At 54.7% G+C, this 69,285-nt stretch overlaps 2 protein-coding genes across 11 annotated transcripts; both read right to left on the bottom strand.

The window, feature by feature from the left end:
- Nucleotides 1-249: 249 nt before the first annotated feature.
- CDC42BPG (CDC42 binding protein kinase gamma) lies at nt 250-20,647 on the bottom strand. 10 transcript variants are annotated; one of them, XM_049892405.1, is made up of 38 exons: nt 20,429-20,647; nt 19,179-19,298; nt 17,849-17,940; nt 17,683-17,766; nt 17,060-17,155; nt 16,670-16,818; nt 16,119-16,212; nt 15,706-15,906; nt 15,327-15,575; nt 14,810-14,889; nt 13,801-13,898; nt 13,612-13,692; nt 13,248-13,360; nt 12,979-13,158; nt 12,611-12,700; nt 12,396-12,517; nt 12,224-12,296; nt 11,862-11,968; nt 11,668-11,782; nt 11,310-11,458; nt 11,146-11,234; nt 10,797-10,849; nt 10,612-10,707; nt 10,454-10,513; nt 10,039-10,144; nt 9,630-9,763; nt 9,410-9,549; nt 9,235-9,316; nt 8,116-8,332; nt 6,087-6,230; nt 5,387-5,986; nt 4,198-4,295; nt 4,029-4,113; nt 3,764-3,884; nt 3,523-3,640; nt 2,888-3,011; nt 2,687-2,775; nt 250-2,567 (listed from the first exon to the last, which is right to left on the bottom strand). In XM_049892405.1, the coding sequence occupies exons 1-38, from the start codon at nt 20,586-20,588 to the stop codon at nt 2,490-2,492; spliced, it is 4,887 nt and encodes a 1,628-aa protein (XP_049748362.1). In that variant the 5' UTR covers nt 20,589-20,647; the 3' UTR covers nt 250-2,489. The 10 variants fall into 10 exon arrangements, with proteins under 10 accessions (XP_049748362.1, XP_049748364.1, XP_049748361.1 ...); XM_049892407.1 differs by having other exon boundaries at nt 251-2,567; nt 6,087-6,149; nt 10,612-10,710; XM_049892404.1 differs by having other exon boundaries at nt 251-2,567; nt 2,687-2,772; nt 10,612-10,710.
- Nucleotides 20,648-34,594: 13,947 nt separating this feature from the next.
- Nucleotides 34,595-57,143, bottom strand: EHD1 (EH domain containing 1). The gene is made up of 5 exons (XM_049892414.1): nt 56,608-57,143; nt 53,179-53,276; nt 40,679-41,091; nt 37,278-37,442; nt 34,595-36,821 (listed from the first exon to the last, which is right to left on the bottom strand). Exons 1-5 carry the CDS (start codon nt 57,009-57,011, stop codon nt 36,297-36,299), a joined length of 1,605 nt encoding a protein of 534 aa, XP_049748371.1. The 5' UTR covers nt 57,012-57,143; the 3' UTR covers nt 34,595-36,296.
- Nucleotides 57,144-69,285: the final 12,142 nt, after the last annotated feature.

Here is a 69,285-nt window from a genome sequence, read left to right on the forward strand (position 1 = left end):
CTCCTGCCAGGTCACAACACAGCCTCCTCCTGCTGGCTGGCCTGGGGTAACAGTTCCCCACTGCTGTTGGCGCTGGGGCACCCCAACTCCCTGTCCACAATTTTGTAAACTATCCCTTGGTTAAATTCTTCCCAGTTATCCTATTTGAGTTTATCTTCTGATTCCTCAAAACATAGGGAAGAAGACCTGGTCTTTCATTGTCCCCGATACCCTCGCTCCCCCCATTCCCCTCAAATTCTCCCACCCGCCATTTTCTGAATCCCAGGAGGACAGATCCAGGTGGAGAGCCCAGCAGCTTACAAAGCTGTCTTTATTGGTTTCTTGTTGCCTCCTGGAACATTGGATCAATCCCATCTGGGAATGTGCCATTTGAGAAGATAAATACTCATTTTGCCCCCCACACTTCAGTAGGGAGAAGTTTAATAAAAATAGTAATATAATAACAATAATAATGACTGTGATCAATAAGAAAATGTCCCCATATGACCCCCTAATACAGAGTTGGTTGAAGCTTCAAGAAAAAAGGTCGCCCCTTTCTGGGAAGGCCCGTGTGCCCTCCTCCCCACCAAGGAGCCTTATAAATACCCCCCATCTTATCCCATTCCATCCCTGCCTAGGAATTAGATTCACCTTGGACGGATTAGACAACAATGTCAGTCCTGCTCATGAAGCCCCTTCCCTGGTCCCAAGCTCACCGAGCTCCTCCCCAGAAAGGATCCGTGGGGCTGTGTTTTCCTCCCAGAACCTCTCCCCTCCACCCTTCTCATCTCTTCTTCCTCATCACCTCCTTTATCCCTCTCTCCTCCTCTGGATCACTTCCATCCCCTTCCAATTTCTCCTCTCTACCTCCTCTCCCACTTCCTTTCCACCCCCTTCCTCTCTCTCACCTTCTTCACTTACATCCTTCCCTCTACTCTCTAACTTCTTTTCTTCTGGACCAGCACCTGTCTTTCCCACCCTGACCCTGAGCAGAGACCCAGACCTGCCCCATTCTGGCCTCAGTGAGGGTCCTGATGGCAGCACAGGGCCCCAGACCTGTTCGAGGCCCGGGGCCTTCTCCCTCTCTCACCCTGACGCAGGGGCTTGGGACCCAAAATGAGAGCTTTGGCACAGTCTCCCTGGAGATCAGGGCCGAGGAGGCCATTCTATTCCTAGTGACCAGCACAGGCTGGGACCAGAGGGGAAAGGTAGGATGAGGGCTGGGGGTCGAGACCCTGAGTCATGGGAACCCAGGCAAGCCTCCTGCCGCTGCCCAGCCCAGGCCTTCCCCGAGTTCGAATTCCACATGTCCGGACCGGCCGGAGTATGGCATTCCTCAAGCTCTTGGCTCCCACACATCCCTCTGTCCTGGGATTGGGGTGGGCCCTGCTGGAGGGTGTCAAGGGGAACTCTCTGAATCAGGGGCCGGAGGGAGGCTCCTGGGCCGCTCTGAGACCTGGTGGGGGTGGGGAGAATAGGAGGAAGTCACGGTGGGGAGAGGCAGGCAAGACTTGTTCCTCACCAGGCCAGTGCCTTCCAGAAGCCTCCCTAGGACTCATCACTTGCTCTAGCAGGCCCTTGAAGGAGGCCAGATGTGAGGGGGTGGGGTGGTGCATGAGTCACTGGAAGAACCTGGGGAACTTCTACCTAACCCTGGAGCCCAACTCAAGGTCCCTTTCTTCCTTCACTCCATCCTTCATTCAATCAGCGAACATGCTTTACTCTGGGCAGAAGAGAGAGGCCTGAGCCCCACTATCAAGGAGGCCACAGTCAGGGGAGGAGGAAAGGCACCCATACAGACAGCCACAGCACAGTAGGTGCCACAAGCTAGGCACCCATGGAAGGCCCAGGGAGGCCATGACCAGGCCACCAGGAAGGCTTCTTTGCACAAGGTGATATTGGTGCAGGGCCTTGAGGGTGGCCTGGGCATTGATTAGGCTAAGGATTGGGAAGGCATTCAAAACAGGAGGCAGAGCAGGGGAAGAGCCAGAGGTATGAAAGAGCGTGGCAAGTCTCAGGGCTCTGGGTGGCCTGGTGTGGCTTGAGTGGGTGTGTGTGTGGGAGGGAAGTAGTCAATGTGGCTGGAGGATAGGTGGGAGCCTTCCCACCTCCTCTTAGGCCTTCCTCTGGAACCCCTCTGCCCACGATCTGGGCGTCTGTTATTGTTAGTTGATTCTGACTCATGGTAACCCCATGTGTACAGAGGAGAACTGCTCCATAAGGTTTCCAAGGCTGTGACCTTTTGGAAGTAGATTGCCAAGCCAGTCTTCAGAGGTGACTCTGGGTATGTTTGAACTGCCAACCTTTTGGCTAGCAGTCAAGCACTTAACTGTTTCCACCTCCCAGAGATGCCTCCCCAGGGCTCCTCGGTCCTCTGTTAGGGGTCCCAGGAGCTCCACCCAGTGCTCTCCCCATGTGCTGGGCTCTTCCCAGGCATCACCTGATACAGACCTTATGATAACAGCCTCATTTTACAGATGAGACGAGCTCAGGGTGGTTGAGCACCTCACTCAGGGCCACACAGCTGGGACACTAGAGCCAGCCTGCTGCCAGGCTCCTGCTGGGGCCCGCTGATGGGTGACACAGAGCTGCCAAGGGCAGGGATGGGCTTGACTTGGTTGGCCGCTGGCCTCCAGTCCTGCACAGTCTAGCACAGCACAGGACTGCCCCTCCTTTGGATAGGGGTGGAACAAGCCCCACAGCTCACCTGCGTTAGGGAGGCTGCAGGGCTCAGCGATCCCTGCGGGCAGGACACAGATTCGCTGGACAGAGATGTCCGAGGTTTCCTCTTCACTGCTCCAGGAACAAAGGAGGGGATAAAAACACTATGGTCAGTACTTGAGGGCTCCAAGCGGGTGGAATCTGGGGAGGGATGTGGACGTATTGGAGCCCTTAGGGCTGCCCTTACTGGGGTCCACGTCTCCAGCGAGGGTATCGCTGTCCATAGAGGCTGGGCGCCGAGAGGCCTCTGAGAAGCTGTGGGGCCGCTGCGGGCCGGAGCTGCGGGCACCTCGGCCCTTCTCTTCCGGAACCTGTTGGGGAACAGTGTGGAGGGGCTGGGATGGGCGGACAGTCTCAGCTGAGAAAACTAAAAACCAAACCCACTGCCATCAAGTCGATTCTGACTCATAGCAACCCTACAGGACAGAGTAGAACTGTCATATAGCTTCCAAGGAGTGCCTGGTGGCTTTGAACTACCAATCTTTTGGTCAGCAGCTGCTGCTCTTAACCACTACGCTACCAGGATTTCCAGCTGAGGAGGGGACAGCGCAGGTCAGGACAAATGAGACCCACTTGTCCGGGCCTGGGCATGCTCAGGGCCCAGGTATCAGCAATGAGTCACAGGCCAGGAGCCCAGGTAATCACAGGTCTACCATTGGCGCGAGCTCACCAGGGAGGCTTGCGATCGGCTCAAGCTCACCAGAGGCCTGCGATTGGCTCAGTCTCACCAGGGAGGCCTGCGATTGGCTCAGTCTCACCAGGGGGGCCTGCGATTGGCTTGAGCTCACCAGCGAGGCCTGTGATTGGCTCCGCAGTACTCACCCGGGCCAGGCCCCTGGCAGTGGGCTTCCCGTCGGTGGCGCCCACGTGCACCAGGTGGTTGAAGTTGGTTGGCGGTGAGATGAGCTTGGAACGCACGAAGGGATCCTTCAGCATCTCCCTGAGGGCCAACAGAAATGTGGGAAGGGGGCCGCACCCACCGCCCTCCTGCCCTGAGCTCCGCCCCGGCCCCAGAGTAGGAGGAGGCTCCGCCCCGCCAAGCCCCCGCCTCACGCACGCGCACCTGCGCTGCTGCTGCCGGTGCTCCTCCGATACACGGAAGAAGAAGCGGCGTTTGCTCTTGGTGCGGAAGAGCTGGCGCCGGCTGTTGTCCGTGAGGTCGGGGATGTCGAACTCGTCCTTCTCTGTGGGAAGAGCAGAGCTGGGTAGTGCTCCCAAGTCCCCAGTCCGCTGGCTCTCACGGTCACACGTGTGCACAGGTGAAGGCACACAGGAGGAACACTTGCACATAGAGGTGCACGCACGTACACACGCGCACATTCCCTCACCTGCCAGCCGGTTCCTGAGGTAGGTCAGGCGAACCTTCTCGGTGCCATAGAGGAACAGGGAGCCCTCTGGGTTCAGGGGTCGCACCTGAGGCAGCAGGCAGAGGTCGGGTCATGCTGCCACACTGCAACCCCACCCCCAGTCCAGCCCAGGGTCTGGGGAGGCCCTGACCTTCTTGAGTGGCATGGTCTGCACCCATTCTGCTCTCCTCACGTCAAACACATCGATGGAGTTCTCACTGAACACTGTCAGGTAGGGGGCTGCGTAACCTGCAGGGTGGGAAACTGCCTGTGCTGTGCAGCCTCTGGCGAGGCGAGCACCTCTCTGAGCATGTTTTCTTCTCTGCATCAGGGGAACACCCTGTGCGCAGCAACAGCACAGTAACTTCCCCTGTCTTTGTCTGAGAACAATCCTGGTGACCACACCCAAGCTCCACAATACAGCACAAATAACAAGCCCATTGCACATAGGGCACAGTTCTCAACACTTGCCGTTTTCTCTCCCTTAATTCTCAAACAGCTCTGAGTAGGTACTGTTATCACTTCTAACTCACAGATGAGGAAACGGGAACTTCGGAGCTCAGTGATGGCCAGTCACCCAGCAGGTGAACCAGAGCTGGGGTTTGGACCCGTCAGTCTGCCACCCAGGCCCATGTGCCGAATGTCTGTTACACCCAACTCACAGGCCCCACCCTGGGAAGAGCCATAGCTTGTGATGGGAACGCCATCCTTCCTTTCTTCCAGGCCTTACCCCATCACACCAATTACTGGTGAATGCCGGACTCCCCCATTGCCCCAATCGTTCATTCATTCATTCATCATTCACTCCCCAAATATTCAGAGCCCCTGGGTGTGCTTGCCTGGGCCAGTGCTGAACGTGGATGAAGGAAGCAGCCCAGCCCATTCAGCAGGCCCCAGTGCACCAAGCCCATCATTACAGTAGAAGGTGATAAAGACCAGGACAGAGGCCTGAACAAAGGGGTGAGGGAACAAAGACGAGGCACGTCCCAAAGATGGGGGAGGGTGAGGCAGGGAGAATGAAAGCAGTAAGGACAATGACAACAACCACGGTCCTTGTGTATGGAGTGCCTGCCCGCTCCAGGCTGAGCCGAAACTGGAGCTGGACTTGGTTAAGCTCTGCCAGGTACAAAAAGGAAAGCAGCTCCAGGAGGGGTAAAGCATGGACTGAGGTGTGGAAGAGGAAGGGCCCATGCAAGTAGCCAAGGGGCACCAGGAGTCAGGGTGTGAAGGGCCTCTGTTGCGGGGCCAGGAGCTTGGCTGGAACCCCATCTCACTCTGCCAAGTGGGGTACACAGTAGGTGCCTGGAGTCCAGCCCAGCCCCACCCTCCCCAGGCCTTACCCCAGCCCGTGGGGGCTGCTGGCCACAGCAGTTCGTGGCCTCGAGACTTGCGGCCAGCACTATCCACGTAGACCCCGGCAGTGGTGAAGAGCAGCAGGAACTCACTGAGGCTGAGCTCCACGGCACCTAGCGCTTCGCCCAGACCCCCGCGAGACGGTGGTAGCTCCTCAGGCACCAGCCCGGCCCCCAGCGCTAAGGGTGCAGCCTCGTTGAGCAGCGGGTAGAGGGTGAAGGCCCCAGCTGCGCCCACACACAGCCGGTCGCCCAGCAGCCCCAGGCTCTGCACAGGTGCAGGTGCCTGCAGCTCCCGGATTCGGTGCTGCCAGGGCCCTGGGCCCGGCCCCAGCTGGTAGCAGAGCACCTGGCGCTTGACAGCTACACAAAGCACAGGGGTGCGGGCCTGCAGGATGCGCCCGGCTGCCAGTGCCTGGCAGCCTCGTGACTCAGTGATCTTGGCACCCGTGGCTTCTGTATTCTCCAGCTCGGCCAGGGCGAAGAGGCGCACGCTGGGGCCGCGGCCGCACAGTACCACCAGGAGACCCACAGTGGGGCTCATGGCCAGCCGCTGCACCCGCCGACACTCGCCCACCTGGAAGATGTCTGCAGAAGGGAGGGCATCACCAACTAGTAGATAAGGAGCAGCCCAGTCCTCTGGGGCCGACCCCCACCCACACCCACCCTGGCCCAGGGGGGCAGGTACCGTTGGTGTGTAGGTGGATCACAAACAGCCCCTCCTCAGTGCCCAGAGCAAGCCGTTCCTGGTCTGGGAGAGGGTCAGAGGTCAGAGGGCCTGTCCACTGGCAGGGAGCCTGGGTACACCGTTCCTTGCTGGACCTTAGTTTCTCTTGAGGAAATGGGGACAGTGATCCCACCGTCCCTGCCTCACTGGACCCTTCTCTCCCAGAATCTGGACTGGCTTTAATGGGGAGCAGGGGTCAAGGTCAGAGGCCCACCATCTTGAGCTTTGGAATTTGGAGTAAGTCACTCCCCCTCTCTGAGCCTTGGTTTCCCCTTGTGTAATGGGGTCAATGGTACTTTCGTCACAGAGCTGCTATGAGGAAGAGCTGAGGCAGTATAGGTTATATTCAACAGAGTCCTGACCCACAGTTGTCCCTGCTCAGCAAGTGCCCTCATCCGCTCTGGCTCTGACTGGCCCCGGGGTCCCACACAGTCTATCCTGTGGCTCCACCCTGAGTGACTGCTGGGAGAGATCCCAGCTCCCCAAGGGCAGGGGCTGGCTCAGGGCCTCAGCTGCCGGGAGAAGCCAAGGAGCAGAGCTTCCACTCCTTTCTTTTCCAGCTGTCAATAACGGAGGCCCTGCTGAGTATAGTGAACTTCGTGGCAGCCCCACTGTACTGGGCTCAATAAACCAAACCCTTCCCTGGAGTCAGTTCCGACTGACAGAGACCCCATGTGTTACACAGAACTGCTCCACAGGGTTTTCTGGACTGTAATCTTTACAGAAGCAGATTGCCAGGCCTTTCTTCCATGGTGCCACTGGATGGGTTCAAACCATCAACCTTTAGGTTAGCAGTCGAGTGCAAACTGTTTCCACCACCCAGGGAGCTATTGAGTTGAATAAAAAAAATATTTTTTTTGTCCCCCCAAAATTCATGTCCTTCCCTGGATCTCAGAATGTGACCTTATTTGGAGATAGAGTTATGGCAGATATAATTAGAAGGAGCCCTAGTGGTGCACTGGTTAAAACACTCAGCTGCTAACCAAAAGGTTGGTGGTTTGATCCCACCGGCTGCTCTGAGGGAGAAAGATGGGGCAGCCTGCTTCTTAAAGATTACAGCCTTGGAAGCCCTATAGGGCAGTTCTGCTCTGCCCTGTAGGGTCGCTATCAGCTGGACTGAGTTGACGGCAGTGGGTTAGACATAATGAGTAAAGATGAGGGCATACTGGAGCCCTGGTGGCACAGTGGTTAAGAGTTCAGCTGCTAACCAAAAGGCTGGCAGTTCGAATCCACCAGCTGCTCCTTGGAAACCCTATGGGATAGTTCTGCTCTCTCCTAGAGGGTCACTGTGAGTTGGAATTTACTCGACAGCAATGGGTTTGGTTTTGAGGTCATACTGGAGCAGGGTGGGTGCTTAATCCAATGACTGGTATCCTCATTACAAGAAAAAAGACACAGAGACACAGGGAGAATACCACGTGATGGTGGAGACAGAGATTGGAGTGACGGAGTCTACAAGCCAAGGAGCACCAAGCATTGCCAGCAACACCCGAAGCTAAAAGAAAAGCACAGAACAGATTCTCCCCCCTAAAGTCTTCCCTTGCGACACCTTGATTTCAGACTTCTAGCCTCCAGAACTGGGAGGGGAGGAATGTCTGGTGTTTAAGCCACCCCGGTGGGAACTTGCTCTGGCAGCTGCAGGAATTAATAGATCCTCAGGAGATGGAGGGAGGCCTGGAGCAGTCACACAGCTGCCCGTGGCCACCCAGCTGGCAGTAGGAGCACCAGGACCCTTGTTTGTTTCCACTCACATGAGGATCTCTTTTAGAAAAAGGAGAAACTGAGGCACAGAGAAATGGAGTGATGAGAAGTCAGGCCCTTGCCCCCCAGGGCTCCTCACACAGCTATGCCCGGAGGAGGCTTGCAGAGGACACAAGTGTGGGCAGCAAGGCCACAGGCTCCTGCTGATGGCTGCAGGGACTAGGCAGCGATGGTGGCCCTTGTGACCGTGCCTGGGCCTGCACTCTCCCCACAGTCCCTATGGGCTCACCGATGATGGCGGCGCAGAGCGTGTGGGGCAGCAGCGGCAGCCCATTGTCGTAGGCTTCCTTGAGGGTGTACACAGGTCGGGGCTGTGGCCGTACGTCCTGTAGCAGCCGCTGCAGCTCACCCAGCACCTGCAGCCAGCGCTCCCGCTCGCCCTCGCTCTCTGCTAGCAGCAGCACGGTGCATGTGGTGGGCGGCACCGCCAGCTGAGAGGCAGTCACCTGTAGGCAGGGACCCAGGCTGGAGGGGCCAGGGGCAAGAGACCAGGCCCAGGGCCAGCCATCCTCCCACTTCCCTCTTTCCACCAGGTGCAGGGCTAGGCACAGTCATACTGTGGGTCATAATCCAGATGGGAGTCCAACAAGCACACGGACAATTTCAGAAAGCCATGGTCAGTGCTGTGATAGGGAAGGATGAGGCATAGTGGGAATACAGGGGAGAGCACCCTAACCCAGACCAAGAGGTGCAGGAAGACTTCCCAGGGAAGAGACCTGTCAGCTGGAGCCTGAGGGACAAGTGCTATGACCAGGAGTAAGTCGAGGTGGGTAAGGGGCTAGGGGGTTGGGACCAAACCAAAAGCAAACCTATTGCCATAGAGTTGATTCCGACTCATAGCGACTCTATAGGACAGAGTAGAACTGCCCCATAGAGTTTCCAAGGAGCGCCCGGTGGATTCGAACTGCTGACCTTTTGGTTAGCAGCCGTAGCTCTTAACCACTGCGCCACTAGGGTTTCCGGGGGGCTGGGAGGGGGATGGCAATTCCAGGCAGAGGGAACAGAATGTGTAGGGGCCAAGAGGTGAGGGCACTCTTAGAACCTCAGGAAGCACAGCACGGCCGGAGCAGAGGCGTCAAGGGGAGGCTGGGGAGGTCAGGAGGGGCAGACCCATGGGGTCTGAGGACAGTGGGAGCCACGGAGGTCCTAACAAGGCAGCGCATGGCCAGATTCACATATGGAAAGCTCATTGGGGCTGCAGGGTGGGTGGTAGATGCAGCTGCCAGAATAGAGGCTATTGTTGCTGTCCACACAAAAGCTGAGGAGGCAGCAAGGGGCTGGAGAAAAGTGGCTGGAGTGGGGATGGGAATGGAGGGGATGAAGCCTGTCTGGCCCACCAGGCACTCACCCTAAAGATGCGTGGCAGGTCCCTGGATTGGGCGTGGATAACATCAGAGGCCAGGACGGGGGTGGCTGAGAACTGGGGATCCCTGGGATGTCCATGGAGCAGGTCAGAGGTCGCAATGCCCTGGCCGTCCCCCTCACCCACTAGTCTCTTGCCCCACACCACTGCCAGCACCCACCTCAGATCCAGTGCCTGCAGAAAGGCCCCACTGGCCGGGCTGAGCCGTGGGTCAGGGGCATCAAACAGCAGTAGGCGCGAGTCACTGACAGCAGCAAAGACCCGCTGCCAGCCACGTCGGACGCCCGAGGGCCGAGGCACCTGGGGAGAGGCAGGCGTGGTGGGGCCCACGCAGGCCCTCAGCCCCCTCCCCATCTCCCTGTCTCCCTGCCCCAGCTCACCGACAGGAAGCCCTCATAGGCAGTGCCAGTGCCCGTCTCAGGGTGCACTCCCAGGGCCGTGCGGAGGAGGTCAGGGGGCACAGGGCAGAGGGGGGCCTGTGGGGCACACATTGAGTGGCAGAAGTAGCTGCAGGCTGTGGGGAAAACAGGAGGGCAGATGGTGAGCACCGGAAGGATGGCTTGGCCTCTGGTCACTCCCACCCACGGTTTCCCTGAGGCCTTGATGAACCGGAACCAATTCCCATCTAGGGAGACAAAAAAACCTAGGAAGTAGGAGAGGTGGCTCAGGAGGCACCCGTGACCCAGGGGTGAGAAAAGCTGCCTGGCTGTCAGGCCCAGGGAGCCTCCCACCTCTAACACGTTTCCCCCCACCAAAGGGTGCGGGAGTGTGAACGCGTGGGGCTCTCACCGTCACACCCGAGGCCCTGGCGGCCCAGGCCTAGCATCAGCGAGGTGCAGTGGAGACACTTGGTGGGGGAGGGGAAGGTCCGGGGACGCAGCACATGTGAGCCGGGCTGGGGACGATGGGACATGCCATCACGCCAAGCCTGACCATAGCTTCCCCAGGCCCCACACCCATCCCTCAGAGTGGCCCACAGGTTGGGGGAGCTGGGCCCGGGTGGCCAGTAAATCTATAGCAGTACTCAAACTCATTGCCACTCTGGCCATACTCTGCTTTTGGTGGCCATGATGGAGAAGGGGCTCCTGGAGGGTAGATGCAGCCACCTGTCCAAGACCAGGCCATGGAGGAACCCAAGCAGGTCCTTGGAAGCCTGGCAGAACAGTCTAGCCCGCCCGCCCACGTGGCCCCTTGGGGCACTGACCTTAGCAGGAGGACTGTCTGCAGGGGCTGTGGTGGCAGCAGGTACCCTGGAGAACACAGCCTGCAGGTGGGGGGGCAGTGCGCGAGCAAACAGGTGAAGGGTGTGGGGCAGAGGGGGTGGGGCCTGGCCCCCCAACTCCAGGACTCCGCCTGTCTCACCCCCATGCGCAGGCTGCGGCGGCCCTCTGGCCTCAGCTCTGGCTCCAGCCCTGACCTCGAAGCCTCTCCTGAGACACCAGAGTCCTTGGCGGAGTCCTTCTGGGGACGGAGGGCAGTGTGGGGGCAGCGTCAAGGCCTGGTGCTGCTCTTCCTGGCCCCCCTCCACGGCCCTCCCTGGTCCTTACCTCTGAGCTCCAGAAGGACAGGAAGGGAAGCAGGGTGTTCAGTGGCTTGGTGTCTGGAAACAGAGGACAGGGTCACTGGGGGTGGGGTCCCTCGCCGAGCCCTAACACTTGTTCCTCAGGAACCAGGGGCCAATGGGGCCTTGGTTTCCACCTCGGTCAAATGGGGGAGCTGTCACAGACTGTGGTAGGGGCTATACACAGCAAGTGCTCAGTCAGTGCTGGGGACAGATGGCGGGGTCCAGGACAAACTCCTGTTTCTTAGCCTTGCAAGCTGCTGAGGAACCCGCTTGGTGACTATGAGGCTACCAGGGAGGGCTCACCCGAGGAAGGCATGCAGACAGCCACTCACCCCCTGGCCCGCGAGCTTGCAGCTCCTCCCGCAGTGCAGCCAGCTCCTGCTGCAGGCCCTGGTTCTGCTTCTCAGCTTCCTGCAGACGGCTGGGGAAGGACACAGCAGGCTCACCACAGGCCTCTCCCTGGCACCCAGCCTGTGGTGTGCCTGCCCGGCCTCACCTCTCGGCCCGCAACTGGGCTTCCTGCACCTGCGTCAGCCGCTCCTGCAGGCCCTGCTTGGCCCGGATCTCGGCCTCCAGTGCCGACTGCAGCTCCAGCCGGGCCGAAGCCTCCATTTTCTGCAGCCGCCGTGCCTTCCACTGGTGGTCCTGGTGGCCACAGGGGACCCATTTAAGATGCCTTCTGGGCCCGGCTGCCTCAGAGGTACCCTCTTGCCAGCGCATGCTGCTCCCCACGCTACCTGGCCGGGCTTAAGGCTGCAGCTGGGCCACTCACCCGCTGTGAGCTTGTGAGTTCAGTGTCTGCCCCCCACCTGCCTGATGAGATTCCTGCACCCCCAGGGTGTTTCTGGGCTTACCAGTGGCCGGGCAGGGAGCGTCTGGGTGCCCACATTCCGCAAGGACTCCAGCTCCTCTGCCATCTTGGTGGCTAGGGCCTGCAGGTACCCCCTTGAGACCTTCTCATCATTCACCCTGGTTGGGAAAGGGCTCAGGGTCACGGTCCAGGCCCTCAGCCCCACCCAGGCCCAGGCCCAGCCCAGCGGGTGCCCACCAGCTGAGGATGTCGGCGATCTGGGCCTCCCAGTTGCTCTCTGTCTCCCGCCGCTCCCCCTCCAGCCGCTGCTTACTCTGCTGCTCCTGCTCCAGCTCTTCCGCCAGCTGTGGGCAGGGAGGGAAGGTGGGGGTCAGCCCCCAGGGGCTGGCAGCCCCGTCTGCCATCTGTCCTCCCAGCACCCCTGGGCCTTGCGCCGTCCACCCTGGCTCACCCGCTGCAGCTTGGACACCAGCTGTGAGCCATGGCAGAAAGCCATCCTGCCCCAGGACCCTGGCAGCTCTGACCACCCACCCGGCTGGCTCCCCACCTCTGTGCCATGGTGTGTCTATCCATGCTGCTCTGTGTCCACCCCTGCTCACCCGCTCTTGCTCCCGGCTCAGCCGCTGGTTCTCCTCCTGCAGCCGGCACAGGACCTCCTCCTTCCCACTCGGCCTGGGGAGGCAAGGGCCAAGGGGGTGAGCTAGCTCCAGGCCACGGCCCTGGCTTGCCCACCCCCGACCCCAGCCCACCCTCCCTGGCCACCCGGCTCACCCCTGACTGCGGGCCTGGTCCAGCTGCACACGTAGGGCAGCCACCTCCTTCTGAAGCTGGGCCTCCTGCAGCCCACCCCCGGGTGGTCCCGTGCCATTGGTCTCAGAGGCTGTGTGGACAGTCTTGAGAACATGGAGAGGGATCAGGATCTGCAGACCCTGAGTGGGGTCAGCCTGAGGGTCACGCCTCTTGGCGAGGGGACTGGGCCTCACTACCTTGACTGAGGTCGACTCCTCAAGGCTCCGCTCCCACTGTCTCTGCAGCTGAGTCACCTCCTGGCTCAGGCTGGCCACCTGGGCCTCCAGCTGTGATGGGGTACAGAGGCAGGCAATGCAGATGGTGCCTACTCTGGCCCATCTCCCCCGCTTGCAACAGACTCTCAGGCTCTGCCAGCCAGGGTGGGAGTGAGGACGCAGCTGACCAGTCTTTCCCCTCACTCAGGCCTCGGCCAGCCACAGTGGGGATACAAAGGCACACTGTGTTCCCAGCACTCCCCACGGAGCTTCCCAGCTTCCTTCAGACACAATGGAGGTCGAGAGGCAGGGCCCTCCTGCTCCCCCTGCCTACCTCACCCAGCACCCACCTCTCTCCGGGCATCCCAGGCTTCCTCCAGCTGGGAGCTCAGGGCCTGGGTCTGGCTGGCCGTGGCCACCTCTCTCTCCTGGGCCTCCTGCAGCCTCTGGAACAGCTCCTCCTGCTGCTGCTGGGCTCGGCACAGCTCCTGCTCCAGTGCCCGAAGCCCTCTCTGAGCCTCAGCCAGCTCCTGGGAGTCAGGGGTGGGGAGTACAAGGCCTGGGTCAGTGCACAGACCTCTTCAGCACAAAGCCTGGTCACTCATCTACTAGCCCTCACCTGGCGGAGCTGGTCTCTCTCCTGACGTAGGTCACTGGCCTGGCCTGGGCTGTCAGCAGGGGGCCTATCCATCTGGGACAAGGGGGCTTTGCCATCCCTCTCCTTCAGTGTCTCTGCCAGAAACAGTCACTAAGACCACATGTATGGACTGCCCAGCCTCAGCCGGCACTCTACAGGTAGCATCTCATGGAAACGTTGTCCCAGCCTAGGAGGTGAGTCTCCTGGCCACCGTTCACATGCAGGCTCAGAAAGCTTCAGATACTTCCTCGAGACCACACAGCATGCATGGAGCAGGGGCTGGACTAGAACCCAGGTCTGACTCAGCGTGTGCTGAGGGAGGACGGAGGCAGGTGGTGGGAGGTACCTGACAGCCTCTCCCGTAGGGTCTGCACTTCTTTTCGTAGCTGCTCCAGGTCCTGACGATCTGAGGGGCTCAGCCGGACCTCTGGCCAGGGAGAAGGCACCACAGGTGAGCAGCTAGCCCTGCAGCAGCGGCCCTCCGTCAGACCCACTTTGCCCTGCCCAACCTTGCCTGACTGGCTCCCCACCGTACCATACAGCTTCCGGCTCAGCTCTGCCTTCTCTTCCTCCAGACACATGATCTTCCGCTCCAGGGCAGCCAGCCGCTCGGAGCCGCCCTCAGGACCAGGACTAGGGCCGGGGGAGATCAGAGGTCATGTAAGTTAGCAAAAACCCACTCTCTAAATCTTCCTCCTATATCCATTCATTCATCCCACCAAGAAACACCCACTGCGCACCAGTTCCGAGACCAGCCCAGCTCTATGCTGGGACAAGAGACAAATCAGTCCAGAGCCCACAGGGGAGGGCAAGGGACCGGGAGGCCCCTCAGGAGATGCCCAGGCTGATGCATGTGGCATCTCAGGGCAGTGGCTACAAGGTCCCCCAGGCCTAGGTTCAAGTCCCAGCCCCGGCCCTGCGTGACCTCAGTCACCTAATGTATCTGAGCCTCAGTTTCCTCAGAGAACAATATAGCAGCAACACCAGGGCCTCTTCTGAGGCTGTCAAGGGGACTCAGTGGTTGGGGCCCACAGTAAACACTCCATTAGTGCAGATCATCCTGGGAGCACCCCTCGCCCAGGACCTCGATGAGGCAGATCACCCTGGGAGTACCCCTCGCCCAGGACCTCGATGAGGCAAATCACCCTGGGAGCAGCCCTCACCCAGGATCTCAGGCCAATCCTGCGGGTAAGATCAGGCAGAGAGAATCCTGCTCATTTCACAGAGGCACAAATGAGGCTTGGGGAGTGGTAGGGGCCCTTCTAATTCTAGGCCTCTAGCTCCAAAACCAGGACATTCCCGCCTGCTGTGAGGTGCAGTGAGGGCCAAATGCTGGGCTGGGGCCTAGAGGGCCCTGAGGACATCGGGGTTGTCCTTCTGAGGGCTTACTTCCTGAGCTGCTGGACCATGTAGGCATGGGTGGGCCACTCAGTCCCCTTTCCCAGGGTCTTGACGGGCTTCACTCCCAGCATCTGCCAGGCTAGGCAGCTCCAGCTTCCTACTAGGTGGGACTCAAGACCCCAGAGAGTGAGGGCTGGACTCACCTGGTCGAGGTATAGGTGAAGCCCACAAATGGCAGGTGGTGACCTGAGAAAGCCCCATGGGAGGGTGGTGGCAGGGTGCCCTGCAGGAGGCACAGGAGAGTCAGAGTCAGCAGACAGCTCCAGACTGAGGCTCGAGAACTGGGAGGCCCCCTGGCAGTGGGCAAGACCTCCTCACCGTGCTCAGGGGCACAGCTAGTGGAAACTAACATGGGGTCGGGGGGGAGGGCAAACAGATCACAGCTCCCTGGAGTCCTTGAAGTTGTGGCCCCCAGGGGCTGCTGGGAGTTCTCTTCCTTCCATGAATTCTGGCTGATAGTATGACATTTGGGGTCAAACGACCTTCACTTGGCACAACCTACCTCAGTGCAGCCTAGCCCCAGGTAAGCCATGACTCCCTCAAGCCCCTGGGGTCCATAGGCCTCCTCCCCAGCCCGACAACTACTCTGGGGAACTTCTGGGCGGTTCCTGGGCCGGCGAGGGTCAAAGCAGCTCCCCTGCAGTGGGACCAGCCACTCACTGGGTGGTTGAGGGTGTCGTCATCCACGTCGAAGTTGGAGGTGTCCACAGGCCCACGGAGCTCAGGAATGTAGGGGGCCGTGCTGGTTGCCAGCCGCTCCCAGTCCACACCTTCAAAGAAGGGGTGGTTGCGGAAGTCATCCAGCCCACCACGTCCCAAACGTTCCTCCTGGCGGCACAGCAGCTGGCGGATCAGGTCTTGGGCACTGGCTGGCACGTCAGGCACATCTGGGGGGAACTGCAGGTGATCCTGCAGGCCAAGCCAGAGAAGGGTGCATGGGTCCAGGATCCCACCTTCCCCGGCAGGCGTCTCCAACCATATGGACTTGGGGAGCCCATCCCGCCGCCCTCCCCAGAACCCCAGATCCTGGCGGCCAAACCTCATGGTTCATGATCTTGCCGTAAGTTTCCACCAGGGACTCAGCGTAGAAGGGCGTCTCCCCAAAGAGCAGCTCATAGGCGCAGACTCCCAGCGACCACCAGTCACACTGCGGGCCATAATGGCCCTTGCCCTCCTCCATGGCCTGCAGGATCTCAGGGGAGATGTAGTCTGGTGTCCCTACAGCCACCGAGGAGTCCACCTGTGGGTGGTGGTGTTGACGACGCCATGAAGATGGCCTCAGGCTGGGCCCTCACCATGGCCCTGGGCCTGGTATTTCACTCCCTTAGGGCTCAGCTGGCCTGGTGCCCCTCACCTGGGGCCTGGGCCTAGCTCTTTGTTCCTCTGGGAGCCTGAGGCCCTCACTGTACCTCCCTTCCCCAGGGAGCTCCCACTTGGGGGCAGGGTCCTCACCATGCCGCTGTTGTTGAGACGCAGGCAAGAGCCAAAGTCGGCCAGGCGGATGTGCCCGTTCATGTCCAGCAGGACATTGTCTGGCTTGACATCCCTGAGGAGGACAGGGATGGTGAGGACTTGACCGGTGTGTGTGGAGGTGTGTTCAATATATGCCCAAGCATACATGTGAGCAAGGTACATGCATGCGGGAGGGAGAGAAGGCTGCTAGCCAGGCTTCCTGGCTCCCAAGGAGGAAGAAAGTGGCCAGGTTGGGGAAAGGGACCCATAAGGTGGACCTTTGGAGGCAGCAGAGTGATGTGAGGGATGCAGGGGTCAAATGTCCCCAGTGTAAACCACAGCATAGCCACCTACCACCTGAGCCTCTCGGGCCAGGTGCTGAACCACAATTTTCCCACCTGTAAAATGGGGACAGAAGCAGCCCTCATTGCACATGCTTTTGGAATGAAGATTAAAAGGACTCAGTGAGGAATGCCAGGTGCTGGGTGCATGGTCGGCAGATGTTAGCCCCCCACAGAGCTGGCAGGGCAGCGGGGGCTTCAGGGCCCCACCTGTGGACGTAGCCGAGCTGGTGCAGTGAGTGGATGGCCAGCACCATCTCAGCCAGGTAGAACTGGGCCAGCTCAGACGGAAGGCGGTCCTCGAAGCGGCTCAGCAGTGTGAGGAGGTCCCCTCCGGCATAGTAGTCCATCACCAGGTACTGGTGGGGTGGGGGAGGTGAGAATCAGTGTGGGGGAGGGGTACCTTCCCTGGGCCCAAGCCCTCCTGCCTACCCCGCGGCCTCTGAGAGGGCTGGAGTCTCAGGCCCAGGAGCTGGTGGGAAGTGGAAATGGTCCCAGTAGGAAGGTCTCTCTTTCTCTTTCCTTGGACCCAGTGTCCCTGGCCCCTGAGGGCCTCCTCTGTGTCCTCTGCTCCCAGGTGACCCTGCCGAGTATCCTTACCAGGTACTCCTCATCCTGGAAGGCATAGTGCAGGGCAGTCACCCAACGGCTGTCCCCCTTCACCAGGACGTCTCGCTCCTCCCGGAAACAGGCCGTCTACAGCAGGTTTTGGGGAGGAGTGGGTGGGGTCAGAGCCCAGAAACCCCTCCGGTCAGCTCAGAGATGGAGGAAGACTCTATAAGTCTAGGTGGCTGGATGAAACTCATAGTTCTGCTCTGCCCCAGGCTGGCCTCCTGGGAGCCCAAGCCCTGCTTTATGGCTTTGGGCCTCAGTTTTCACACATAGGAAATGGGAATACTCTGCTTGCTTTTAAGACAAGCTTGTTATGAGGAGCGGCTAAGAGATCAGGGATGGCATCCCCTGTCTGTTCAGCAGTGATACCCCGTCCCTCCCTGGATGCCACCCATTCGCAGAGTACCAAAGTCAAGGTGGAGGTGCTAGCTCTGTCTGCCCACTGGCTGGCTCCCTGACCCTGTCCCCAGACTCCAGGTAGCTCTACCCCAGGGGCTGATGGGGCTTGTAGTCTTCTCCAGCCTGAGGACCTGACATTGGCCTGCCAGGTCACTGTGACGGTACCCCCACCCATTTGTGCATGTCAAAGTCCCACCAGGCCCCAAGCTGACCTCAGCCCTCTTCAGCATCTCCCACTTGTGCAGCATTTTCATGGCAAAAATCTGCCCACTGTCTCTCTGCCTCACCACAGCGACCTATGGCCACAGGGAGGATGGGTCACCCCACCTGGGTGCAAAGAGCCTCCTCCCACCCCCCACCCCCAGGCTCTCTGCTCACCTCCCCGAAGGCCCCTCGGCCGATCACCTTCAAGATCTCAAAGTCGTCTCTCTGCAGCCGCAGCTCTTTTACCTTCGATACGAAGGGACTGGCTGAGGAGGACACAGAGTGGGGCTCAGGGGGGAAAACCAGGTGCTGCCACTGCTGTGTGGCCGGGGCACAGATGTCCTCCCAGGGACCATTGGTGGGAGGTGGAGCAGGGGCATGGAAGGTGGAGGTGCTGGCTCTGCTCACTGCCTGGCTCCTTGTCCTGGTCCCCAGACTCCAGGTAGCTCCACCCCAGGGATTGATGGGACTTGTAGTCCTCTCCAGCCTGGGGGCCTGATACTGGCTGGCCAGGCCACTCTGAGGGTGATGGGGCCACCACTCCCACCCCAGCTCACAATGCTTGACCCACTAGCAGTGCCAGGCAGGGCCTGACTGGGGGAACCGGACGGGTGACATTCCTTGTCCCCAGAGAGGCTTCTCTGCTGGTCAGAAGCTGTAGGCCTGGGTCCGGGCACCCTGCAGGCACAGAGGTACCAGTCCACTCCAGACGGCAGGTAGGACAATGGTCCCGCAGGACCCTGGGAGGACAGGCCCTGGGCTCCCCATATGAGGCCTTCTCAGCTGGAGGCCTCGATACCAGTCTGCCCAGGTTCTCACAAGACTCAAAACCAGGCCAAAAAAACCTCTAGCTGGCATGGCCACTGGCACCTGAGGGTGAGAGCACACAGGGCCCTGCCAAGCCTGACTAGCCCTACAGTGCCTAGCCCTGCCCCCTCCCTGGACTCGGCCTGTGCCTGGCTAAGAACCTCCTCCTCCCTCATACCCCTGACACCCCCCCTGAGGGGCATCTCCTGCCCGTCCCACGCCTCTCCAGGCCAGGAGTCACCCCAGGCCTGGCTTTGGAAACTCAGGGAGGCAAGAGTGACCAGTAGGGGTTAAGGGCAGCTGAGGTCTGGCTCCCTACCTCAGTTTCCCCCTGTCAGAGGGTAAACTCCCTGCTAGCTGGGTGGGTCTGTGGGTGGGGCAGAGAGCTGCCCCACAGGTTTATCAAGCAGAACCCCCGCAGCTGGGGTGGAGTGGAAGCCTCATTACAAAAATTAATTGTCTCTTTCCCAGGTATCTATGGGGAATGGGGAAGGAGCAGCCACAGGCCTCCAAGGGAGAAGTGAGGCCAGGGTGGCCACCCACCAGCCAGCTAGGGACCAAAGCCTAGGACCCCTATTAGGAGGTGTGACCCCCGGGCCAGGCTGCCCAGCCCCCTCGCCTTACCGAAGAAGGGGGGCTCTGGGCAGGAGCAGGGGCAAGTTGGGGCAGAAGAGTGAGTCACCGCCCTGTGAGTTACCTCGGGAGATGTCAACAGACAGGTCCCCACACTGGGATCCCAGGCAGAGGTGCCAGAGGCAGACAGGGAGGAGCACACACGTGTGCAAACACACATGTGTGTGCATGTGCATCACAGGGGCTGGTGACAACACAGTCAGACACAGGCACATTCACAGGTGTCCCGGAACACAGGCAGGCCAGAGGCCGAGGCCCTGCCCTCACCCTGGGGGAATGGGCTGGCACGCCTGGGTGGCAGCCCCCCAACCGTACCAAGCCAGGCCCTGTGCTTGTCCAGAGCTCAGGATTGCCAGGAACGTCAGTCGCCCACTGGGCAAACACCCGCCTCACCCCACCCCCTGGCCAGGCTCCCGGTGCCCTCACCATAGCCCAGTCGGGTGTGACCAGGGAGCCCTCGGGCTGGCGCCAGAGCCCACACTGGGCTCAGGGTCACCCCGGGCCAGCCACTCCCAGGGAGCAGATGAGTCACCAGGAAGGGGCGCAGACCCACCTCCAGCCAGGCCCCCTGGCCCCCTGGCAGCTCTCCAGGAGCCTGGCCGGTGGCTTGCACAAAGGAGCCGAGGTGGGTTCCTGTGCCCAGCCTGGGTGCTCTTGTACACAGGAAGATGGAAATTGTGTGTGTGTGTAGGAGAGTGTCCACAAGCGTGAGATGCTTCTGATCTGTGAGCGGAAGTAGGCCAGCAGGTGAGCGTGAGTCAGAGCCAGGGTAGCTAGGGTGGTCTGCAGGGTAAAGTGTGGGCTCACGGGGTCTCGCCCTAAGCTACGAGTGTCCCCAGTGAGTGTGTGGGAGACTGAGAACATGTGTGTCAATGTGTGATATGCATGGGGGTCTGTGTGTGAGCGTGTGTTCCCCTGAGTCTGCGAGTTGTAAGATGTATACAGAGAATCCCTCTCGCGGCTGTAAGCGTTGTGTACATGCACCAGGATCTGTATGTGGGAACAAGTTTGTGTATGTCCTTGTGTGGTTCTCTGAGAGTGTCTGAGAATGTGTGTGCGGTGTCGCGTACATGTGCGGGGGCCTGCAAAAATCTGAGTGAGGGTTTCTAGAATGCCCAAGTGTGTGAAGTGCGCAGGTGAGGGGGAGGGCCTGCGGGCTCCGGTGTAGGTGAGTGAGCCAGTGAGAGGAGCGCCTGTGGGGTGCGCGTCCCTGCCGGAGGCTCTGTGGGCATGGAACACGCGGTGGCCGGGGGCGGGGGGGGTCCCGACGCGGTGGCCCTCGGGAGGCCCTCCCGCCCCGCCCCCGCCACTCACCCCAGCTCAGAAACTGCGCGACGTAGCGCTCCCGCCGCAGGGGGGCGCTGCTTAGCTCGTGGTGCAGCGCCAGCAGCAAGTCCAGGAGGCCGTCGAGCCACGGGCCGCCGCCGGCCTCGCCCCGCGCCAGCCACTCCAGCGCGCGCAGCCGCCGCTCCATGGCTGCGGCCGGAGCCCTGCGCCGGGCTAGAGCTGGGCCGCCCGCATGCCCGCCCACCGGTCAGAGAGTCCGTCTCGCCGTGCGCCCTCCCCCGCCCTCTCGCCCTCCCCGCTGTCACCTTCCTCCGCCACCGCCTGCGCGCCCTCACCTGGGCGCCGCGCCCCGCCCCCCGATGGACGGGCAGGTGCGCGCCGACCAATGGGAGCCGCGGCTGGAGGGAAGGTGGGAGGGCGGAGGCGCGCGGGGGCGTGGCCAACTCCCGGCCAGGAAGTGGGGGGGCGGGTCCCTAAAAGTAACTCCTGGGTGGAGCGGGGCGGGAGGGCGCCCCGTGGGGGCCGAAAGACCGCCCAGGTTCCCGCGCGGCCCCAGTCCCAGCCCTGCCAGGCTCCTCGCCGGCCCCCAACCTAGGTTGGGGGTGTCCAGGACACTGCAACGTCCCTTGCCCCCTGGGCAGCTGCGGCCTCTCCCTTGGCGCTGGGGACGCCCGCGGGCCCGGAGCCGATGGGAGCTGTAGTTCCTGGGACGCCGGCCCGCTCTTGGCACACCCTTCTCCCCCAACCCCAAGAGCGCTCGCCAGTTTCTGACCTCACTTTATTTGTATCCTTACAGCAGACCTGGGGGACAGATAGCTGGCGCAAAGATGGTTACACCCATTTAACAGATGGGCACCCTGAGGCCTGGGAAGGACGAAGGAGAATTGAAGGGCTGAGGGTGAGGCTCGGAGGTAGACACTGGAGAGGTTGATGCCTCCAACACAAGCTTTTTAAGCCTAGCGGGAGCAAGGACTAGAGTGAGAAGGGCAAGAAGAGGTCCGAGACATGCTGGAGGACTCGAGGAGGATATGAGCTGACTTTGTCCGGTGGTAGCTCTGATTTCCATCTGTGTCCAGCTGAGCTGGACTAGACAACATGGGGTCGTGGTGTGTCCAAAATGAGAGGTCAAAAGGTGGGACATTTTAGTGGTTTTAGACAATTCTTTCATTAAAAGATTTGTTTGGGGGTTACCTTTCCCCTCACACCGGTACCTCCTGGCGGGCAGGGTCAGGTTCCCCATATTGAGGGAGAGGCCGCCGCTGTGAATGTTTGCTGAGTTGAAATGCCACCCACCCCTGCCTCAAAGCATTTCCTGCCAGGTCATCCATTTGGTCCCCTCGGAAAGCCTCCCCTGTGGCTTCAAAGCGCCCACAATCCATAAAATGGGGAAACAGAGTCAAGCTGGGGGAAGGGGAACCAGGATCCAAACCCAGACCTGGGAATTCCGTCACTGCCTCAGTTTCTCCTGGGAAGCCAGGTGGAGAGGAAGGAGTTTGGGTGGTTTGATCCAATCCACCTGGCTCTCACGTGAGGGATTCTGTGTCAGAGGTGGAGCCTACAGGAGGTAGGAAGGGGCTGTGCCCTCCAAGGCCACAGGGGGGCGCCAGAGACCAAAGGAGGGGCAGGTGGTCTGGACAGGACCAAGTCCCCATCTCCTAGGAAACTGGGGGTACGGGAGAGGTCCTGGGCAGGGAAAATGGGCCCCCTTCTCTGATGCCCTTCTTACCCAGTCGTCAGGAGTTAGTAGTAGTCAAGGGCTAGACTGGCAAGGTCATTGGGTCCTGGTTCACACCCTGTGTGACCCCTAGCAAGTCCCTTAACCTCTCTGAATGCCAAGTTCTCAGAAAAGCCCATCCCGTGGACCCATCAGAATCCACCCCACATAGTGTAGAGGGAGGGAAACTGAGTCCCGGCCAACAAAAAGCAGGTCTGCCAACGGCCGTGGCGGACAGAGCCGGCCGGGACTGGCACTTGCTTCCATTTGGTCTCGTATTCGTTTTGTCACTCTTTCCAAGTGCCAGTTTCCTTGTCTATAAAGGGAGATTGGGCTCCCTGCTTACTCCTTTGCAGATCCAGAGTCAGGACGTCCTGAAGGCCACACTGGTGCCTGGGTCTCTGTGCCAGCCTCAGCAAGTGGCCATCCTCCAGCCCTGCTGGGCAGAGATACCCCCTGGACTGGGTCCATTTTGTGCCAGTAAATCTCTTCTCCAGTTTGGTGTGAGCCAGACCACCTGGACCACCAGAGGCCAGGCCTTGCCCCCACGGAGCCCTGCACGGTCCAGGCCCATGGCCAAGCTCTGTGGGTGCTCAGCGGATGGGCGATGACTCCCCAAGTCTGAGCAGGTAGATGGGGGGGAGGTGCTCCACCCCAGAGCCTGGGCCCCAGCCAATCTGGGCAGTTAGCCACTCTCTTCCTCTCCCTCTTCCCACTGCCTCCCCATGTGAATGCCTCCTCTGTGGTCACAGCTTCTTGAGGCCCACCCAGCCTCTTACCTCCCCCCAGGGGCAGATTATCCAACAGGCAAAGTAAGCACAGTGCTTACCTTGCTTACCAGATCATCTGTAGTGAATAATTTCACACTTTTTCACCGTATCAAAAATTCTCCTTCTAGGTATGGCTGGCATCTGTCTCTCTCCCAACCCCACAGCACCTTCCTATAGAATCAAAGCCTCTTTTCAAATTTACAGTCCCTGACAGGGACGGATAACCCGGTCAGCAAGGTAAGCATGGGCTTACCTCATTTACTAATCTGTAGTGAACAATTTCACGTTTTTCACCACATCTCATGTGAAATTGTTTCCTGTAGATTAGTAAGTAAGCCTGTCCTTACCTTGCTGACTGAGCCATCCACCCCTGCCACACCCCACCCCAGCCTCTTGCCTCCCACATCCAGCCCCTTTGGGGTTGAGATGATGGTACTTGCAGGCTAGCTCTCAGCCAGCCCTGGCGGAAGCCGGTCATGATGTTGACACCTTACGTTCCTATGGTGCTCTTGGCATTTCTGTTACCTTCACAAGTGCCTGTCAGAGAGAGCTATTATTACCCTCCCTTAACAGATGAATCAGTTCAGGCTGGGAAGGTTGGATGGTGCAGGTCTCAGATGCCAGCCTCAGCTCCTTCCTTTGGTCCAGACCCTGCTTGAGTCCCAGGCTCTGGGCCCAGCTCAGTGCCTGGTGGCTGAAGGGCAAGGCATGGCCCCCAGATGCTGAGTACAGGGGCCGGGAAAGTGCTGGGCCTCTGAATTTGGTATTGGCTCTGAGAAGTCCTTGGGTGGTGAGAACAGGAAACTCATTTCAACAACCCAGGACCCAGGCTTAGCAGATAGGAAGAGAGGAAGATTCAGATAAGAAGGGAAACCCCAAGAAAAGGGGAAGGTGCTGGGGTGGGGAGGGGCCCCAGAGTCAAACACAGGCAAGTGACAGTGAACCTGGTCCCCTAGAGCACACCCGCCTGGGTCTGGAAGGAGCCTGACATAAGGCAGGCTCTGGGGCTCTGTAGCATCACAGCCATGTCTTAGGCATCCTGGGCCTGGGCTCCGAGGCCCCCCTTCCCCAGGGTCCAGAGAATCAGCAGCCCTGTGGCTGAAGGCAAGAATCTCCCAGCACCGGCCCTGGGAGGCAGCTTTGAGCAGACGGTCCTGCAGGGCTGACAAGAATGGCAGACCACCCCCGTCCCAGCCACGTGCCCAGCCCTGGGAGCCAGGGAGTGGGGCTCCTGCCCCAGCTCTTGCCTTGGGCAAACTGCGTCTGTCTTGGGGCCGCCGTTGTCTTTGGGTACAGTGGAGAGCAGGTGCGAAGGACAAATGAGGCTCACTGTCCACCAGTGGTGGCTCCAGCATTTGTCCAGGAAGACCATGGGGTGGCAGTGTGGCTGGACAGTGGGAGAGCTCGTTTAGAGCTGCTTTAGCTGCTCCGGACCAGAGTCGGCCCCAGCCCTTGCAGCCCCCCGTGTGTCAGGGTAGAACTGTGCGCCACAGAATTTTCAATGGCTGATTTTTCACAAGTAGATCACCAGGCCTTTCTTCTGAGGCTCCTCTGGGCGCAAGCTTGTACCACCCAGGTTCTCCTGCTGCTCCAGCCGGCACATGGTTTTTATTTAAATGTGTGTCTACCGGAGCCCTGGTGGCGCAGTGGTCAAGAGCTTGGCTGCTAATCAAAAGGTCGGCAGTTCTAACCAAAGCTTCTTGGAAACCTTATAAGGCAGTTCTACTCCATCCTATAGTGTCCAGCAACGAGTTTGGTTTTGGTGTGTCTACTGCGGTGGCTTATTGTCTGATATAGTGCTGGAAGATGAGCCTCCCAGGTTGGAAGACACTCAAAAGATGACTGGGGAAGAGCTGCCTCCTCAAAGTAGAGTCGACCTTAATGACGTGGATGGAGTAAAGCTTTTGGGACCTTCATTTGCTGATGTGGCACGACTCAAAATGAGAAGAAACAGCTGCAAACATCCATTAATAATTGGAGCCTGGAATGTGTGAAGTATGAATCTAGGAAAATTGGAAATCATTAAAAATGAAATGGAACGCATAAACATTGATATTCTAGGCATTAGTGAGCTGAAATGGATTTGTATTGGCCACTTTGAACCGGATAATCATATAGTCTACTATACTGGGAATGACAACTCGAAGAGGAATGGTGTGGCATTCACCCTCAGAAAGAACTTTTCAAGATCTATGCTGAAGTACAATGCTGTCGGTGATAGGATAATATCCATACGCTTACAAGGAAGACCAGTTAATACGACTATTATTCAAATTTACACACCAACCACTAGGGCCAAAGATGAAGAAATAGAAGATATTTATCAGCTGCTGCATTCTGAAATTGATCGAACATGCAATCAAGATGCATTAATAATTACTGGTGATTGGAATGCGAAAGTTGGAAACAAAGAAGAAGGATCAGTAGTTGGAAAATATGGCCTTTGTGATAGAAACAATGCCAGAGATCGAATGACAGAATTTTGCAAGACCAACGACTTTTTCATTGCAAATACCTTCTTTCACCAAAATAAATGGCAACTACACATGGACCTCGCCAGATGGAACACACAGAAATCAAATTGACTACATCTGTGGAAAGAGACGATGGAAAAGCTCAATATCATCAGTCAGAACAAGGCCAGGGGCCGACTGTGGAACAGACCATCAATTGCTCATATGCAAGTTCAAGCTGAAACTGAAGAAAATCAGAGCAAGTCCACGAGAGCCAAAACATGACCTTGAGTATATCCCACCTGAATTTAGAGACCATCTGAAGAATAGATTTGACACATTGAACACTAGTGACCAAAGACCAGACGAGTTGTGGAATGACATCAAGGACATCATCCATGAAGAAAGCAAGAGGTCACTGAAAAGACAGGAAAGGAAGAAAAGACCAAGACGGATGTCAGAGGAGACTCTGAAACTTGCTCTTGAGCATCGAGCAGCTAAAGCAAAAGGAAGAATTGGTGAAGTAAAAGAACTGAACGGAAGATTTCAGAGGGCCTCTCAAGAAGACAAAGTAAAGTATTATAATGTCATGTGCAAAGAGCTGGAGATGGAAAACCAAAAGGGAAGAACACGCTTGACGTTTCTCAAGCTGAAAGAACTGAAGAAAAAATTCAAGCCTCGAGTTGCAATAGTGAAGGATTCCATGAGGAAAATATTAAATGATGCAGGAAGCATCAAAAGAAGGTGGAAGGAATACACAGAGTCATTACAGCAAAAGTAATTAGTCGATATTCAACCATTTCAAGAGGTGGCATATGATCAGGAACCGATGGTACTGAAGGAAGAAGTCCAAGCTGCTCTGAAGGCATTGTCAAAAAGCAAGGCTCCAGGAATTGATGGAATATCAGTTGAGATGTTTCAACAAACAGATGCAGCGCTGAAGGTTCACTTGTCTATGCCAAGAAATACGGAAGATAGCTTCCTAGCCAACTGACTGGAAGAGATCCATATTTATGCCTATTCCCAAGAAAGGTGATCCAACCGAATGTGGAAATTATCGAACAATATCATTAATATCACACGCAAGCAAAATTCTGCTGAAGATCATTCAAAAACGGCTGCAGCAGTATATCGACAGGGAACTGCCAGAAATTCAGGCCAGTTTCAGAAGAGGACGTGGAACCAGGGGTATCATTGCTGGTGTCAGATGGATCCTGGCTAAAAGCAGAAAATACCAGAAGGATGTTTGCCTGTGTTTTATTGATTATGCAAAGGCATTCGACTGTGTGGATCATAACAAACTGTGGATAACACTGCGAAGAATGGGAATTCCAGAACACGTAATTGTGCTCATGAGGAACCTTTACATGACCAAGAGGCAGTTGTTCGGACAGAACAAGGGGATACTAATTGGTTTAAAGTCAGGAAAGGTGTGCATCAGGGTTGTATTCTTTCACCATACCTATTCAATCTGTATGCTGAACAAATAATACAAGAAGCTGGACTATATGAAGAAGAACGGGGCATCAGGATTGGAGGAAGACTCATTAACAACCTGCGTTATGCAGATGACACCACCTTGCTTGCTGAAGGTGAAGAGGACTTGAAGCACTTACTAATGAAGATCAAAGACCACAGCCTTCAGTATGGATTACACCTCAACATAAAGAAAACAAAAATCCTCACAACTGGACCAATGAGCAACATCATGATAAATGGAGAAAAGATTGAAGTTGTCAAGAATTTCATTTTACTTGGATCCACAATCAACAGCCATGGAAGCAGCAGTCAAGAAATCAAAAGACTCATTGCATTGGGCAAATCTGCTGCAAAGGACCTCTTCAAAGTGTTGAAGAGCAAAGATGTCACCCTGAAGACTAAGGTGCGCCTGACGCAAGCCGTGGTATTTTCAATCACATCATATGCATGTGAAAGCTGTACAATAAATAAGGAAGACCGAAAAAGAGCTGGCGCCTTTGAATTGTGGCACTGGCGAAGAATATTGAATATACCATGGACCGCCAAAAGAACGAACAAATCTGTCTTGGAAGAAGTGCGGCCAGAATGCTCCTTAGAGGCAAGGATGGAGAGACTGCGTCTTACATACTTTGGGCATGTTTTCAGGAAGGATCAGTCCCTGGAGAAGGACATCAAGCTTGGCAGGGTACAGGGTCAGCGGAAGAGAGGAAGACCCTCAACGAGGTGGATTGACACAGTGGCTGCAACAATGAGCTCAAGCATAACGATTGTAAGGATGGTGCAGGACTAGGCAGTGTTTCCTTCTGTTGTGCATAGGGTCGCTATGAGTCAGAAGCGACTCAATGGCACCTAACAACAACAACAACACTGGGGTGGCTTTGGGGAGGGGTAGCGGGATGGTAGGGATTGAGCATTTCCACTCCCCCAGCTAGTTCTTGGCAGCCCCACAGGCCCAGTCCCCTATCCGCCCCAGCACATGGGGGTGTGTCCTTTGAAAAGTGCCAAGCTCCTAATGGGTAGACATATGGTGGTTTCGTCATCCTGATTTTTCTTCCAAAAACCTTCCCTGTGCTGTTCCAACAAGCTGTTGGGGCTCCTACGGGCCCAGTATCCCTGGGCCGGCCCCGCTGGCCTGGCCGCTGCAGCCCATCTGGTTTTATAATTATCAGTCTCTCTGAGCGCAAAGGAAGCCAGGCCCAGAGCCCCCTCTGACCACCACCCTTCTGGCCCATGGGCGCCACTGAGTCTGCAAGCTTTTCCAGGGAGGGGTGGGTCCTGCCTGTTTTGTTCTGGGAGTTGGGTGGGGCACTGTGCTCTCTGAACCCCACCCTTACTCCCACCCTGACCAACCATTCAGGGGTGCTCTGCGAGGGAGGCCTTTCACCTTGGGCATCCCTTGGGCTCTGCTTCTGTGAGGCACTGTTTACATTTGGGGAACGAGGAAACAGTTTCAGAGAGAGGAGGGGGCTGCCTGCATCTTAGTAAGGGGCAGAGCTGAGATCTGAACTCATGCCTGGCTGTCCCAAGGCCTGCCCCCTGTGCTGCCCAAGCTGGTGCCCTTTGAATGCCCTCGAGCAGCCCATTCAAGATATAAATAAGGGCCTTGGATTGGCTTGGTGATTAACTTTTTTGTTTTTTAAGTAGCAGAAGAAATGTTTATTCTGAATGAGAGCTTACATAGAACCTCAATATATAAAACAGTAATAGCTGCTCTAAGGGTCAAGTCTACATGGCATAAACAGGATACAAATCATAACTAACAATACACAAACACCAGAAGATTAGCTAGATAACTGTAATCTTCTAAAAATTAAACACTTACGCTCATCAAAAGACTTCACCAAAAGGGTAAAAAAAACAACCTACAGACAGGGAAAAGATTTTTGGCTATGACAAATTTGACAAAGATCTAATCTCTAAAATCTACAGGAAAATCCAATACTTCTACAACACAAAGACAAATAATCCAATTAAAAAATGGGCAAAGGATATGAACAGACAGACACTTCACCAAAGAAGACATTCAGGCAGCTGACAGACACATGAGGAAATGCTCGTGATCACTAGCCATTAGAGAAATGCAAATCAAAACCACAGTGAGATGCCATCTTACCCCAGCATTACTTGCATAAATCAAAAAAACAGAAAATATCAAATGTCAGAGAGGCTGTGGGGAGATTGGAACTCTTATATACTGCTGGTGGGAATGCAAAATGGTACAACCATTTTGGAAAACGATATGGCGCCTTCTTAAAAAGCTAGAAATAGAAATACCATACGATCCAGGAATCCTACTCCTAGGAATATATCTTAGAGAAATAAGAGCCATCACACGAATAGACATATGCACACCCATGTTCATTGCAGCATTGTTCACGAGAGTAAAAAGATGGAAACAACCTATGCGCTTATCAACAGATGAATGAATAAACAAATTATGGTACATACAATGGACTACTACACTACGATAACGAACAACAATGAATCTGCAAAACATCTCACAACATGGATGAATCTGGAGGGCATTATGCTGAGTGAAGTAAGTCAATCACAAAAGGACAAATATTGTATGAGACCACTATTTTAAAAACTCATGAAAAGGTTTACGCACAAAAAGGAACAATCTTTGATGGTTACAAGGGAAGGGAGGGTGGAGACGGAAAAACACTAACTAGTCAGTAGATAAGTGGTAACATTGGTGAAAGGTAAGACAGTGCACAATACTGGGGAAGACAGCACAACTTGACCAAGGCAAGGTCACGGAAGCTCTACAGGCATATCCAAACTCCCTGAGGGACAGAAATACTGGGCTGAGGGCTGGGGACCATGGTTTCAGGGAACATCTAGCTCAACTGGCATAACAGCTTATAAAGAAAATGTTGCACATCCTACTTTCGTGCGTGGCGTCTGGGGTCTTAAAAGCTTGCGAATGGTCATCTAAAATGCTCCACCGGTCTCTCCCTGTCTGGAGCAAGACAGAATGAAGAAAACCAAAGACACAAGGGAAAGATTAGTCTAAAGGACTAATGGACCACAACTGCCACAGCCTTCACCAGACTGAGTCCAGCACAACCAGATGGTGCCTGGCTACCACCACCGACTGCTCTGACGGGGATCACAATAGAGGGTCCTGGACAGAGCAGGAAAAAAATATAGAACAAAATTCTAACTCAAAAAAGACCAGATTTACTGGTCAGACAGGGACTGGAGAAACCCCGAGAGTATAGCCCATGGATGGTCTTTTAATTCAGTACTGAAGTCACTCCTGAGGCTCACCCTTCAGCCAAAGATTAGACAGGCCCATAAAACAAAACAAGACTAAATGGGCACACCCTCCAGGGGCAAGGATGAGAAGGCAGGAGGGGACAGGAAAATTGATAACAGGAAACCCAAGCTAGAGAAGGGGAGAAGGCTGACATGTCACTGGGATGGTAACCAATGTCACAAAACATATATGTATCAATTGTTTAATGAGAAATTAATTTGCTCCATAAACTTGCATCTAAAATACAATTAAATAAATAAATAAAATAGCTGCTCTATGACACACAGAAATCAATTCAAAATGGATCAAAGACCTAAGTGTGCAAACTAAAACCATAAAATTCTTAGAAGAAAATGTCGGGTGAAGTTAGTGTTTAGCAATAGATTATCAAAGACAATTTTAATAAAAGCCTGAGCAACAAAAGACAAAACAGATAGATGGGCTCTCAAAAATTAAATACCTTTGTACATCAAAGGACTTAATCAACAAAGTGGAAAGACAACCTACAGACTGGGAGAAAATTTTTAGGAACCATATATCAGATAAGGACCTAATATCCAAAATATATATAAAGCTTCTACAACTTAACAACAAAAAAGACAAACACGCAGTGAAAAAATGGGCAAAGAACTTGAACAGACAGTTCACCGGGAAGTGTATTTTGAACGGCCAACAAGCACATGAAAAGATACTCAACGTCATTAGCTGTTGTCGTTGCTGTCATTAGTCGCCACAGAGTAGGTTACGATGATGGCAACCCTCTGTACAACAGAATGAAACGCTGCCTGGTCCTTGTGTGCTACGTTTGAGTCCATTGTTGCAGCCACTGTGTCAGCCCATCTCATTGACGGTCTTCCTCTCTTTCGTTGACCCTCTACTTAACCAAGGATGACGTCCCTCTCTAGGGACTGGTCCCTTCTGATAACACGCCCCAAGTACTTCAGACAGTCTCACCATCTCGCTTCTAAGGAGCATTCTGGCTGTACTTCCAAGACAGATTTATTCATTCATCTGGCAGTCCATGGTGTGTTCAGTATTGTTTACCAACCATAGTTCAAACGCAGTAAGTGTTGGTGAGGTTGTGGAGACACTGGAACCCTCATCCATTGCTGGTGGAAATGTAAAATGGTGGGGCCCCTGTCAAAAACAGTTTGGCGGTTCCTCAAAAAATTGAACATAGAACTTCCAGATGATCCAGCTATGCCAATGATAATAGGTCTGCACCCAGAAGAAGTGAGGGGAGGACACAAACAGAAACCTGTACACCAGTGTTCATGGCAGCACTTTTCACAATAGCCCAAATGTGGAAACAACTGAAATGTCCATCAACAGATGAATGGGTAAGCAAAATCTGGTACATACACACAATGGAATATCCTGCAGCCGTAAAGAGAAATGAAGTTCTGATGCATGCTACAACATGGATGAACCTTGAAAACCTCATGCTGACCAAAATAAGTCAGTCACAAAAAGACAAAATCCGTACCATCTCCCTGATATGAAATAAGCTAATATATAGGAACCAAGACAATCGGTGGTTACCAGGGATGGAGGAGAGTGCTTGTTGGGGGGCGCTGCATGTATGTGGATGGTGCTGGAGTGTTTTGGAAGAGGATAGTGATAATGGTGGCACAATGTGAAAAATGTAATCAATGTCGTTGAGTTTTAAATGTAAAGTTGTGTTGGTGGATATTTTGGTGTGTATGTTTTCATCAGAATAAAAAAGAAAGAGAGAAAAACAGCAGCTGCTCTTTGGAGGAAATCAAATTGCTGAGTCAGGGTGCTGCATGGGGAGGAGACCCTTGGCACATGGCCCAAAAGGCCTCTTCATCCAGGGGCTCTTGGAGGGGGGTGGGAACCCCTCTCTTCGGTCCCCAGACCGGCCTTTGAAGAAGCAGTTTCCACCCAGGACCCTGGTCACTTAGGGAGCTGGGGAGAAGACGGGGGCTGGCCCTCCCTAAACCCCCATCAAGGCCTGGAGAAGACCTCCAACTTGTAAAATCCAAACCAGGGCCGTGAACTTGGGCAGCAGGGCAGGGTGGACTTTTTTTTTTTTTTTTAATTTTTATTGTGCTTTAAGTGAAAGTTTACAAATCAAGTCAGTCTCTCATACAAAAATTTATATACACCTTGCCATATACTCCTAATTGCTCTCCCCGCTAACAAGACAGCCTGCTCCTTCCCTCCACTCTCTTTTCGTGACCATTCTGCCAGCTTCTAATCCCCTCTGCCCTCTCATCGATCCCCTCTAGATAGGAGATGCCAACATAGTCTCATGTGTCTAGTTGATCCAAGAAGCTCATTCTTCACCAGCATCTTTTTCTAGCCCATTGTCCAGTCCAACCGCTATCTGAAGAGTTGGCTTTGGGAATGGTTCCTATCCTGGGCTAACAGAAGGTCTGGGGGCCATGACCACCAGGGTCCTTCTAGTCTCAGTCAGACTATTAAGTCTGGTCTTTGTACGAGAATTTGGGGTCTGCATCCCACTGATCTCCTGCTCCCTCAGGGGTTCTCTGTTGTGTTCCCTGTCAGGGCAGTCATTGGTTGTAGCCAGGCACCATCTAGTTCTTCTGGTCTCAGGCTGGTGTAGTCTCTGGTTTATGTGGCCCTTTCTGTCTCTTGGGCTCGTAATTACCTTGTGTCCTTGTGTTCTTCATTCTCCTTTGGTCCAGGTGGGTTGAGACCAATTGATGCATCTTAGATGGCCGCTTGCTAGCATTTAAGACCCCAGACGCTGCTCTCCAAAGTGGGATGCAGAATGTTTTCTTAATAGATTTTATTATGCCAATTGACCTAGATGTCCAGGGTGGACGTTTTAAGCCTCAGACCAGCAGTCTCTTCCTGGGGCAGTCTTATGGGATTCCTGCCCCTTCCACTCTTATCTGGGGGGCTGAGAGGAGAGGATGTGGGTCAGAGCCCTGAGGGAGGAGCTCACCCAGTGAAGCAAGGCAGGCAGGACCACATCCTGTGAGCTGGGAGCGTTCTTGCTTTGTGTTTTCTTTGATGTTCTAACAAGTAAACAAGCAGGTTCCGCCTCTCTTGGGACCCCTGGGATCTGAGGGGCTGTTCCAGGCTGGGAGTGACAGCATTTAATCTTTAGTGTGGGTTTCTCAAACCTGAGTCTATAGCTGCAGTCCTGGGGGGTTGGGTGTCTGTAAACTTTGCTTTCCTTTTAAAGCATACTTAGGATTAGAAACACGGTCTTGGATTCTTCAGCTGTGAAATGGAGAGAACTGACCTCGCCAAGTCCTAAAAGCCAAGGTAAATCTGTCGTTGTTACTGGTAGTGGCCATTGAGTTGGCTTTGACTCACGGTGACCCCACGTACAACAGAACAAAGTTTTGCTGGTCCCTCACCATCTTCACCATGGTTGGTCTGCTCAAATCCATTGTTGCAGCCGCTGTGTATTTTGAGCGCCTTCCAACCTAGGGGTCTCATCCTCCAGCACTGTATCAGACAGTATTCTGATTCACAGAGTTTTTATTGTCTAATATTTGGAAATAAATCACTAGACCTTTCTTTCTAGTCTTAGTCTGGAAGCTCTGCTGAAACCTATCCACCATGGCTGACATAGTTTCCACCGTCATAGCAACCTACTGCCTGGTAAGCCCTCACAGGAGGCAACTATGAGTGGTACAGGGCGGGTGGGTGTGGGGACAGCCGTCAGACCAGACCAGCCCTACCAGGGCTTCCAGCTGGGTCCCAGCCCTGGAACCAGACACTGGCTGGGTCCTGGAGCACACAGTTTGGCCCTAAACCCACAGACACCTACTTCTATCCTGCCTTTGCCAGAAGTTTGCCTGGAGCAGTCTCTACCCCACTGCACCTCAAGTCTGCACCCTGCCATCATGAGTCCACTCCCAACTGTCACCCTTCCCTCGCTCATCCAAACAGCCCCATCTGCGACATCAGCCGGCCTCGACTGGCCCCATCCTGCTTAATTGTATTTTCCTGCTTGATGTATCTGCTTTGTTTGCCTTGAGTACCAGCTTCATGGTCTTTACTCAGCCCTTGGAGGCAAGCAGGGAGCTAGGTTGGCTCAGGAGCCCAGCAAGCCCTTGTTTACTCCACCCTGCTCACCACCAGCGGCCCCGAGGGCACCTGCCCCTCCAGCCACCCACAGCTCAGGTGGGGCCCAGGTTGGAGATGCTACGAGGAGCGTAGGAGGCACGGCCTGGCTTTAGGGAACAAACTTCCTCCCCTCTGCCTAGTCCTCAATTATCGAAGGTTTTCCCAACTCTATACGCCCACCCCCCAAGCAAACTACTGCTCCGTTCCCACCTGGCACAAGGAAAGGGGGTCATCAGCCCTCAGGAACCCTTCTCCCACCCGTTTACAAGCCTTATCCTACTGAGGGGTGGCAGTGCTGCCTGCTGAGCCTGACTGGACACGGATGTCCCCTTGCCCTGGTGGGCGCCTTGCCCCCCAAAGCTCAGCCAGTGCCCCACAGGCCCTGTGGAGGGGAAGACACAGGGCTCTTGTCCCAGGAAAAAACAACTAAGCACCAGGAGCCAGCTCGCCACAAACTGTTTAATGCAAGAAGTCTTTAGTTTTCTCCTCCCCACAGGCGAGTGTGAACAAGCCACCGCCCCTTACAGTGAACCTGAACCCATGAGGATGCCATCCTCATCTTTCCTAATGCTGCGTGGAAACGATGGGCTGTGGCCACCTGGAGGTCCCCACGCCATTCCTGGGGACCGGAAGCAGCAGAGAGAGACCCGGGAATCAGCGTGAGGGATGGTGCCAGGATTCCCTGAAGCCCACCCTTGGGGTGCCAGGGAGGGAGGCCATTCCACCTGCCACAGGGTCCTGTGCGATGGCTGTGCTGGGCCCTGGCAGCAGACCACTGGCCGCAAGGAGGTGCCCCCAAGGTCTGCACTGCGAGCAGGGAGCTGGGCCTGACCGCTCTCCCTGGCTCCGTTTCTGACTGCTCAGCCTCGGGGGTGTTCTAAGGACCTCCCATGCTGCCCTCCTTTGCCCCACAGGGGAGACGGGGAGGAGAGCAGAGGGCTTCCATCAGAAAAAGGGATAAAGTGGAAAGGGGCTGGGCTTCCTGGTCCCTGGACATCAGGCCCAGGCTGCCGCTCTCCAGGCAGGAGCAGCCCTGGCCCCATCCTCTCACCAGCACACAGCCACCCCCACATCCAGGAAGACCCAGCTCCTCCCCACAAGTGATGGGGGAGCACCAGAAAGTTCCAGGAAAGTGAGAGCGTGAAGGCTGGGGAGGACTACACTCCCGACAAACAGGATGGGGAGGGAGCTGGGAGAACCCCCTCCTCAGTCAGGGAACTCCAGCTCTGGGGGCCCAGGCAGGGGGTGCTCTGCAGGGCGCCACGGGGAATGGCTCCTGGGTGGAGCTGTCTGTAGCTGGAGTGTGGGGAAGGGGAGACAAGAGTCACAGCTTCTGAACAAGTGATTGGGATGTTGCTGGAAAATTCCATCAAGTATGAAAGGTATCATTTAAGAGAACAAAAGTTAGCTTATATATTTTTCCGGAAGACATTTCCTAACCCCCCTCCCCAACCCCATAAAAGGAGCTGGGCCTTGCTTCTGTGGCGGCGAGAGGGGAGAGGGCTCCTGGCATGTCAAAGCTAGTAGGATGTGAGAGGGAAGGGCAGGGCCTGTGACAGGCCCAGACCAGGGGCAAAGGCACAAGTACTACCCTAATTTGGGCACAGGACAGGGGCAGAGCTGGGGGGAAGCCACCATTCTGAGGAAGCCACACTCAGCTCAGAAACAAACCAAGGAGGCTCGATGGTTCCTGTGTTCACAGCTGTGGGCTGGGCCAGGCAGGCGCTTCCCCTGTGGTCAGCTGCTGCCTGGCCGGTGCAGCCAGGCCAGAGCTGGAGCCAGAGGGAAGGATGGGGAGAGAGCAGAGATGTATGTGGGGGGCTGCCAGACAGAGGAGGGGGCAAGAAAGAATACTGCCTCTAACGTTATATATTAAAAATATCCATAGTTCTTGTGCACAAAATTCCATCATTCACATATGAGTATCATCCCTGCCTCCCCTGTTGGCCCAGGAACAGCCTTAAAGAAAGATGGTGGTTTTCCTTTTCAAGAGCTGAGGAAGCATGGCTCAGTCTTTATGGACCTTGAGAACTGATGACCCGACCCTTCCCTTCCCCCCTGAGTCTTGGCCTCCCCGGCCTCTGCTAGCCTGGCTGCTGAGATGGCTGGGATGGCGGGAGGTGTGGGGTTGGGGCGTGGCCAGTCACTCATGCCTCCGCTTGGAGGGCGGGATCAGGTGCGGGGGCAGGTCGGCCGGCAGCTCATGGCCCTCCAGCTTGACCTTGATGAGGTGGTTGGCCAGGGCAAACTCCTCGTCGTCCAGCAGCCCGTCCTTGTCCACGTCAGCCAGCTTCCAGATCTTCCCCAGCACTGTGTTAGGCAGCTTGGACTTGACCATCTCTTTCTTGGCATTGGCCCCTGTGATCTTGCCGTTGACGGGTGACAGGGTGTAGAAGATCTCATCATAGGTGGGCTTGTCCTTGCCCACCACCCACTCGACGTCATCGATACCCTCACCGGCCCCCTCGCCATAGCCGTGCCCAAAGGGCCCGTTCATGGTGCCTTCAAAGGCGCCACCCTTCACAGCCTGGGAGGGCATCTGGGACTCCTCCTGGCGCACCATCACCATCAGCCGGGCGATGTCGTTGGCCAGCATGTCGTCCACTGTGTCCAGCAGCTTGGGTTTCAGGGCCTGGAACTTGCTAAAGTCCTGGGTCTGGAGGAGTTCCTGTGGGGAGGAGGGGAGGAAGAAGAACTGGGTGGGGTGTCCCCTCCAGACACCCCTGGCCTGGGCCTGGGCCAGTGGGCCCTGTGGCTGCAGAGTAGAGTGGCTCCATCACTAACCAGCCTGGGCGACTCAGCCACGCTGGGCTTGGACTCCCTAAGCTGTAAAACGGGGTAAAAGCAGGCTTCCCAGCAGGGCTGTGGTGAGCATTAACTGATGATGCCGTGGCGTGCTTGGCACACCCGCCCTCTCCCTACCACTAGGGTGAGTCACCCGTTCCCCTCTGCCGCGTCACTCGGGTCCACCTCTGGACTTGAGTGGGATGCTGCCAAGGTGATTCACCCAGCTTCCAGTTTCGGAGGCCCCACCCAATGGAGCCAAGATTCCCCTCCAGAGCTGGGCCCCGGGCCTTCCCCACTGATGGCCGCCAGCCCAGGCAGGCGGCTCAGGGCAGCACACCTGCATCTTGCGGAGGTTCGGGAAGTCACCGGGGGAGATCTGATGCTCCCGCTCAATCTTCTGGTAGATCTCGCCCAGGTTGTTCACCAGCTCCTTCTTTTTGCTCTCCTTACCAAAGACGTTGGGCATCTCCTTCTTTAGGGAACTGATGATGTAGGCGTGGACCTGGAAGACAGGGGAGGGGAGAAGGTCAGGCCTCTCCAGGGAATGGCTTCGTGGGTCCTATTCTCTGCTGAGGAACAAGGAAGTAGAGAGGTGGGTTTCAGCTCAGCGTTGCTGCTTCCACCACGGGACCCCATGGGCCAAGGGGAGGCAACATACCATTGTGGCCTGGGGTGTGACTGTTCACTGCCCCTGGACTGCAGGGTAAAACACACAGGAAGCAGGAGAGGAAATATCCTTGCACAACTTGCCATGACAGTTTAGAAACAGTCAAGGAGGGTGCGCCAACAAAGCGAGGTCTGTTTGTTGAGTACCACCAGACACCTCACGTAAACTCAAAACCAAATTCGCTGCCGTTGAGTCGATTCTGACTCATAGCGACCCTGTACGACAGAGTAGAACTGCCCCGCAGAGCTTCCAAGGCTGTAATCTTTACAGAAGCAGACTGCCACATCTTTCTCCCGAGGAGTGGTCAGAAGATTCGAACCACCAATGTCTCAGTCAGCAGCTGAGCACTTAACCACTGTGCCGCCAGGGCTCCAGGCACTTTACAAACTCTCCAGTTATCTCCCCTGTGACCCTGCAGGATCAGATTCTCATTATTCCCCTTGTACCAATCCGAAGAGTAAGGCTCTGAGAGGTTGAGTGACTTGCCCAAGGTACTGGGCTCATAAGTGGAGGAGCTGGGGCTGTAAGGGGGTCTGCCAGAGTCCAAGCCCATGCCCTTTCTAGGTCTCCCCTCCTGTGCCTTCCCTCCCCCGACTGTCCCCTCCCCCAGGCAGCAGAAATATGGGGCATGTTTCCCACAAAGCCCAGCCAAGCCCCACCTGTCCAATGCTCTCAAATGTGTAAAGTGCTTCCACAGAGCTCACAAACTTCCGGTGGGATAGAGTTTTGCTCCACTTTACCATCCTGACGTTTTCCCAGCTATTTCCAGTTTTATCTAAGCTCCAATACCTTGCTTAGGCATTTGCCATTTAGGGACAGCACACCCCTGTCCCCCCAACAGTGGTCGGCACCACTGGACTCCTCAGGTCCCTCTGCCTGCCAGAGTAGAGCTGCCAGGGGTGCCAGGGGCACCAGCTCCACTTCTCCTGCCTGCCACTCCACCCTCCAAGTCCCCTCAGCTCGGCCACAGCTGCTACCCAGGCCCCCAGCTGCACTACCAAGTCTAGGACTTCCTAAGGACGTGGTGGCAGGTGGGTCATGGAGAGCAGCAGCCACTGCTCTGCCTGCTGGACCAGTGCAAGTCACAGCGCAAGCAGAGACAGAGCCACTCACTCCAGGAAAAGAAAGAGTCTCGAAAAAACAGATGCAGGACCAAACAGGGGACCCCGGGTTTCCCAGGCCCGGTGACGCAGACAACCACAGGGGCAGGGAGCAGCAGTGGCCCAAGGTTCCGGTGTCTGTCCCAGAAGGCAGGCTGAGTGAGAGGAGAAGGCCTCACTCTGTGAGGCAGCAGGGGACGGAGCTGCACTGCCCTGTTGCCTGGGCAAGGCTCAGCCTCTCCTCCACCCACCACCACCTGCTCTGCGCAGGATGTCCTCCGAGGCCTGGGCCAGTGACACAGGTCTTCTCATGGGGTCTTGTCTGAGACCCTTCCTCTGCACACAGATCACCAGGGGAGCAGGTTAAAATGCACATTCTGGTTCAGGTGGAGCCTGGGAACCTGCATTCCTCACAAGCTCCACCACTGCTGGCCCATGGACCAAATCTGGCGGAGCCAGCATGGTGGTCAAGGGTGAAGGATCAGCTCTCATTACAGGCCAGGAAGCACCCAAATGCTACCCTCCAGGCCCCAAGACAGCAAGAGATACCTGGGCTGAGGCCTAGGTCTGGCCCATGGACCTGGGGCTCGGCACCCCTGCAGCTCCCCTCAACTTCCGAGGACAGAGGGAGCCACAGGGACGGGCTTCACTGAGGCCACAGCACCCACGACACATTTTCCTACTCATCTGCACCCCCAAGGTGGATGCGTACGCTTCAGGCTGTGAACACCCCCTTCCTCTGTGGTGGTTTCTCCCAAAAATCAGCGGACCACGGGGTCCCTGTGGCAGCCCTCACTGACCGGCCTGGGCTCCAAGGACAGGATGGGCCAGCAGCCGAGATCGTGCCGTAGGGTCGGGTAGTGACTCTCAAGTGTAGGGCTTGCCAGCCTGAGGAGGAACAGAGCCACACGCGGCCAGAGCCCATCTTGTGAACTAGCAACCCCTGTGCTGAAAGTGTCGCAAGAAGAGATGGAATCCTGTGAAATGCAAATGTTTGTGCCTGGTGCTTCCCGGCTGTTCAGACAGTCTAGGCCATATACTCTCGCCCAAAGGTCAACCCCCAGCCGCACTTCAGGACCCTCCCTCTTCCTGACTTAATCTGTGAGGTTCCACATGATGAGGGTCTTCAGAGTCTGACCTCCCAAAGGCACACGCTTGGCTCCCTGGATCTGAGGGCTCCACTGGAGGCGTGAAGCTGAATCTCCTAGCTCCAGCCACCCTGGGGTCTCACTCTAGTACTTGGCCAGGCGCTGAGACAGACACCAAACTCCTGAACAACTCACATCCTGCCATCAGGTACCGGGCCCTGTGCTCTACCCCGTATGCTCTGGGCCTGCACCCTCGTGCCCCTCTCTGCATGGCTCCCTGCCGCCCCAGTTTAACCATCTGCCCCCAAAGAAGACTGTACTGACCCAGGTTCCACCCACTGGGGAAGCACCCAGGGCTCACCCTGTGACAATACAAACACATTGAGCTTTATTGTCTGGTTAACTGTCCTGTTTTCCCCATTAAGGGCTGACGAGTGCCAGGAGTATGGGACGGTGTGTGTCATTTCCCAGTGGGTCCCCAGTGTCCAGCCCTGGGCCGGTACACTCAGAGCGCAACCAGCCTGTGCAGACAAGGACAGGAGGCTCAGAGCCCCAGCCCAACACCCACCTTGTCTCTGAGGCTGCCTCCTGGCTTCAGGGGTAACCTTCCATTTTTTATGTTTATATACTGTCAGCATAGTACAACCGTCTCTTAAAGCAGGGGTAGAAACCATGGAGGGATAGGTGGAGAGGGCACCCGGGGGAAGAAGCTCAGTTAAATGAAGGTGGCACAAATGGTGCACGTGGAAGGCAGGCTCAGAAGTAGTACCGCGCACGTCTGCCCACGTGGTCAGCTGCGGTGGGGCTTGGGCACCCATGTCAGACCAACCCCAGAACCCCCTCCTTGGCCCAGCTGCCAGCAGGCCCGCCCCCCAGGGTCTACCTTGGCCAGCCGCGCCCGCTTGATCAGGTCGTTGAGCTTGCGGAGGGCAGCGTTGCGGGGCAGAGACTGGATGTCCTTGAAAAGGTCCTGTTCTTCGGCCTCGAAGAGCTTGCGGTTGTCGGGGATGAGCAGCGGCTGGGACCAGAAGGAGCCGATGTACACCCGGGCCACCTCGGGGGTGTTGATGATCTTTCCCAGGGACCACATGAGGGCCCCATAGACCCGCATCAGCTGCTGGGTCTCGATCTGGTCGGCCTTGTTCAGCACCACGCGGATCTTGTCCTCGTGGTTCTTCAGGGCCTTGATGACTTCTGAGAACTCATCAGAGATGTCCAGCTTGTGGGCGTCAAAGAGCAGGATGATGCGGTCCACGCGCTCAGCGAACCACTCCAGGACCGCTGCAAAGTCGTACCCTGGGGGGCAAGAGAAGGGTGAGCTCAGGGGACTGGGGCCCAGGTTGCTCTCACAGCTCTCGCTTCTAACTTGGCTGCCGTTTCTTGGTCTGAGATCCTTTTTCAAATCTCCAGAAGGTACCAATCTGGACAGTATAGTACCCAGAGGGCAGGATCACCAGGTCCCCCTATTTCTGTACCACCATGGTAGTACCCTCATCCACAGCACCTGGCGTGAGTAGGTCCTTAACAAATAATGCAAAGGAAGCCATAATATCCACATCTAAAGTGGGTCAGGCTATGGCAAGAGTGAAGAGGAGATGCCAGCAACATGGCCCGGCACAGTACCCGAGCACGGCAGTCATCCTGGACAGCAGCATTAGTTGTCAATGCTCTCTGTTCAGTGCTATGGGCCAGGCTCCCTGTTTCGCATGAATCTCATTTACTCCCTAGGACAGGGGTTGGCAAACTACAGCCTGGGGACCAAATCTGGCCCACCACTTGTTTTCAGAAGTAAAGTTTTTTGGAACACAGCCACGCTCATTTGTATCGTCTATAACTGCTTTTGCTCTATAACGGCAGAGTTGAGTCGCTGCGACAGAAAATATTTGCTATCTAACCCTTACATAGAACCCTGCTGACCCCTGCTCTATAACACGCCTATGGAGCACTACAAACCACTTCCCTTTCCAGGTCTTCAGTGCTTCTCTAAAATCGAGTGGCTGGACTAGATATAAACTAAACTCTATTCTATGCTGTTCCCACCAACCAATTAAGGCCCTTTGGTGAACCTTACCTTCTGGGGTGGAGACTGCTAATTAGAATTCTTCCTTTAATAACAGAACTCTGTAGTTTTAGCTGAATTCATACCCAGTGTAAGATGGCATTTCCCAACCTCCCTTGCAGTAGAACCCAACAGAAAAATTTGTATGAGGCCTTTGTCCTTTTCTCCCTTCCTGAAGACGGGGATGCAGATGTGATGGTAGGAGCTGGAGCAACCACTTTGGGTTCAGAGACCGTAAGCTGCTTGTTCTGGACAGCTGCGGACTGTAACTTTCCACATAAATTGTCTGCTATCTGACTTAAGCCACTGGATTTTTAGGTCTCTACAATAGCTGTTTAATTTGTATTCTATTTTACAACTGTGCCTCTTCAAGCTCTTGAAAATAAGCCAGAGAAATCATTCCTATAGAGAGCTGGGACATTGCCCAGCTACTGACCAAAACCAATCCCCTCACCCTCACAGCCTGCTCCTACCATCCCCATGAAGAGCACCCACCACCTCTGACCAAGTTGCAGAATTAGACATGTGCTCTCTAGACTGCGGAGAACAGAAAAATACCAGGTAAAGGGGGAAGAATAAAGAAGAGGACAGAGCATCAAGGAAAAGCAGAAGCTGGGCCTGAGCGACCTACAGTGACACTAAGAGGGAAGCCCTCCTGTCCTCGTAAGGAATGTGTGGAGTGATACCCAGGTGCTGAGGGAAGCAGCACGCCCAGTGGTCTGATGCTATCTCTACCCTGCCAAGCCCTCTGGCCGAGTGCATCAACAGCCCAGGCTCCTGAGAGCCAAGTTCTCCTTGGGTCAGATCCTGGCCCCACTCACCAGGTCTTTAAGACAAACAGCTAACACAGATGTGTCTCATGAGTAATGTTTGGTTAGACACATTCCAGGTGCCAGGCTGGTACGCGCTTCAGAGTTGTCTGGGGGCCTGTAGCCGTGTGTCCAAGCCTCTGCCTACACGCAGGGTGCTCAGAAAGAACGCAGGCTTTCAACTAAGATGGCTCTGGGTTCAACTTCCAGCTCCAGGCGCTTACTATGCGACTTGAAGTTCCTGTTTTAACTTCTGAGTTATGCTTTATTATCTGTAAAATTCAAATAACAAGTCCTTCCCCAAGATGACGGGAGGGTAAGATGAAGTGGCATCAGGCTCCCAGCACAATCCTGGGTTGGTACACACGGTCACAGACCCAGGCCAGATGGGAGGAGTGACTGGCCCACAAGGGAAGTCCCTGTACAGGGAGCCAGGGCCATCGGCCTGGGACTCATCACTGGTCAGGAACTGAGAGCTACACACCCATGGCCTGGCTCTGAGGTCAGAGGCAAGTGGTTGCCCTTGTGGCAAGACATGGAAACTTCCAGAAAAATTCCAAACCTGATGCTTTAGTTGACTCACCATGGGCAGCTTCTCTACAGCAGCAATCTGCAACCCCTTCCTTACCCCCAAAACCAAAACAGTTGCCCTCGAGCTAATGCTAACTCACGGTGATCCCATGTGTGACAGAGTAGAACTGTCCTCCACAGGGTTTTCAAAGCTGTGACCTCTCAGAATTAGGTCACCAGGCTTTTCTTCCACAGCACCTTTGGGTGTATTCAAACCACCAACCTTTTGGTTAGTAGCTGAGTGCTTAATTGTTTGCACCACCCAAGGGCTCCTTCTTGTTCCAGCCACCTGAAATAGAACACTCTGATCAGAAACAGCACCTTGACTCACGGGAACATCTCAACAGGGTGGAGATGAGATGTACCTGGGGGGTTGGCATCTGAACTTCAGTCTGGACAGAGCAGCCAAACGAGACTGCCAGAGGCTGTGCAGAGGCCAGGGACAGCAATGCTCACAGACCCCGGGCTCAGGAAGTGTGGGATGGCTCCAAGCACGGGCCAGGATACTCTGTCACAGGCCAGGTTACTCCTGGGGCCAGTATGAGCAACCATGGCAGGCTGCCGGCTCCAAAGTACAAAGCCATTGAGGGCACCAGTCACGGTGCTGCTGGCTCCCAAGCTGCAGGAGGGGTCTCAGCGTAAAACTGTCAGTGTAAAACTGGAAAGAGAAGGGTCAGGGAGTGTTAAGAGAAACGGAGCAAAGACCCCAGTGCCACCACAGCCTGCCACCTGGGGGGAGCTGGCGCTAGGCCCCAGCAGGCGCCCTGGGTGGGTGCTGAGTCTACGGGCTGCCTGAGGCCCAGCTGCAGCCTTTTACGGCTGGCTGTGGGAGCAGTAGGTCAGCTCTGAAAAAGTGGGACTCAGGGCTAATGGCTGATCAGAGGCTCCTCGCTCAACAAAAACGCGGCCCCACTTTGCCCCAACGTCACACCTGGGCCTCAGACCACCACAAGCTGAAACTGATAAATCCACACAGCTGGGGCTGCAGCGAGGCCAAAGCTCAGTTATTTGGAGCAGGGACATCCTGATGGGCTCAGACTCAGCAGATGTTAACTTTGGCCTGGGAACTAGGACATCGCATGGGGAGATTAGGTCACACTCCCAAGCTCCACCCAATGGGCTTCACTCCCCCTATGGCAGGGGCAGGGGGAGGGTGATGAGGACAGCGAGAGAAGGGAGGTGGAGGAAGACCCAGTATCCCTGAATTACGGCACCAACTCTGCGGCTATGGGCCGGCCCAGACGCCCCAGGCAGAGGAGAGCCGCACCCCCAGTTACTGGCAAATACCTCAAGTTGATGTCAACACAACTAGGTCCATTTTTTTGCAGGGGAATGAAATTTCCTGTTTTTTTTTTTTTAGTATGTAAAAGATTCATACTTTTGGTGTGAGGGAAACAGGGTGACAGGTCAAATTCACCCACAGGTCACGAAAATGGTCATAACACTCAGACTGTGTCATTGCAGGTGTGACCGCCAGGGCCCCTAGGAAGATGTTTTGATAGGTACCAAGGGCCGGACCCCAAAGCTGGCAACGCCGAGGTGGTGAGCGCATCAAGAGCAGCTGGCAAGAGCAGCAAAACCAGCCTGATGCTTGGTCTGGAGCTCAGCTGCAAGTGACAGGACAGAAAAGGGCCCAACTATGACCAGGCCCCACCAGCCCCTGCCCCACAGCGCACCTCCCAGCCGCCCCACAGCATTGCCTAAGGCCAGGCCCTGCAGCAAGCCTTCAAGCTTTGGGACTCACTAGAGGGCTGAGTCACGACCATGCAGCCACTGGAATCAGCAGTCAGATACCACACACACACACCCCCCACTCCAACCAGCAATTCTGCAGCAAAAGCGGGAAGTTGTGGTAGGCTCGGTGAGATAGAAACCGGTGCCCACTGAGGAGGGGTATTGTGCTGTGTTAGGTCAGGCCTAGGGGACCCGGAAGAGCGGACGCCTGCTATCTCAGCATGGCCAAGGGCTGGGCAGCTGGGAAGAAACGGGCGGCCGGCGAGGTGAAGCACTTTGGCTAGGTGAAAGCCAGAGCCACCTCTGAGAAGGGAAGGTGAGTGGCCAAGACAAGCTCTGGCTCAAAACGTCCTGGGCTAGGGCAACAGGGAGAAAGAAAACAGTTGCTCTAGGCAACCAGGCCAAGTCAGCTGTGTTCTGCCCCAGGGAAGTATTTACACAGGCTTTTTGGATGGAAGGCTGAAGCCTACCTCTCGTCTTGGCTTTGTTCCCTCGCACCTCCTCCAGGCCTCTGCACTCTCAGCGGCGCCTAACTCTCCCCAGGTGCTGGCTGGCCTCCTGCAGCTCTGCTTTCCTGACCAGGGTCTAACCGTGCTTCCCGCTCCCCCAGCGCAGAGAAAGAGGAGCTGCTTGGATGGGCCCTTACCCTACCCCATAGCACTCTGCAAAACACAGGTAGTTCCAGCAGCTGGGGGAAAAGCTGCCTCATACATTCCAAAACTTTCTAGAACATGGAACAATAGAGGATTTGTCTCCAATCGACTTTTGCTTCCTGCCATTCAAGTTGTGTGGGCCTCGGTATTTGTTGTTACCCCTCCAGCACATGGATTTTCAACTCACGGTGGCCCAGGAACAAGGCGAGCAGAAGAGCAAAACAGAGACTCAGGAACACAGTGAGGCCTGGTTCCTGAGCTTCAGACAAGGACTCTTCTGGAATAGCACAGTAAAGAAAGGGGTGTCCCACTATGAGTCGGAACCCACTAGAAGGCAACAGGTTTGGTGTTTTGGTTTTTACTCTTAGGTAGTTGCCCCCGGAGAAATGAAAACACAGGTCCAGACGGCCCTGATTCGAATGTTTATTCCCAGCTTTATTCGCAACTGCCCCAAACTGGAAACAACTCAAATGTCCTCCAGCGGGTGAACGGATAAATCACCATGGTACATCCATACAATGGGATACTACTCAGCAACAAAAAGGAACAAATTATCGACACTCACAAGTACATGGGTGAATCTCAAAAGGGTGACTTGGTAAGAGAAAAAAACCCCACAAGTACATGGGTGAATCTCAAGAGGGTGACATGGTAAGAAAAAGACAGACACAAAAGGCTTCATAAGGTATGACTCCATTTATGACATTCTGGAAGAGGCACAACTTTTGGGACAAATGTCAGATTAGTAGTTGCCTGGGTCTGGGACTGACTACAAAGGGGCGCAGGAAACTTTTTGTGGGGACGGAAATACTCTACATCTTGACGGTGGTGGCAGTTATATGACTGTACACACTTGTCCAAACTCATAAAGCTGTACACCACAAAAGGACGAATTTTACTGTACGTATCATATACCAGGAAACCCTGGTGGCATAGTGGTTAAGTGCTACGGCTGCTAACCAAAGGGTCGGCAGTTCGAATCCACCAGGCACTCCTTGGAAACTCTACAGGGCAGTTCTACTCTGTCCTATAGGGTCGCTATGAGTTGGAATCAACTCGATGGCACTGAGTTTGTTTTACTGGATTTGATCATATAGCAGTTGCCACTTAGCCAACTCCGACTCATGGCGACCATGTCAGAGTAGAACTGTGCTCCATGGTATTTCCAATGGCTGAGATTCTGGAAGTAGAATGTCCAGCTCTTTCTCCCAAAGCACTTCTGGGTAGACTGAACCTCCAACCTCTCCGCAGCCAAGCACATTAACTGTGGGCATGACCAGAGACTCCATATGTAATGTCAAAAAAAACCCCAAACCCATTGCTGGCAAGTCAATTCCGACTCATAGCAACCCTACAGGACAGAGTAGGGGATTCCAAGGAGCGGCTGGTGGATTCGAACCGCCAACATTTTGGCTAGCAGCGGAGCTCTTAACCACTGCGCCACTAGGGCTCCATATGTAGACCTCAATAAATCCGAGCTAAAAATAAGCAACAAGAGAGAGGGGAAGAAAGGACTCTGGAGTCAGGTTCTCACTGGAAGCCTGAACCTTCCACTCAACACCAGCTATGTGGCCATGGTGATTTTTATCTCCCTCTGAGCCTCAGTATCTTCATCTGTAAAGTGAAGAGGACTTGAAGCACTTACTGATAAAGATCAAAGACCACAGCCTTCAGAATGGATTACACCTCAATATAGAGAAAACAAAAATCCTCACAACTGGACCAATAAGCAACATCATGATAAATGGAGAAAAAACTGAAGTCGCCAAAGATTTCATTTTACTTGGATCCACAATCAACACCCACAGAAGCAGCAGTCAAGAAATCAAAGGATGGGCTAATCTGCTACAAAAGACCTCTTTAAAGTGTTGAAAAGCAAAGATGTCACCTTGAAGACAAAGGTGCGCCTGACCCAAGCCCTGGTGTTTTCAATCACCTCACATGCACGTGAAAGCTGGATGATGAATAAGGAAGACCGAAGAATTATTGATGCTTTTGGATTGTGGTGTGGGTGAGGAATACTGAATATACCGTGGACTGTCAGAAGAACAAACAAATCTGTCTTGGAAGAAGTAGAGCCAGAATGCTCCTTAGAAGCAAGGATGGCGAGACTATGTCTCACATACTTTGGACATGTTATCAGGAGGGGACCAGACCCTGGAGAAGGCATCACGCTTGGTAAACTAGAGCGTCAGCAAAAAAGAGGAAGACCCTCAGTGAGATGGATTGACACAGCTGTAACAATGGGCGCAAGCATAATACTGATGGTGAGGGTGGCGCAGGACTGGGCAGTGTTTCGTTCTGTTGTACATAGGGTTGCTATAAGTTGGAACCGACTCAACAGCATCTAACAAGGACAACAAGGTGAAGACAACAAGTCTCTCCTTCATAGGGCTGTGTGAGGGTCGAGAGAGTGCCCCACACAATCTAAGGAAGCGCTTCGTAAATGTTTGCAATTATTTATTCACAGGCATCGTATTTTGAGCTCAAGGAGCTCAGACTCTGGTATGCGTGTAGGCAACGACCTGTTTCTAATGCACAAACGAAGCCTCGTGCCCCAAACATAGCACAAGCATTTGCAGGCACTCATGCCAGCTGCCGCCCAGCCCACTGAAGAACTGGCAGCTGGTGCAACAGGTGCCACACACCAGGAGCCACCTGGTACCCTCCTCCACCGTGCACAGCCCACGCCCCCTGGCAGCGCCCACAGGACTCCCTGCTAAGTGTGGGGGCCAAGAGCTGCCCAGCCAGAGCAGAGAGGGAGAGGCGACAGCAGAGGGGGGATTGTGGAGGGAGGTTCTCAGGAAGGTGGTTAAGCTGAAGCTGGGGAGCTCCGGAGAGGAGATCCTGGAATTTGAAGGGAAACCCCGGCTGAGTCACCACTTTCCCAGTATCCTGCTCAGGATGGGAGCGGCTATTACTCAGAAAAAGGTCTCCCTCGTCCAAGAATTCTGGGAAGCCCTGGCATTTTTAGTGTCTTTAAGCAATTTGCGATCCACTGCTAACCCAGAGGCTGGTGGTTTGAACCTACCCAGGGGCTCTGGCTATCTGCTTCCGTAAAGATGACAGTCAAGAAAAAGCTACGGAGCAGTTCTCCTCTGTAACACATGGGCTTCACCATGAGTTGGGGGCTGACTCCATGTGTACCAGGAACAGGGCAAAGCTTCACACATATAAATTCCAGTCATCAGCAACAAGAAGCCTCAGATGCTGGTACTGTTGTTCCTGTTTTACTGATATGGCTCCCAGAAGCCACCAGCTCCTAAAGTGTTTAGTTGGGACTTGAACTGCTGCTGTCACTGGCATGGCAGGCACCGTGATCTAAGAGGGACATAGCACTGGGCCTTGCTCCAGGCTTTTGGGGCACTCTCACAGAGCCTCCTAGGGTCTACAGAAAGCCCTTGGTGAGGGGCTTTTAGGGGTGCAGCATCTTTGGAGGTGGTTAAGCAAGAGCATGGACAGGAAGGGAGGGCTGCCCAAACACAGTGGCCCCCTGGGCCAGTGGCTCGGGAGGAGTACCCGACTAACCTCCCTAAGCAGGGCTCCTGTGCTGCTTCACAGAGGGCCTGGGGGCAATATTTGGCTGGAGGCAGAGAAGAGGGGGGAGAAAGAAGAGACCAGCAATGGTGTTCAGAACCCCAGCCCCAAGGTCCACTTCTGGGAGCAAAAGTTCCCGCTACTCCACAAACCCCAAACTTGAGTCTAACCTTGGCCCCGGGATAGAAGCAGAGGCAGCCTCTGTGCCTTTCAGGGGAGCTCCGAGCCCCCATCTCAGAGGCCAAAGCCTTGCCTAATTCAAGCTCTCAGATCCCCTCGCCATGCCTTCACACTGAGGCACCATCTCTCAGCCACGCCACACGTGTACAACCTCCGCCGGAGTTTAAATCCGGGCTCTGACCCGTGCTAGCCTGGTGTCATCTTGGTCTAATTGCCGACTTTCCTAAGCCCATTTCCTCATCTGAAAAGCAGTAGCTTCCTTGCAGACGCAGCTGCTGTGATGACTAAATGGAGCTAGTTCATGTGGCAGCGGTCAGCAGAGAGCAAGGCGCAACGCCAGCCAGGGCTCCACTTTCCTAATCCAAGTCGAAACAACACTTTCCTGCTTACACAGCTCTCCCAGGGAAACTGAGGCACAGATGTGAAGGCTCAGCTCACAGCCACGTAAAGACAACGGTGGGGTGTGAACTGGCCAAGCCCCTGCCTCCTGGGCTGGGGCCTCCATCTGGGTGTGCTTCCTTGCTGCCCACAATGAGGATCCGCTGTGGACCTACTGTGGGAAGCCTCTGCTCAAAGGCACTGCCTGGGCTGTGCAGGTGATCAGCAGCCCTGTGGGCCAAGGGTACCTGCCTTCCTGGGCCCCAGATGGCTTTATCAGTCACAGGGGCAGCACTTAAGAATGAACACTGTCCCCAAAAGTCACCTTTCTCTACTGACAGAGGAGAACATTACCTTTAAAGTCACTCAGGAGATGGTACAATAGGCAGAGCTGTCCGAGACCCCCCCCAGGCCCCTTTTCCCTGTCGCTCTTCTCAGGGCCTTGTGAAGAGCCCAGGCTGCATCCTGACCGCACTGGGGCTGTGTGGCCCTGCCTTATCTTTGCAGACAGAATTTCCTGCACACATTCAGAACCACGGGGAAAAAGGAAAAAAATCAGGAGGGGCCAGGCAGACAGGGGTGGGGCGGGGTGGGGTGGGGTGGCGGGGGGATGGAAGTGGGTGTAATTAGCAGTTCTCACATCCACGCACCTCCAAAAGCCTGTTCGATCGATGCACAGGGAGCCAGGTCGGGGCCCACGTTGCTGCAGGGCACTTGCCCAAGACCTATGCTCTGGGTTGGCCCCATCTCTTAGAGGGAAACACCTGCTTTCCACCTCGTTGGCAGGTGGGGGGCCTGGGACTGTGCCAACTCTGACTTCCTGGGAAGGGGGTGAGTGGCCAGGTCCACGAGGGGTCTTTGCATGACCGATGGACAGAGTATTCAAGGAAGAGAATTGCACCCATTCTCCCGTCCACCTAGTGGTCACCACCCCCAGGAGTCCACACCCAGCACAGCCAAGAGGTACCACGCAGTGGTCATCCACCCATAAAATACTGACCCCAAACATATTCCACGGCGAATCCCAATTTGGTAACTTTTAGTGAAATATACTTAAACCAAGACCTTTGGGAGATAAGGAGGGGAAGAAAAGAATCTAGTAAACAAGCACTTTGCTCTCATTTCAAGCAGGAAACTCCTCTGCCACTCAGTGAGGCAAACACCTTACTCTGCCTTCTCCTCCTGCAAATGATGGGGTGGGGGACTGCCTGGCTGCTTAGGGGCCCAGAGGAGCCACACCCTACACCTCAGGGGCCTGGGCAGACCCTGAAGGGCAGAGCACTAGCCATGCACTGCACGCTCCTGGTGGCTGACTCCGCCACTGTTGTCATCTGCAAAGGCACGTCCCCTTCCACAGCCCGGCCACAATCCAGTGCTGTCTGGATTCGCTCATTCACTGACTATGGGGCGCACTGAGACATCACTGCCGCTCCTCCCGAAGTCCTAACCAGGAAAGGACGCAGCAGGGACAGGACAGTAGAAGGGTGGATCCCAGCAGGGCAGGGTAGCGCATACATCAAGACTTGTATTCAAAACTTCTCAGCCTGCTAAGCTCTGGACTCGAGGCTGAAGTGCCAAAGATAGCTCAGTGGGGCTTCACAGCACAGGGTGGAAAACAGCTGTTTCTGAGTTCCTTTTTATGAGGCAACATGGGCCGTAGAACCCTAGGCCTGCGCGTATTCTCAAATACCTTCGCTCCCTGCACTGAGGGCCAGGCTGAGCAGCCTGCAGCATTCTGGGAAGACAGGCCTCCACCTGTGGGCTACTGTCCCTTATCTGAAGATGTGTACTCACCACTGAAGGCCTAATGCCTGCTGGGGCTAGAGCATTGTCCAAAGCCCCGAGGTGGCTCGGCCTCTAGCTGATGACCTCTATCTGATGGCCATGTCAGGAGAACCCAAGTCCACGTCCTCCTCCAGGTCATACCCAAGATTAACTCCATGGAGCCTCAGCTGTTGTGGTTCTTTCTTTTGCCTTTTACAAGTAACTTATTCCAATTTTCTAGCCTTGTTTTACCAAATGACAGGGCTTTTTTTGATTATCAGGTACGTTCTTAAAACCACGTTGCAACAGTAATAAAGAACAGTAAAAAAGAACAAACATAGCGATTGCTTTTTTTTTATGAGGTGTTCCAAATCTACTCCCTTAAACTCCCAGGAGTGACATTTATCACCAGGGTGGGGAGAACCTAGAATCTTAACTGGTGACTTTTAAACCCAATTTAGATCTGCAGATAGAGCACTTTCAGTGTGCTCACAGCCTGGAGAACAAAAAGCCCTGGTTTCTCGGCACCCGGAACAGGCCCGCACCCCCACAGAGCCACCAGAGAGAGACAAGGACATCCCCCACTCCCAATCTCAGGCTGCCACCTTCAACTGCAAAGCTCACCACTGCCCGGTGGCCAAGAGGGAAATAGTCAGAAAAGATTTGCAAGTTAATTATAAACAAATCTGGTCACTTGCCCTTAACCCCTCCGAGTTTCATCTTATTTCACTTTCATGTCTGCAGCTGCGAAGCAGCCTCCACTTCTGAGGAGGCCAGGTACCACCCTGCTGTCTTCACGCTCCCCAGGAGAGCACTCAGGCCCCACGCTGCCCTTCTTTCTACCAAAGGGGAGTTCAGGCTCATCCTGAACCAGATAGTTAGAAAAGCCTGGCAAAATCTGGACAGGTGTTTCCATCACTGGACTGGGCCTGTGCACCACTGCTGGTGCTGTTGGTTGCTGTCGGGACAACTCCAACTCATGGCGACCCTGTGTTGGCAAAGTAGAACTGCCCCTGCAGGGTTTTTTAAGGCTGAGACCTTTTGGAAGGAGATCACCAGGCCTGTCTTCTGAAGCACCTCTGGGTGGGTCTGAACCACAAATGTTTCGGCTAATAGTCGAGCACTTCAACAATTCTGCCACCCACAGACTCCGGTGCACCAATCCTCAGCATGAAAACCCTATGCCACGCACAGCACCCAGAGGCTGCTGATGACCACCATTTAAGCAAATTTCCACTAGCTCCTCAACGTCTAACAGACCTCTGCTAGCTTCTCCTTTTGGCTCTGGAGGTCCTGCTCACTAGGCACGTACACAGCTTTGGAGCTGTGGGCTCACGCACAGCAGTGCTACCTGCTGGACCTGGAACACGGCTATGGAGCAACTCCCTTTGAGCCCACACCTCCCAATTCGCTCCCCTTTCCAGGTGTCCCAGGGGCCACACAAAGCTGGCTGTGGCCTCGCCGTGACTGTTCTTGTGAGCTTGGCAGAGGGAGTCAAGGAACAAAGTAGCTCCTGGCTCTGTGTCCCAAGCACTGTGCAGACAAAAGGCTCCTGTCAAATGGTTTTTCACTTGGGTACACTGAAAACAAGAGCCCAGGGTGGGAAGAAACCTCCAGGGCAGCACCTGGTCCATGTCCCAGACGTCAAACAGAAGCTGTCTGACTAGACCAGGTGCTGGCGGTGGTCAGGATGGGTTACCTCTGCTGATGCGCTGCTTCTCTCCGGAGAGGATTCCGGGAGTGTCGATGATGCTTATGCTCTCCAGGACAGGGTTAGGCAGCTGGGCGCACATGAACCTGCAGGCAGCAAGAGCCGGGAAGAGAGGGGTCAAGGCCACGTTCTTGCTGCTCACAATGTGACCACAGTGCTTTCTGCACGCCTTCATCGCCACCTCTGGCTTCCCTTCCGAAAGCGAGCAACTTAAAGGTCATTGCCGTCGTCTTCATTTCCAGGGTGGCCAGCACGTGTATGGACCTTCTGAACTGGGAACCCAACCAGCAGCCTGAAACTGACCCACATCAGCACTTCCCTGCATTAGCTTTTCCCCCAGAGTTCGAGAGTTCAACTCTCAAGTTGCTGACTTGTTAGTGAAAATTCCACTAGCCTCGGTCATCATTCAACTCAGAAGGGAAATGGGGGGGAGGGGGGGTGACACTAGGACCTCAGAATTCCATACTGAAATTTTCAACCACTTGGCTAAATTTCTACACACCAAAGAGAAATGGTCCCTTCCTAATGCTTCTGGGGCCAGGTCCAGCCCTCTCCTTTCACCCAGTGGCTGGGGGTGAAGGGACGGCAAACGGCTGGTTGATAATGGGGTAGGGAAGCACAGACACACCATTCTCTGAAAATCAAAGCAGGCCAAACAAGAACAAAGCCACGGGGAGGCCTGCGACTCATGGGTGAGGGCTTAGTTGTGTGTGCCTGAGTTCCACACTAAGCTCAGAGCGGCCAGGCTGTCCAAACTGATAGCTGGGATTCTTTACTGGACACAAAAGAGGGTCCTTTAAAAACTTCTCTGAAAAAGGTATTGTGAGCAAAGAAAATACTGACTCATTGTCTGCAGGACGCAGACATGGCCTGACCAACAGTGGGGAGGAATCTGAACTGTTTAGTGTGGCTGCTGGCCCCATCCCCCAAGTGACCAGTGGCCCACAGGCTGGGAGCAGCTGGCCAGGGTGAGAAGTGCCGTTGCAAGTGCCAACAGAGCAAAACCAGCTGACCCGCACACGGGTGAGCAAACCTTGGACCTTCTCGCTAGCACCAGCAGCGAGCCGACTGTTGCATGCCATAAACAACTATGCACCAGGAGAGAAGGTAAAATAGAAGGATGGGCAGGCGAACTAGCTCTGAGAAGCCACACACATCCAAAAGCTTTGGAAGGAGCCTGGCGAGCAAGTTCACACCAGGACAATGCAGTGGCTCTGCAAAGGCCAGTGAGTGCGGCAGAAAACACGACCGGGAGTGGGCCGCGTGGATGGGTCCCGTCTTCACCAACAAGGACACAGGGATCTCTTCTCTTACTACAAGTGAGCAGCACCAGTTACGCAACAAGGAGTTTTCACAAGACTCTCTTAGGACACCCTGATCGCACCCTGCCTAGGTCAGCCCCATTAGGGCAGCCACTCAGGTCTAAAGTCTGGAAAGTCAAGTTCATGATTCAATGGGTCTCTTTAAGAGTCTGGGAGAGGCTGTATCAGCCAGAGAAAAGCCCCCTTTGTTGTGCCCTCCTTCCCCAGCTGCACTGTGCACCACACATCCTGACACAGCACAAGTGAGCGCAAACCCCCCAGCCCAGGCCATTAGTGGTCAGGGACCCTCTGGAGATAAGGTGACGGCAGGAGGGAAACAAAAAGTGTGGTGGTCGGGTCCTGTGGTCATCTAAGTGCCTGTCGTGGACCAAGCGCTCCTGCCAGCTCTTTTTTGCATAGAAGCAGCCATAAGCGGAGGTTGGCTATTCAAAGGCCAGGTGGTTGGTGTGATCTCAACAAGTCACCTGGGCCCTCTGAGCCTCAGATTGGACAACCAACAGGGCTAGATAAAACTCTAGGTCCCCAGATTCAGAAAAGGGCCACGTGACCTGCCTCTGCCTTCAAAAAAGGTGTGCTCTTGCACTCAACGGTGAAGCCCTAAAGACAGCAGAGGCAGGTGTAGTTAACCTTCCTTCTAGCGTCCCAAAGTCCTAGATGAAAGTAGAGACCTCAAGTGTGGAATTTCCGACATAGCAGCCAAACTTTCCACCCGCTAAGTAAGGCTTCCACCAGCTGACTGTCTGAGCCAACTGTTTCTCACGAAGCATCATGATTCTAAAACTCAGGGAAATTGGAGGAAGGCCCCAGGCTAAGTGGACCTGCCTCTCTGGGGCTTCAGTCAGAAGCGCCTCTCAACTCTGGCTCCAGCACTCAAATCCTGAGCGCCATAAAACAGGACAGCTATAAAACACACCTGAAAGCGGCAGAAAACCAGGGAGAAGCCCATTGGTCTTCTCTGGGAAAGGTCAGCTCTGTGCCCAGCGGAGGCCTGGCCACTGGCTCCACTCAGAGACAGGCTAGCCCGCCCTGTGGGGCTGAACAACTCTGGAAGGAAAGGAATGTGATCATACAGGGCGGAGACCTGGACAGCAAGATTCAAGGATTCTTTTCTAGGCTCTTCCTCGGACTCAGCCTTTGAAAGGCACGTGAAGTCACTCCCTGAATGGGACGTGGGAGAGATGGCAGAAGCTGTGTCCTTTGGTATGTCCTGGGGGGGGGGGGAGGGGGAGGGTTCATGACCACTGACAGCACTGTCCAGTTCCTTTACAGAAAGGTGAGCACCCACTGTGAGGATGAGAATCTTGGAGGACTACCCTCATCGTGAGGAAGCAGGTTCTACCCACTGAACTGGAGAAACTGAGGCCCAATAGTTTAGGGGGCCTCCTAGAGAGTCTACATTAGGACTTAGGGACTGGATCCCATTCCTGGGTCCCACCGCCTCACGCACTGCAGATTGTTCCAGAGCAGCCTCTGGGAGAAGTGTCCATCTGTCTGCTGGGGGCTGCCCGAGTGCGCGGGCCACAGCAGAGCTTCCCTGGCCCTCCACAAACCACGGCCCCAGGGGAGGCAAAGCAGAAACACACACCACACCAGCCCAGAGAATGGCTGAAAGTTACATCGTGTTCCTCCATAACGCTTAAGAAACAGACCCTTGAAGTAAGTCAAGGGGGAGGGGGGAAGAGATTTGAATGAACTGGGTGCATGCCGCCCAGGGGAAGGACTGGGGGCAGGAGGTGGAGACCTAGAACAGGAGGACAGGAATCTGTCACCTTCCCAGCGCGGGCCCTGGTTGCCAGGGAAGTGGGGCTGGGGTCTGTGGGAGGGTTTGGGAGTTAAACTGATGACCTGGACAATTCTGGGGGCGGTAGAAGCCGGGGAAACTGGCGACGCCTACTCCCAGACCTCGGGAGTGGGCTTTCTGTGGGACGCGACAGGGGCTCCTGTCCCAGGGAGAGGTTGTTGAGGGGTCCCTCCGGGGCCTCGGAGACAAAGGACGATGGGGGCGGAGGCCGAGGGCGGGTCGGGTCGGGGCCCGAGTGCGCGATCTGGGCCCTGGTCCCCCCCGCCCCCCGGGATCGCGGGGTGGGGGGAATACCTGTTGAGGAAGGCGTTGCCGAAGGCGTTGAGCTTGCGGAAAGGGCGCCGCGGGTCAACAACGAGCGCGTTGCCGGGCACCACGCCCTCGGTGGGGCCGTGCATGACGGCGATGAAGGAGTCGGTGGTGGGCTCGGGCCCGATGCGCATCCCCGGGAAGTCCTGCTCGATCAAGTGCCGGATGAAGGTGGTCTTGCCCGTACTGTACTGGCCCACGAGGAGCACCATGGGCTTGTTGTCGAAGTCGGCGTCCTCCAGCGCCGGCGAGTGGAACTCATGGAAGCGGTAATGCTCCTCCAGGGGCAGCAGCTTCTGCGCGTAGAGCTGCCGCAGCCCCTCGGCCACCGTCTGGAAGAGCTCCGGCTCCTTCTTGCGGCGGGCATCCTTGCTGACCCAGCTGAACATGTTTCTGGACACGGGGCTGGCCGCTGCAGGCAGATCGGTGGCTGAGAGCGGGACGAGGGCCGGGGCCGAGGCGAGGCGGGGCCGGACCTGCCGGCGGAGGGGCGGCGGCGGGGCCGGGGGCGGGGGCGGCCCACACTGCGCAGGCGCACGCCACGGCCCGCGGAGTCGCCCTCTGCAGAGTGGAGCGCGCGCCGCCCCGTGCGCCCTTTATAAGGCCAGGCCCCGCGTTCTGGAGCGCGCGCTCCCGCTGCGCGGCACAGCGGAGACTTGGGAGGATAGGGGAGGAGCCGTTCCCGTCCCCGCCCACGAACCCGCGCCACGTCCTCCTCTTCCCTGCCTCCCATTGGCCGGTTCCAAATCTCGCGAGCCCAGTTTGCCCCGCTCCTTGGCCCTGGCCGCCATAACTGGTGCCGTGGCAACCGCACCTGTTTCGCCCCGCCCCTAGTAGGGCGGCTCGCGGAAGTGCTGCGGTTGAGTAGGCGGAATGTGGGAGTCGGGCGCGAGGCAGTCCCCAGGGGCTGCCCGCCCTCCAGCGCTCGTAGACCCCTCCACCCGGCCTCAAGTTTCCGAGAAATACTCAGACATCCCAGCTCTCTGAATACCCAACCCATCCCCAGTTTGACCCCAGTTTGATCCTCCTTCTTCCACCAAAAGAATCCTCGAAGTGTCAGAGGACCCTGGGGCCACAGCTCCTCCTTTCCTGCACTGCCCTTTGTTGCTTCCTCGTCTTGCCCCTGCTTCCATGACTCGTAACTCCCTCTCATCCCCTCACCTTTCGTCTGCCTTGGGAGACGGAGAACCAAGAAAGGAGTAGTAGGGGAAGGTGAGGGAGGGGAGAATCCGAGGCAGAGTGGTGTCTAGGAAAAGAAACACGGGGAGGGAGAAGGCCGAGGAGAAAGACAGACCAGCAGCCAGAGGCCTGACCTCCCCTGAGGCCAGCAGGCTTGGAATTGGGAGATGGACACAAGGAATGGAGGATATGAATGACTTGCACCTGAGTAGGGAGAAGAGGCCTGTCTGAAGAGGCTGCAACTGTGGAGGGTGGGCCGGAGGAGGTAAAGAGGAAGTCGAGGCCCTCTGGCCACTTGAGTTTTGAGGAAGTGAAATCGGAAATTCCCTATGTGGGAAAGAGGGGAAATGTGGGGCAACAATGAAATCTTGTGGGAATTTAGGGGAATTAAAAAACCCAAATACTTCCTCTTTCTTCTCAGGGTCACCACCGTTACCATCTTTTAGTCTGGTCGGACTGTGGCTGTGACCCCCCCCCCTTACCAGTTTCTGGCCGTTCCATTAGGCTTGTCCCCCCGTCATCACCTCTGGTCACACATAGTCTCTCTTGGCTGTCCGGGCTGGTGAGAATCTTCAGTAGGTGAGGTCAGAACTTTGGGGACTGTGATTGTTACGTAAACAGGACACCAAAGTGTTGTGGGGTGGGGGTGAGCAGAGTCTCCTGGACAGATCTAAAATGAACCTGGGGACTTGAAGTCCTTCAGACCATCTCTCTGACTTCTTAGGAGATGTGGAAACCTGTAGGGCTGGGTGCCTATATCCAGGAAGAAAGTAGGCTGGGCAAGAGGCTAAGAGGTAGGCTGGAGTCTGGGAGAACTTGAACCTGAGAAGAAGCAGCATATCTTAGGGGAGATGAGTCAAGTCAGAATCAGAGAGGGCAAGATGGGAGAGTTAGTTACCCACCCCTTGTTACACTTGTGGAGCAGGTATTCCTGAAAGAAAGGCCTCAGTACCTTCTGAGGGATGTGCCGTTGTGGGTCTGTTTTTCTGCCTAACCCCCTTTCCAATAAGATTCTCTCTGCCCTCTCCATGCCCATGCATCCCACCTTGTCTCTCAGCCTACTTCTTCCTTTCTCTTGCCTGTTCAAGGGCAAATTCTTGCTTCTTGCAGCCTTCTCCCAATGCATAATTGATACCATGAGAAAGAATGAGCATATGAGGGGCAGAGTGGAAAAGGAGCGGGGCACGCAGGAAAGACTGGGAGGAGATGCTTCCGAGAAGTATCTCTTGTACCAGATGACAGAGCAGGCCAGTAAAATAAGAACTGGAAATGTCCCCTGGAGTTGGCATGATGAAAATCATGAACCAAGTAAGTGAGAACACTTTGGGGGGATGGTGGGAACAGGATGAAGTAGGGAACAGAAGGTGAGAAGCAGGAACAGAGAAAAGAAATCTCACTCAGAGGTGATGATGGGGTGGGGAGTAGCCAGAGAGGGCTGCAGGGTGAAGGACTGGTGTCATGGCTGAAGAGGTGAAGATATTCTATGTTCCTTTGCAGAGGAGGAGCCTGAAGACAGGGAGATGGACTAGCCAAGGAGGAAGGAAGGTCTTGGAGGAGCAGGGTTGGCTGGGCAGAAGGAAGGAAGGTTGGCTTTATACGGGGAGAAGGGCCCAGAGACTCTCAGTCTGGGCCTGGAGGGATGGGGACATGACATTAGGGAGTGGGGCCAAGCATGTTCGACAAGGCCTTCTACCTCTCCAGGTTGCAGAAGGCTGGGTTGGCGCCAGGAGGGGACTGAGCCTTTGACAGAACAGACTCCTGGATTTTTCCAGACAACTCCATACCCCTAACATACTCCCTTTTTCCCAGCCCATGGAATAGGAAAGGGAGGTTTGGTTGCCCCTTGCTCCTGGCCTCATTGGGTGTTTGACCTCTTCATCGCCATCTTACTGCCACGGCTAGGCATGGTCTTCTGCAGATAATCAGAGCTGGTGCCTCGGGGCTCCTGGGATGGGCCACCCATTCCTTTGTTCTCTCTCTGAATCTGCCCTTTTAGAAGCTGGTTCATTCTGTGCTTCCAAGCAAATGTCTGTGCAGTGCAGCTGACTCTTCTTGAGCCCCCAGCAGCCTGCTGGACATGTCCTCTTCCAGGCCCCACCTCCACTGCAGGCCCAGAACCCCACCTGGCCCCACTTACCTCCGTAGTCTCTTCTGGTCCTTGGTATGTCACCCTTGGCCTGTTATCACAGCCTCTGATGAGCCTCTCGCCCCATCTCTTTACCCTTCCAGAATAACCCTCCTGATGTAGCTTCTCGCTTTGCAAAAGCAGGCATTTCTCCTCTGCTCTGCAGAGGGTGAAATTGAAGGACGTTTATGTTGCTTCCCATCTTTTGCTCTCACAGACAACTCTGCTGTAAATCATCTTACACGTATATCATTTCTCAAATATGCAAACATGTCTTAGAACAAATTCCTGAAGTTGAGCATTTATAATCTTGGTAGATGGCAACAAACTTCCTTCCTGGAAGTTGAACTAATTTACAGTCAGTGGACTTCCTCTAGACTCAGGCCTGCCTCGTCTGTTCTCACCACAAGGCCCTCTGACACATTGAGAATATTCTGGGATAAACAATGTGGTATATATACATATATCTTAATTCCCAAGTGCTGCAGTAAGAGAAATACCACAAGTGGGTTGCTTGAAGGAACAGGAATTTATTTTCTCGAAATTTAGGAGGCTAGAAGTTTGAATGCAGGGCACTGGCTCTAGGGGAAAGTTCTCTGTCTTTTGGCTCTGGAGGAAGGTCCTTATCTATTTTTAGCATCTGTCCCTCTGTTTCTTGGTGCTCTTCATGTAACCTGGCGTCTGTCTTCCCCAATCTGTGCTTCTTTGCTTCTATGTCTAATCTGCCTTTTTATATCTTGAAAGTAATTGGCTTAAGACACCCTACACTGCAGGTAGGGCCTCATTAGCATAACAGATAGAACCCTAGTCCCAAATGGGATTACATCTGCAGGCACAGGGGTTAACATTTACAACATATTTTGGTGGGCCACAGTTCAATCCATTAACAACACATGCATGCCCAAATGTGGATATAACTTGAAAACATTTTGTTGAGCTAAATAACTCAGCCGCAAAAGGACAAATAACTGTATGATACCACATGTATGAAGCAAATATATAGAAACCAAAGATTATTAGTGGTTACCATGGGTGGGAGGGAGGGGGAAAGAGGGAGTTTATGTTTGGGGGGTGTGGTGCAGTGAATTACTTGATATGGCCTTTCTAGCCATAGTCTTTGTAACTGCCACCAAATGACTAGGTGGGACTATGCAAATGAGGTGCATGGAACCATAACAAGGGGATTGGTCAGTTTTGCCACCCTGCTAGGCTTAAAGAGACAGAGAGAGAGAGAGATGGCAGCAGTGGAACCTGGAGACCCCTACAGGAGAGGGGGTGGTGGGCTTCCCAGCCCACAGGACTAGAAACCTAGCTGAGCACCTTCGGGCTGAGGTTTGCTGCTGGAGCGGGGTGCCTCCGGGCACTTACTGGCAAAGCTAAAAGAGGTTTGTAACACTTGATGGAGCAGGGCAGAGGCCAGGTGAGCAGCTGAGGGGCCAGGGGCCCGGGGAGAGGCCTGCCTGCGGGCACGGCTGTGAAGAGGCTGTCCCGATGGAAGAACTGTATCCTGAGCGTTCCTGAGCCTGAATTGTAACATGTTGCTTCCCTAGTAAACCCCATAACTGTGAGTATGATCTGGGAGTTCTGTGTGGCTATTGCAATGAGTTATCAAACCGAGCAGAAAAGTAGAGTGTGCAGTGGGAGGGACAGATAGTGTCAGAACTGGTGAAAAGCCGGCAAAGGAAGCTAAGCCTGACCTCTACCTCATAGGAATCAGCCTTGGGCTGTTGACCTTGTTTCTCCCTCCCCCTCGCGAAGTTAGAGGAGGTCAGATGCCTCTGCCAGGCCATTTGTAGGGGGGACATTGAGTTTACACTAGTGGCGATGGTGTGTTTCAGATGCGGATGACGATAGTGGCAGCACAACATGAAAAATGTAATCAGTGTTACTGAATTATAAATGTGGCAGTTGTGCTATTGAATGTTTTGGCGTGTATATGTTCACTGCAATAAAAAAAAAAAAAAAAAAGCTAACCCGTTGTTGCTGTTAGGTGCCGTTGAGTCAGTTTTGGTTCATAGCCAACCCGTGTACAACAGAACGCTGCCTGGTCCTGTGCCACCCTCACGGTCGCTGCTGTGTTTGAGCCCCTTGCTGTAGCCACTGTGTCAATCCATCTTGTTGGGGGTCTTCTTTTTTGCCGACCTTCTACCGAGTGTGATGTCCTTCTCCAGGGACTGGTCACTATGAGTCGGAATTGACTTGATGGCAATGGGTTTACACATTAAAAAAAAAAACAAACAAGAATCTTCCGGCCCTTGGGCCTTTGTCCTTGCTGGTCCTCTTGTCTGGAATGTTCCCCCTCTGAAGTATGCAAGGCTCTCTCCCTCATTCCATTCCTATCTCTGCTTTGGCTCTCGTCTATAAAACAGGAATAAAAATACAGATCACATAGGTTGAAATAGAATTGCATATGGGATAGTAATGTTAAATCTATTGCCTTCCCCCCTTCCTCCCTCACCCTCAGGGGAGTGCAGGAGTAATTCCGTCCCTGTCTGTGATCTTAGGCCCCTGCCTTTCTGCTTTTACTTGGAATTTCCTTAGCATTCTTTCCATCAAGGATTTGTAAAATATAGAGCCACCAGATTTTTTTTTTTTTTGGCATTCTCCTCAAAAGAGGACATTGAGGCTCCAAAGCAGGACCATCACCCAGGTTGCAGCCCGCTGGTGACCAGGAGCCTCGGGCGGCCCAGGCCAGACTTCCTGGACCAGCCTCAGAACCCAAAGGGTTTGCCTCCAGCATGGTGCTCTGAGGGGCCCGCCCCGGAGATGCAGTTTCTGGGCTGGTCCAGAGAAGAGCCAGGGCCCAGGGTCTTGAATGAGGCAGTTGTTCGATGGGCTGAATGAGGCCACGACGATCCCAGCAGCCCTGGCATCGACCCACCACAGTTGTCACATCTCCCCAGAGCCCTGTGTGCTGGGAAAACTCAGCCCAATAACAGTGAAAACAACAAAATGTTCCTGGGTTATTTATAAATGAAACCCAGGCTGGGCTTACATGTATGGTCCCTTGACTTTGTCCAAGGAACTCAAAGGACTGGAAGGAGGAGGTCTCTCGGAATGAGTTTCCTGGGCCTCACAGGCGTGGCACCTAGGGTCTGGGCAGCTTCCCTGTATTGTAATGCCCCACATTGTGAAAACGGCCTCCTTTTTTTTCACTGTTGTGTTTTGAGTAGAGCCACTTCTGTTCAGTGGGAGAGTTTTGTTAAATGTGAACAAACCATTTATTTCGTTTTTGGTTTCTGCCCTGTTTCACTTTCCTGGGTCCAGGGCAAGAGACTGAGAAAGGGTTCCAATATTCTCCTTTTATCTCAGAGGTAATGCCCGTTCCCTCTCCTGGTGTCTTCTTTAGATTCACAAACACACCTGCAGAGCCAGGGGCTGGGGCATGGTTGCATCTCTGGTGGGGGCTGCTCTCTGTCAGCTGCCAGAGAAGGGTCTCCTGTTGCCCCCTTCCCTCAAAGCAGTCTGCTCAGTCTCATCATGGCCTGATCTAGAGAAGTGCGTAGTCCCTGGGTGGTACAAACAGTTAACACTTTTGGGTGCTAACTGAAAGGTTGGAAGTTCGAGTCCACCCAGAGGCGCCTTGCAAAAAAGGCCTGGAGATCTACTTCTGAAAAGTCAACCATTGAAAACCCTAAGGAGTACAGTTCTGCTTTGACACACACGGGGTCGCCATGGATTGGGGTCAACTCGATGGCAACCAGTTTTGTTTGTTTTTAAGAGAAGTGTCTACAAGGCCCCAAAGACAACTTAAAAAAAAAAAAAGATGGAGTTTTTCTCCAAATTTGGCAGAAAAGTTGGGCTGAGAAAAGCCAAAACACAGTCTTGTCACTGGGATGTGGACCGGCTTGTTCTTGCCGCTGAGAAAGTTTGCATGTGCCGTTGTTGTGTGCCTTCATGTTGACCGTGACTCATAGTGGCCCTGTAGGACAGAGTAGAACTGCCCCATAGGGTTGCCTAGGCTGTAATCTTTACATGAGCAGATAAACAGGACTTTTCTCCTGAAGAGTGGCTGGTGGGTTAGAATTGCCAACCTTTCGGTTAGCAGCCAAGCACTTAACCGTTGCTCCACCAGGGCTCCTCGTTTGCGTATAAGCATGGCTTTTTGTATCTGAAGACAAATGGATTTGGTCAACAGATCAGTTTTGCCCAAATAAGGTAAAGAACTGCAAGGTCTGCTCCTTTGCATGGCGAAGTCTTCGGAGGGTGTGGGGCTGTGGGCCACCTCCGCTGGCCAGGAAGGCCACAGGCCTTGCACTTTGGCTGTTCCCACTCACCCTCCTGAGAGAAGCACTGGACATGGCCCTGAGGGCTTGGGCTCTGCGGAGAGTGGCTGGGCTCTAGAGACCTCAGCAGAGTCCCTGCGTGGTGCAAAGGGTTAAAAAGCTCAGCTACGGATCAAAAAAGTTGGAAGTTTGAGCCCATTCAGAGGCGCCTCAGAAGAGAGCCCTGGCAATCTCCTCCTGATAAATCGGCCATTAGAAACACTTTGGAGCGCAGTTCTGCTCTGACCTACCACGAATCAAAATTGACTCGATGGCAACTGGTTTTTTAGAGACTTCAACAGGTGTCTGGCAACCAAGGCCCAGCTTGGAGGTGACAGAGTGTCAGAGCTCAGGATCTCAAAAACTCATGCCATTGATTCTGACTCATAGCCACCCTATAGGACAGAGTAGAACTGCCCCATAGGGTTTCCCAGACTGTAATCTTTACGGAATCAGACTGCCACATCATTTTCCCATGGAGCAGCTGGTGGACTAGCTGCTTTCAAATCCCAGTGAGAAAAAGCCTGAGGCCCAGGGATGCTAAGTTGCTTGGAGTCACCCAGATCTGAATGAGAAGCTGGGTCTCTGGAGCTTGCACACTGTGCTCTGTTCTGAGCTAACCATCTGAAACCACAAGGCCGGGTTGTGGACAAGCAGAGGAAGGGGATTTCAAGAGCCTCTTCCCCAGCCCAGGCTGGCAGGAACCTGCCTGAAGCAGCATCCTTGCTCATGGGCTCCATGGCCTCTCCAGCCCCTCACTGCCCTGCAGCTGGGGGACCATGTGGGCAAGGCCCCACAGAATGCTTTGCGGAGCTGAGGCTTCTGAGCACCTTGGGTACAAACTGGAGTTCAACTGCTGGGCTAGAGGAGACATCCCACTGCCACTGTGGCTTCCAAACATGTGTCTCAGTCCCCTGTGGCCTATGGCCCCATCTTGAGGCAGGAGCGGCAGCTGAGCTCAGCACGCAGGGTTTGCCCAAAACTCCCCAGAGACCCCGGTGGGCCCTGCCTGGGCCCCCAGGCCTTTGCTGTGGACAGGTTAATGGGTGGGGACTCCCTCCGTGGGGAGTGGTAGTTATTTGGCATATGGGAATTTCACCTTCTGCAGTGATATCAAGGGTAACCTGGCAATGGCCTCGGGTCCCCCTTACCCTGCATAAGTTGATAAGGTAGGTGTAACCCTGTAATAAATTGTGTCGGGGGTGTGAAACCTCCTCGTCTAACCTCACAAGGGGGGAGCAGAATCAAGATCAACAGCCCAAGGCTAATTGTTGTGAGGCAGAGGTCAGGCATACCTCTTCTTTTCAATCTTTTTAACACTTCTGACACCAGCCGTCCCCCCCCCCCCCCCCGCCTTCTCTCTTGGGTTCAGTAATCCGTTGCAGTGGCCACACACAACTCATAGACAATACTAACGATTATGAGGTTTTTTAGGGAAGTAACAGGTTCAAATCAGGATCAGCAACAATTTAGGATACAGTTCTTTCCTCAGGACAGCTGCTTCTCAGCCGTGCCAGCAGGCAGGCCTCTCTCTGGCCCTCGGCCCCCCGGGCCCCGCATCTGCCCTTCTCGGGCAAGTGTTACAAAGCTCATCAGCTTCTGCCAATACGTGCCTGGAGGGAGGTACCCTACTCCGAGGTACCCTACTCCGCCAGTAAGCCTCCTGCCCGAAGGCACTCGGCTCTCTTGCTCTGTGGGTTGGCACACGCACTGTAGCCACCTCATACCGTAGGCTGGGAAGCCCACTGAGCTGTCTCACGGCAGTCTCCTGCTTCTCCTGCCGCTGCTTCTCTGCTGCTGCTTCTTGCTGCCTCTAGCTGTCTCTGGTGTTACACCTGTCTCTTTGTCCCCAGTTTCAAGGGATGCACTCTACTCCTGGCTCTTCATTCTTGGTGATAATGAGGTCCACTCTCTTCTCTAGAATTCGCTCTCTTTTTAAGCCTAGCATGGTGGCAAAACTGACCAGTCCCCTTATTAGGTTTCCATACACCTCATCTGCATGTTCTCATCCCTGCAGAGTTTCACGCAGCTTATTTGCATTGTTAGCAAGCTGTCCAATTCCCTTGGTGGGCCCCAAGCACCTTATTTGCATAGTCCCGGCCAATTATTTTGTGGATGTTACAAGACCATGGCAAGAAAGGCCCTATAAAAGTGATTCATTGCACCGCAAACCCCAATGTCCTCTGGCCTCAGCAGCCTGAAGGGACAAATGAAGCACGTGAATCTTGCTGCCTGAATGATCACTGCCTTTAGCTCCACCTGTATGCTGCAGGCCACTGCCCCCTCAAGTCCTCTCCAGGCATTTCATGGGACTGTGGAGGCGTGTCTCCTGTATGTCTGTGCAGTAGCGAATCTGCACACGTCCTCTGCTCTGGCTGCCCCCGGCCCCCAACCTGGCCTCTCCTCCGAGATCCCCCATGGCTGGGGACTGCTGTGAGCCTGACCAAGGGCCTTGCAGGCTGGGGGTTGGACAGTGATTCTGTCTCCAACTGTGTGTCACACTCAGCCACCAGGGCACAGAGTGGAGTCCATCTTCAGTGAGCCAGCCCCTCTGGCCTCTGGCCCAGCTGCTCACACCCACCCCTCAGTGGGAGTCAGACATCACGCCCAAGGCCACCCTCCAGTCCCCACTTCAGACTTTTGGCCAAATCAAAGCCTCCTGCAGGTTGCTTTGTGCTGGGTGGTCTGTGACATGGCCCCAAGCTCACCTCCTCTGCTGACAGTTGGTCTCTCACTCCGCTTTTGGCCCAGCTGGAATATCCTGGTGCCGACCTGCTTCTCCCTTATCCTGCTCTTATGTGCGGACAAGGGTGATGGGCCACCTGAAAGGAGAGCTGAAACCTGGGGAGATGAGAGGGCCAGAGCCCTCCACTGAGGTCCTGTGTCCACCAAGCCACAAGCCTCTCCCCAGAGGCAGATGTCAGGGCTTCGCTGAGGGCAGGGACATGCTGGGTCAAACCTCTGCCCCTGCTCACCCAGCCTGGCCCCCTGTGCCTTGGCTCTGAGACCTCTCCCAGAAACACCTCTCTTGCCCTTTGGCAATTGTGGTAGGACAAATACTAAGATGCTCCCAAGATTCCCCACCTATGGTGTACATGCCTGGCATAACCTCTGGGACTGCGATATGATGGATTTCACTCCAGTGATAGGATATGTTATATGGCACAGTTGACTTCAGAAAGGGAGATTATTTCTGTGGGCCTGACTTAATCACATGAGATCTTTACAAGCAGAGAGTTTTCTTCAGCCTGTTGCTGAAGAGGGGGTCAGAGATTTGAAGCATGAGAAAGATTTGACATATTGTTGCTGGTTTAAATATGGAGGGGGCCATGTGGCCAGGAATGTGAGTGGCCTCTAGGAGCTGAGAGTAGTGGCTCCCACCTGACAGCCAGCAAGGAAACAGTACTATAGCCACAAAGAACTGAATTCGCCAACAAGAAGAATGAGTTTGGAAGTAGATTCTTCCCCAGAGCCTCCAGACAAGAACTCAGTCTGGTTGACACCTTAATTTCACCCTTTGAGACCCAGCCATGCCGTGCCCAGACCACAAAGCTATGAGCTAATAAATGGGATTGCTTTATGCCACTAAGTTTGTGGTAATTTTTTATGTGGCAATAAAAAGCTGGTACAGCAATGTATCTGCCCCTTTGTCAATCAATGATTCAATTGGTAGGCAATACCTGGTAGCCATTAGATAAGAGGCTGGAGAAGAAAATCAAAGAACCAAAGGTGATTATGGAGTACTGATAACTGGGGAAACAAATGTCAAAACAATGTGACCTGCCTTGACACACACACACACACACACACACACACACACACATTAGTGGCTCTCCACTGCAGTGATTTTGCTCCCCAGGGGACATTTGGCAATGTTTGCAGATATTTTTGGCTATTACAACTTGGAGGCTGCTATAGGCCAGTGATACTGCTTCCTATAGATACAGTGCCCCCCAAAACAAAGAATTATCTGACCCCAAATGTCAAAGGGGAGGAGGTTGAGAAACCTGGTATACACACACACTCACGCACACACACAGGAGGCAGTGTCACATAAGGACCAAGCAGATTGTGTACTCATATAGGTTCAATTCCTACCAGCTGTGTGATATATAGCACAGGACTCTGCGACTAGCTCTAGGACGTGGGTAATAGAAGCATCTACTCATAGGATTAGGTGAGCTGATGTTCTCAGAGTGCAGACAACAGCAGAATGCATCTACTCGAGTGATCACAGCAAAATGCCCACAGCGGCTACCATCCCTAGGCCACTGGAGCTGGGCAACTTTATTTACTTTTCTACGTTGCCCAAATTTTATATGATGGACATATTTGACTTTCTTCGTTGAGAAAACGAGAAGTAAAAAGATAAGGGACATTCTACAAAACACCTGGCCTGTACTTGTCAAAAATGTCAAGGTCTTGAAAGACAAGGAAAAGCTGAGGGCGGTTCCGGATTAAAGGGAACTAAAGAGACGACCAGGTGCGAAGCCTGATCCTGGTATATTGGGACAATTGGTGAAGTTTGAGAGCGGACTGTGCATTAGGGAACACTGTTGCACCACTGCTACCTGGCCTAAATGTGGTCAATTTGTGGTTGTGTAAGAGATGTCATTCTACTTAGGACACATATGTGGAAACATTCAAGGGTGAAGGGGGCATGACCTATGTGACTTAGTCTTAAATGGTACAGAAAACAACACAATACAGGTGGTGTTCTTAAGTGCTGTTGTAACAATGGCTTGGGGAGGCATCTGACCTCCTCCAACTTTACAAGGCAGAAGGAGAATCAAGATCAACAGCCCAAGGCTGATCCCTGAGGGATGGAGGTCGGACGTAACTTCACCCTCCAAACTTTTTACCAATTCTGACACGAGCCTTCCCTCCCAGGGCACTCTGTACTTCTCTGCTGGGTTTGATAATTCACCGCAGTGGCTACACAGAACTCACAGACAATACTCCTGATTATGGAGTTTACTAGAGAGTAACCAGGTTACAATTCAGCTTCAGGAGCACTTAAGATACAGCTCTTCCATCAGGACAGCCTCTTCTCAGCTGTGGCCACAGGCAGGTCTCTCTCTGGTTGCTCGGCCT

This window comes from Elephas maximus, chromosome 7 (assembly GCF_024166365.1).
Source record: "Elephas maximus indicus isolate mEleMax1 chromosome 7, mEleMax1 primary haplotype, whole genome shotgun sequence".
Taxonomy (NCBI): Eukaryota; Metazoa; Chordata; class Mammalia; order Proboscidea; family Elephantidae; genus Elephas; species Elephas maximus.

Bases quoted from the DNA above. Each gene is read 5' to 3' on its own strand.
- CDC42BPG (XM_049892403.1), bottom strand. From the start codon at position 20,588: ATGGAGCGGCGGCTGCGCGCGCTGGAGTGGCTGGCGCGGGGCGAGGCC. The intron at 11,783-11,861 runs GTGGGCACCCGC...TTTCCCAACCAG, and splicing joins ATCGCCGACATCCTCAGCTG to GGTGAATGATGAGAAGGTCT. The intron at 3,012-3,522 runs GTGAGTACTGCG...GTTCCCCAACAG, and splicing joins CTGCCAGGGGCCTGGCCCGG to GTTCCGGAAGAGAAGGGCCG.
- EHD1 (XM_049892414.1), bottom strand. From the start codon at position 57,011: ATGTTCAGCTGGGTCAGCAAGGATGCCCGCCGCAAGAAGGAGCCGGAG. The intron at 53,277-56,607 runs GTATTCCCCCCA...TGCTGCCTGCAG, and splicing joins GGCAACGCCTTCCTCAACAG to GTTCATGTGCGCCCAGCTGC. The intron at 41,092-53,178 runs GTAACCCATCCT...CTTGCCCCCCAG, and splicing joins GAAGCAGCGCATCAGCAGAG to GGTACGACTTTGCAGCGGTC.